At 47.1% G+C, this 70,985-nt stretch overlaps 2 protein-coding genes across 3 annotated transcripts in view; one reads left to right on the top strand and one right to left on the bottom strand.

Moving 5' to 3' along the window:
* PRKG1 (protein kinase cGMP-dependent 1) overlaps positions 1-18,669 on the bottom strand; it is a 361,757-nt gene extending 343,088 nt beyond the window's left edge. Inside the window, exon 1 of the mRNA XM_041404955.1 lies at positions 17,718-18,669. Within this exon, the coding sequence (XP_041260889.1) occupies positions 17,718-17,983 (266 nt within the window). The 5' untranslated portion in view covers positions 17,984-18,669. The remainder of the gene's footprint in view (positions 1-17,717) is intronic.
* A 27,337-nt stretch (positions 18,670-46,006) lies between these two features.
* A1CF (APOBEC1 complementation factor) lies at positions 46,007-66,832 on the top strand. 2 transcript variants are annotated; one of them, XM_041404959.1, is made up of 11 exons: positions 46,007-46,105; positions 48,273-48,407; positions 48,604-48,734; positions 50,070-50,308; positions 54,304-54,468; positions 57,666-57,763; positions 59,025-59,295; positions 60,736-60,920; positions 62,993-63,129; positions 64,157-64,290; positions 66,681-66,832. In XM_041404959.1, the coding sequence occupies exons 1-11, from the start codon at positions 46,007-46,009 to the stop codon at positions 66,830-66,832; spliced, it is 1,746 nt and encodes a 581-aa protein (XP_041260893.1). The 2 variants fall into 2 exon arrangements, with proteins under 2 accessions (XP_041260893.1, XP_041260892.1); XM_041404958.1 differs by having other exon boundaries at positions 60,712-60,920.
* The last annotated feature ends 4,153 nt before the right edge of the window (positions 66,833-70,985 follow it).

Here is a 70,985-nt window from a genome sequence, read left to right as displayed (position 1 = left end):
AGGATGAACTTAATTGCACCTCCAGTGATCTGCACGGGTTAATTAACGTAATTACTCATTCCTAGCCGGGTCAGCTCCTCGCATTCATCTGCTGCACACCCGGGCTGAATAATTCAGCAGGTATTAATTATTTATGGCCTGGAGCTCTTCAGAAGGCAGTCAGAGCCAGGATTGGACCTGGCAGGCAGAGCCAAGCCCTGCCCCACCATGCCCAGCTCAGCTTTATCCCGGGACTCACAGCAGGGAAAATGGGCTGGGGTTGCATTTAGCCACCAAAAAAAATCGTGTTTTAAACCTCCCCACACCCAGCACTTGATTTATCAGGGATGCCAGTGACGCCAAAGGAATCTGGGGAGGGGAAAAAAAAAATCACCTTTTCCTTTTGGTTCCTTGATGGAATGTGCTGGAAAGGAGAACAGTGCCAGGCACAGGCATTGCTCCCCTACAATCTGTGCCATGATTTGCTCTCCTGGCTGGGTGAGTGCTGGGTTTACATAGGGAAGGACCCTACAGCCATAAAATGGGCATTGGGACCCCCAAAAAACATGGGTGGCACCTGTGCCCACCCCGGAAAAGCCAGGCTGGAGCTCTCCTGCTGGGAAGAGCCACTCCACCTCCATCCTCTGCTTTGGTGGGGAAGAAAACACAAACCCAGAGGGGTGTGGGAAATGGATGTGTAAAGAACTTTTAAAACTTAATAGAAAGTTTATAGAGTTTTGTATATTTGTGTGTAAGCACTAGGATAAGGTGTGTTGATTTAGGGAAGTTGTAGAATAGAGATAACATTGCTGAGAGAGAGAGATTGAGCTAGAAATAAGTTTTAATAGGTTTTAAAATACAGTTTTGTAAGAAGAGTAAATATTTTAGGAAATTAAAATTGTGAAATATGTATTTAGTAAGATTATGTAAAAAATTAGAAGTGGTTAGTGTTAGAAGTAATAGTGATATTTGTGGTAAAAATTAATAAGCTAAAGAATATTTGTAAAGAAGCTAGTTTTTGATAGAATGGTGTTAAGTTTTATATCTTTTGTGTTTTACCATTTATTGAGAAATAATAGAAGAAAATCTTTTAAATCACCTCTCAATTGCTTCATCTTTACAATAGAATAAAGATAACATTGCTGAGAGAGAAATTGGGCTAGAAATAAGTTTTAAAATATAGTTTTGTAAGAAGAGTAAATATTTTAGAAAATTAAAATTTTGAAAGATGTATTTTAGTAAGATTATGTAAAAAAATAGAAGTGATTAGTGTTAGAAGCAATAGTGCCATTGTATAGTACAAGTTAATAAGCTAAAAATATTTCTAAAGTATTGTAACTAAGAAATAAGTTAGCTTTTGATAGAATGGTGTTAAGTTTTGTATCTTTTGTTTTACCATTCATTGACACTAATAGTAAAATAAAATCTTTTTAATCACCTCTCAGTTGCTTCATCTTTAGAATAGAATAGAGATAACATTGTTGAGAGACTGAACTAGAAACAACTTTCAACGAGTTTCAAAATATAGCCTTGTAAAAATACAAAATATTTTAGAACATTAAACCTGAAAGATACATTGTAGCAAGAACCTATTAAAAAGTTATTCATGTTAGAAGTAATAGCAACATTGTATAGCAAAGCTAATAAGCCAAATAAACATTTGTAAAGTATTGTAACCAGGAAATAGGTTAGCTTCTGATAGAGGGATGTTAAGTTTAACATCCCTTGTGTCTCACTATTCATCAAAACCAGTAACAGAATAAATTCTTTTAAAACACCTCTCAGTTGCTCCATAAAAACTAAAAAAAACCAACAAAGGTGAAGTTTGCCCAGTGTGTGAGCAGGAAGCCATGGACTCAAAGGACAAGATACAGCCAGAGGCCAACAATGAGCTGTAACTCCTGGTGGCTGAGGCTGAACTGCTTTTTTGGAGTGCTAAAATCCCCCCTGTGGCAAAGGATGCACAGGATGCACACAAAGAAGGTAAGCAAATACCTGGGAGCTGGTATTTGTCAAGGGCAAAGAGGACTTATGGGAAAAAAAAATAGAATAAAAATCTTATTTTATTCTATTGACACTATAATTGATTAAATGTGCAGTATTAAGTGGCATTTTTGGAGGAGCAGCAAAAGGCTTTAGAAGAGCTGGAAGATGGGTGAATCCATGTGAAAAATGAGGCACCTATTGTGAACAAGGACAAATATCCAGGTGCACAAAATCCCTGGGAAAGGCTCACCCACATCTCCACCTGCAGCTGCAGGTCAGCAGTGCCACCTCCAGTGCCTATCACCACCCCAGCTGAGCAGATGTATGCTCTAAAACCCCCAAACCACCCGGAATTTTCCTGCCCAGGTGTGTTTATCCCCAAATCTCCTTCCTCTGCAATCTCTGCTGCCACCCCCTGTCCCCTCCAACCCCAAAGAGCTGTGCCAAAATATTTCCACAGCCAAGCCCTGGATGCCAGCACACAGGAGAGGCTTCTCCTCACCTTCCCACTGGGTTTGGGGGTTTGGCAGCCTCCCCCCAGGAACCCTTCCTGATAAAAAGCCCGGAGTGGGAACAGGGCATCCTTTCAGCCTCCCCCAGGCAGGGCCAGCCCCGGCTCCACGGGCAGCTCCTGGAGGGTGCTGTGGTTACCCGCAGGGCAGCACCGCCGTGCACAGCCCTCATTCCAGCCTTCTGCAGAGAGATCTCTGCTCTGTGAGGCCCTTCACCAGGGCACAGGGTGGGGAGGCAGAGCTGAAAGCGTTTTTTCATTCCCAGGAAAGCCAGGGGGCTCTGCAGCTTTTCCCTCCCTCTATTCCCTGGCATCGGGTTTTGGGAGCTTTTTTTAATCACTTCCCAGAACTAAACTAAGGGCTGTCCCCCTGCTGGACTATGCTTTTTTCTGACTCAGAGATGGGACAACTGAGAGGTGTTTTCAAAACTTTTATTCTGTTTTCAGTCTCATGAGAAGGGTGAGACAACACAGATGTCATAATTCACGCTATCATGTTGTATTTGCAGGGACCCCTGTGGCAGGAAGGAATGATGAATCCGACTCCATGTTCTCAGAAGGCTAATTTATTATTTTATGATACTATATTAAATAATCCTATAATATATTAAACAATACAGAAAGGATACTTACAGAAGTCTAAGGAGATAATAATGAAAACTCTTGACTCCCCCCAGAGTCCTGACACAGCTTGGCCCCAACTGACCAAAGAGTGAAAACAACTCACACCAGAATCCAATGGAACAATCACCTGTGGGTAAACAATCTCCAAACACATTCCACAGGACCACAACACAGGAGAAGCAAATGAGATAAGAATTGTTTTCCTTTTTCTCTGAGGCTTCTCAGCTTCCCAGGAGAAAAATCCTGGGTGAAGGGATTTTTCAGAAAATATGAATGTGACACTATCGCAATCAGAAGCCAACTATTTCCTAATTACAATACACTATAAGCATTTTTTAGCTTATTCGGTTTTGCCACACTATGTTGTAAATGCTTTAAAACTAATAATCTAAAATTACTCCTCGTGGGTCTTATTACAATACATTTTTCATAGTTCTATTTCTCTAAAATATCTACTCTTTTTTACAAAACTATCCTTTAAAACTTATTTCTAATTCTATTTCTCTCTTAACAACATCTATCTTATTCTGTAAGTTTTCTAAGTCAGTATTTCTTTTCTCAAAATTTATATACAAATTCACTATGTGAACCTTCTATCAAACCTTAAGAATTTTCTACAGATCTATTTCCCACAGTACCCTGCATTTTGTCAGAATTTTACCCCAAAACATGGCTCTGTCACTGCCTTAAGCATCAAGTATTTCCAGCCATGTGGAAGATAAAGCTGAAATAATCCAAGTGTTAAAACTGCACTTTTCTCCCAGATCTCCTTTCCCTCCCAGAAGCCATGGGCAGGAAGGAGGTGGCATAAAATCCATCTATCAGCTCAGCCTTACACTGAATTTCCATGAATGCTCTGACCAGACCCAATCCAGCCCTAGTTCTCCCACATGGTAACAAACCCTTTCTTTTCTTCCAACACCTACTCTTTCAAACTTAAAAATTAGGGAGAGGTTGGCATTGCAAAAGAAAGCAGGAGAAATAGTCCAGGTTTGAGAGTTCTTTTACCTCCTTTTTAGGAGGAGCAGCAAAAGGCTTTACAAGAACTGGAAGATGGGTGAATCCATATGAAAAATGAGGCACCTATTTTGAACAAGTACAAATATCCAGGTGCATGAAATCCCTGTGGGAAAGGCTCACCCACATCTCCACCTGCATCAGGCTGGGGTTGGGGTTCATGCTCCACAGAGAATCCTAAATGTTGGCAAACCCCTCTGAGATTGAATCCAACCATTCCTCAGCACTGCCAAGGCCACCTCTAACCCATGTCCCCAGGTGCCACATCCACAGTTTTGGAAGACTTACAGAATTCACAGAATCACAGAATTCTCAGAATCACTGGGTTGGGTTGCAAGAGACCTCCAAGATCATCGAGTCCAACCCAGCCCCAACAGCTCAACTAAACCCTGGCACCCAGTGCCACATCCAGTCTGTTTTAAACACACACAGGAATGGTGACTCCACCACCTCCCTGGGCAGGCCATTCCAGAACTTTATCACCCTTTCTGGAAAAAACTTTTCCCTAATATCCAACCTATATTTTCCTTGTCACAGCTTAAGGCTGTGTCCTCTGGTTCTGTCAGCGCTGCCTGGAGAAGAGACCAACCCCACCTGAGCACAGGCACCTTTCAGGAGCTGTGCAGAGTGATAAGGTCACCCCTGAGTCTCCTTTTCCCCAGGCTGAGCACCCCCAGCTCCCTCAGTGCTTCCTCTCAGGGTTTGTGTTCCCAGCCCCTCTCCAGCCCCGTTGCCTCCTCTGGATGCACTCCAGCGTCTCAACGTCCTTCCCAAACTGAGGGGCCAGAGCTGGACACAGCACTCCAGGTGTGGCCTCACCAGGGCTGAGTACAGGGGCAGAATGAGCTCCCTGCTCCTGCTGGCCACACCATTCCTGATCTAGGCCTGGAGCCCTTGGCCTTCTTGGCCACCAGGGCACACTCCCAGGGCTGTGACTCCCCCAATTCCCTGAGCAGCCCCTTCCAAGGCCTGAGCACCCTTTTGGTGAAGGAATTTCCACTGATATCCCATCAAAACCCCTTCTGGAGCAACTTAAGGCCATTTTCCCGTCCTGTCCCTGTTCCCCAGGAGCAGAGCCTGAACGCCCTGGCTGCCCCTCCTGTCAGGGGGTTGTGGAGAGCAATAAAATTCCACACAGGGCTTGATCTTACTGGCAAGATGCCAAAGTTCCAAGTCCCAAAAAACTTGCACCACTCCTCATTTCCAGCCTGATTTTCCCTGCGGTGCTCCTGAATGAGAAGCCCACTTAAAAAGACAAATCTGTGTTTAACCTCCTGAACACGTTTATTGGTTGGAGACCAGTAAATTCTCATTTCTTGGAGTCTCCAGGCCTGCTTTATCAGCCTGATAACCACAGTCACTACCCTGGGTATGGCTAGGGATGTGTACAAGTGGAAAGCAGATTTGGGAAGGTAAAAGTGAGCGAGGACCTCGAGGTTTTAAAGATCAGCCAGTAATGAGATGACATTTCCTGTCTCCAGGAGCATTTGTCTGTAATGAAAGCGATGCCTGAGCACATCAAACTGGCCTGTAATTATCCCATTATCCTCGTGTCAGGTCTGAAGGCTAAACTGAGATAATACCAGTGGAAAATGCTTCCCCCACACTGGGGAATCATTCCCTCCATGGTTTCATTAGGAGAGTACCAGGCTCAAGCAGCTTTTGCTGTGAGCAGGAGCAGCTTGAAACAGCACCTCAGCTTTTCCCTCAAATCCTGCTCCTTAAATCTGCCCCTTAGGATGAGGATTGGGGAGAGAAGTGCTTGGGATGGGACCAGCAGAGAGAAAAGGGCAGAAGAAACCTCACCAGAACATCATTATGTCCTCAGCAAGAGACTTGGGGCAATCCTGGTGTTCTCCAGGCCAAAAACTACCCCTGTTCACAGGGCCAGGCAGCTCAGACTGAGAAAATAAAATAAAATAAAATAAAATAAAATAAAATAAAATAAAATAAAATAAAATAAAATAAATAAAATAAAAATTTTGTATAATTAAAGGGAAGTTAGCACAGCTTGGCCAAGACAACTTGGGCTGGAAAGAGAAACCTCCAGCCCATCAACATCACACTACAATTGCCCAAATCCCACTTCATTCCCATTAGTTGAAGGGGACAGGAAGAGTCACATGATGGGGCAGTAAATTCATGGTCACAGCTGCCTTAGGAAGGAAAATATTGGGCAAGTCTCTGGCTCAAAAAATGATCTTATGGCTCAGCACCTGAACAGATCAAACCTAGAGCAGGACATGAATAAGGACAGGCGAAATACTGGAAAATACTGTGGTTCAGGTCTTCACACACTGGAGTTTTTAATTTTCAATAAAAGGTGGGCCAGAGGGTCACTGAGTTCTGGAATAAAAAACCCACACTTTTTGGAGAGCCAGAGGAAAGAGAACACTCCACCAGGATTCCAGCAGGTAAATGAAATCTCAGAGGTAATTGTGTCAGCCTGACATCAAATCCTGCACATCCTTTGGGATGTTCGAGCCTCCATTTAATTGCTGGAAAAATTAAGGCAGACAACAATGCCAATCCATAGGACCCTATGGAAAACAGATCTCCTGGAATGAGCTTTATTAAAGCACCTCCAAACTGGGCTGGAAAAAAGCATTTGCAGTCTTGCAATGCAATTAAAATGCTGCTGTGAACAGGCTGAGTCACAAACTCGAGTTCCTTGGGAGCATCTCCAGCTCCGGGGGATTTTCTCCTGGCACAGGAAGGGTTAAAAGTGAGGGAAAAGCGCTTGGGAGAAGCGTGGGAAGGACAGCAAACAGCCAGGGCAGGATGAGCAGCTGGGCCGGGAGGCTGAGACAGATCCAGGCTGGAAATGTGGAAGCGATACTGAAAGCGGGGCAATTAGCGCAATTAATCAAGCCTGCAGCTCGCGGGGCAGGGCTTGGAGCCGGGACGGGAAGGGGGGGATTTCATTAACGACAGAAATGCACCCGCGGAAACAAAACCCCCACGGAGGGCAAGGGAGCATCTGCAAACAGGGCTGGATAATTTTTGAGTTTGGCATTGAAGGTATTTGGGGTGGTAGTTTGTGTTTGGATTTAGGTGTTTGTTGGTTTTTATTAGTGAAAAGCTTTATAACTATGAGTTTGGCAGTCTTTCATTAGCAAGGCACAAAATGGCTAATTGTTTATTGTAATAAGGTCTTTTAAGACTAAACTATCTCATTGAGAAAGGACACCGATTATTTTCTTTTTTAACTTAGTAACTGATCTTTTGAAGCTTGCAGTGTGGACTTTTCTGTCTAATTACAAAACAGCACTCAAACTTACGAAGAAGAAGGCAAAGAAGAATAACTTGCTTTTGTCTTAAAACTTCCATCTTGCTTCATATTTATTTTTGTATTCTAAAGCCTTAAACTCAAGTTTTCTACTTTGTGATATTACACACTTCTAACTAACTCCACACTTGTAATCTCAGTGCTACTAATTAATTTTTGGAAGTCTTCTCTACAGCTTTAGGTCAGTTGTGGTGTTCTCTTGTGGGTCTGTGCCTTTAAGCACAGAAAGTTTAAAATTTTTAGCGTCCAGGATTCCAACACTGGATGAGCAAAGCTGACTTCCTGAGATTCCCAGTCAGGAGCTGGAGCACTTCCCATTCCTCCTCTGCCACCCAGCATCCCCCAGCCCCACAAATGCCATTTTAAATCCCCTCGCCCAGACAGGGTTACACTGCAGGCTGGGATGGGGATGCAGGGATTTATCAGCTCCCTGTTCTCCCTCACAATGTGAACACCATGAGCACAACACCCACGCAAGGAGCTGCTGCTTCCAGTTCCCAGGGAATCATAGGCTGGGAGCAGGGTCAGGAGAGGAGTCACTGCGGGGGAAACCAGCTCCAGGGGACTTTTCCATGTGTTGCCTGAGCTGGAGGCATCACAGAAACTCTGGCTGGGGAGATTTGTGACATCATTCCATGGGAAGTTTCCCATTTGGTTTAAAGCTTTTAAAAGAGAGTTGATTTTTAGCTACTGGATGCCACTGTGATATTTTCTGAAAAATCCCTTCGCCGGGGTTTCTTCTCCTGGGAAGTTGAGAAACCTCAGAGAAAAAATGTAAATAATAATTATTTGATTTGTTTCTCCTGTTTTGCTGCTTTGGAATGTGGTAGGTGATTGTTTGATTGGTTCCATGTGAATTGTTTTTGCTTAATGACCAATCATAGTCAGGTGTGTTGGACTCTGAGGAGTAAATCACAGGTTTTTACTATTCATTCTTTTCTAGCTTTCTGATGTATCCTTTCTCTATAGTTTAGTGTAGCATTCTTTTGATATAATAATATAATAAATCAGCCTTCTGAGAAAATGGAGTCAGATTCATCTCTTCCCTCGTCCTGGGACCCTCATAAACACCACAACTGGATATTTGGCAGCAAAACAAAGGAGAAGGAGAAGGCTCCCCAAACAGAAATCAAGCAGCCCAACATAAAAGATGGGAATCAGCTGTACCTGCTTTTAATCTCAGAGTAGAAACTATAATTTTGGGGTTAACCCAGCCAAAAAGATGCAATGAGCAGCAGGAACTGGGAGTGTGAGACACAACTGTCCCAAAATCAAAGGGTCTCTGCAACTGATGCTTTAGGATGGATCTGACTGCACAGACTCAGGAGAGATTAATCAGACCCCAAAATTTCTCTAAAACAAGCCTTCAGTTGATCCACAGCACCACTTCCACTTCCTTTTTTGCTTTTCTGCCTCCAAACATATGGAATAATGGAATGAAAAATTTAATATTCATAATACCCCACCAGCTCAACCTATATTTTTCCAGCATATTCCCATAAAAGAACAAGTTTCTGGTTGAAGTTGCCACGAGCATTCTCCTATCAAAAGATAAAACACTTTGAAATTCTTTTTTTCTAGGTGATTATTTCGGAGGGAGGGATAAATTTCAATCCAGCTTCAAGTGTCTCTGCCCCAGCAGTGCTGAGGAATGTGGGGAAGAAGATTTAAAATGTCAGGGTTTCTGCAGGGGGGACCAACTGCTCTGCTGTGTGCTTCCCAAAAGGCATTGCAGCCTTTTCCCTGGATGGGACACGGGATAATAAACCTGCAGATCAAAGTGAGAAACGTGCTCCTGGCAGGGAGAGCCCAGCCTTGCATTATGGGATGAAAGGGAAGGCAGAGATTTCACCCTTTACTTGACACAGATTTCATAAAGCAGCATGAAAATCAATGGGGGGAGAAAAAAAAAGAAAACAAAAAACCAACCAAAAAAATCCCACAACCACCACCTTTCATGCTGCTTTCAGTTTAGTATTTTATTTTTTTTTAAATATGGAACAGCCCTTTTCTGAACTACAGAGCAGACAGAAATAAAGTAGCTGAGGAGGGGGCTGCTGTCTATTGATAAAATACACTCCCAGCGTCATTCCATGAAAATTTTCCCTTTAAGAGCTGATTTGGGATTTTTTTCCCCTGCCTCTATACAGCTGAAATGGCCTCAGAAATGTCCCCAAGGCTTTGTGAAAAGGGTAAACATCAAATGCAGAAAAAGCAGAATCCCTGACTGGTTTGGGTGGGCTGAGAGATGGGAAGCAAAACCAGCTTGGAGATACAGCTCTGGTATTGAAATAAATATAAAAAATTATATTTTATATACATTTTCCCAGATGAAGCAACTTTCTGGTGTTTTTCCCACCTTCCCAGAGAACTTCTTCCCAAATTTTCTCCACTCTGCCTTTCCAACCCTTCAGAACTTTTCTGTATTTCTACAAGCACAGATTTTTTTTTTTTTTTTTAATGTCAAAAAAACCCCATGGGCTGGAGCAAGAGGGGACACTGGATGTATTTATTCCTTCCAGCTTCCTGATTTTTTTTTAAGATCCATTTTTAGGAAGTGTAGTAACTCCCCAGGTGTCTCTCCCTGCAACTTTCCCTGCTCCACGATCACTCTGGTATTCCTTACAAACAGCCAAGCTGGAAGCCACCTTTGGGATACATTTTGAAGGGACTGCTTCCTGCTATTCCACCAATTCCAGGCTTTAAAAGTTGAATTTTAGTTTAATAATTGCAAGCACCAAAATTCTGTGTTGAGTCACTCAGGGGATTTGGGTGTAGTTCTTTGGGGTCTCAAGGAATTAATCCCAGTTTTCCTTCCCACTTCCACGCACCACAGGAAAAATAATACAGAGCACAGATCATCAGAAATTGATGGATTAAAGACTTTTAAGAAGTTAAATATTGACAATACAGTGCAGATACATAAATAAAAAGGGGAATTCCCAGATATAGGATCTGATCCCCTACTACAAACAGTTCAATAGATTTAATTTTTTTTAAGCAGAATTTTTATACTAATTGGTCACTTAAAATCCTGGTGGTGATTTTTACCTGGGAGGATTTTATAGAAACTCCCAAGAAAGAGTAAAATGCAAATGAAAACAACTCAAAATTCCCATTCTGATGTGCTTGCTGGAATCAATCAATCAATCAATCAACCAATCAATCAACCACAGCCTCCTTTAGTGCAAACTTTGTGCCAGAAACCCCAAATATTAAGATATTTCTCCTGAACCTGTTTCCCACCTGCAAAGTTTCCTTCTGGGTATTTTCTATTAAATAATTCTTTGTTTTCTCCCCCAGTAGCTGCTGTTTGAGTTTTCATCACCCCACTGGCCTGTCATGAATTTAGTGCCATGAGATTGATGTTTTCATCCGATTTTACACCTTAAAATGTCTCAAAACCAGGGATCACCAAGGAAAATCACAGCCAAATCTATTTACACTCCACTGAGTCAAACAGAAGATATTTGTTCCCATTACTGTAGCAATTCCCACAACGCTCAGGCTCAGCCCCCAGCATGAATTAAATCCCAAAAACTGAATTTTGAATTTAAAATTATCTCAATCCTTTATCCTTGTGGATCTCCAGCATCATCCCAGCTCCTGCCACCACCCATGGGCCTGAGCTCTGCCCCCCTCCCTCCTTTTTTAGCATCTTCTGCCTCATTTGTGACCACAGGGTTTTATTACTAATGGAACAACAATGCTCTGAGAACACCCATGAGCAGGACACAGAAAAAAATCTATTTGAAAAAAAAAGCAATCCTCATCTTTTCCACTCAGGAGGTCACAGCAGAGGGGAAAGCCCTTCAGGAAGCCCCTTGCCAAAGCTCTGTCAGAGATTTTCCAGGACCTGCAGCAGCTCCACAACCAAGTGGAAACCTTGGGAAGGATTTTTCCTGAAGTTTCTCGTTAGGAAAGAGGCAATCAGGGTTTTATTTTTGTCCTTTATATCCCATTTTCCTCTGATAAGATTTCACCACCCAGGGGGATTTTTTGCTGGGGAATTACCTTTTCCATCCTGAGGGACGATTGTGACAAAAATGACAGAACAATTCTGACAAAAGTGACACGAAAATCCTGAAGAAAAGGATACAAAAATTCTGAAGAAAGTCACTTTGAAAAGCCTGACAGAAATTATAAAAGAGGCCAAATGAAGAGTGAGTGAGGCTAAGCAGTTTTACACCACCACATCCACGTGACACTTTTAAAAACGCAGCAGCAAGAGGGACACAGGACCTTTCTTCTCCTCCAAACCAAGAGATGTCCACAAGCTGCTGCAGAAAAACAACAAAATCCCAGCTCCCAGATCCTTTTATTTATAGAAATCCACTTACACCAAAGATCCAGGAGGGAAAAGCAGTTTCTGGTGGCCTTGTCTGGCAGCACGGCTGAGGTTTAGAGCCCACATGGAACCAGGTTTTCAGGGATTGGGAAGCAGAGCTCCAGGCAGAGGGAAGGTGGGGGACATGGAGATCTGGCAGCTGCCCTGAAATCTCTGGGCCTGTGGTTTGGTGCCCCAAGGGAGGCTCCAAAAAACTCCTGACTTGAGGCATTTAAAAATAGGCTGAAGGAAGAATTTGGGATGACGCCGCTGGGACAGAGCCTGCGTCAGCCAGGGATGGGCACTGCCCCATTCCCTTGGCAAGAGCGTGCCCTTCCTCAGGGCAGACCTGAGAAACACACTGCAAAGATTCCAAGTGTTCATCCCAAACCATACAGAAAAATGATCATTTTTATAATTTAAAAAAAATAATCCTGCCATCTTGCCCTTCCTTTCTTTACCAGGACCAGGGATCACGTCAAATAATCAATTTTTATTTTTTAAATTTTGCGTGTTAATATATAAATTAATCCTTTTTTTTTTTTAATTTCAGATGTTTGCATATAAATTAATATCTGTTTTGTACTATTTTTGGAAGGGCAAGCTGAGTTTAGCTGCTCTTGCTGTGCTGCCCTGGCCCATGAGGAAGCACCAAAGGGATAGGATGGAAAAGGTGGATTGGGTGACCAGGGCTGCTGGTGACAGACAGACAGACAGACGCCAGGCTGTAGCCAGTGGAAAGGCACCATTTGATGCCTTTTGGGAGCCAAATTTCCCCCCATCCTGGCTCGATTTTCAGGTCTCCTGTAAACCAAAGGGAAGCGATGCCCAGGGAAAGGGGGGGGAGCAGTGAGTTCAGCCCATTAAAAATTAAAAGACAGGAAATTATTTCCATTGATTAACCATAAACATTTGCTTCTCTCCCTTTCTAAAACCCTTCTGTGCTCATTTGTCTGACCTTGGGCTTCTCGAGGGGCTGATGTCACACCTCTCCCTGCAGTGACAAGTCACTTTGTCCCCCCCATCTTCACTGCTTCATGCCACAAGTTGCTCCATCCAAATGAGCAGAGAGGACCAAGCAAAGAGTCCACCTCCCACTTCCATCACTCTCTTTGGAATATTTTCCAGCTCTCCCCAGATTTAAGCAACCCTGTCAAACTTCCCTCTGTATTTCCCTCCCTCACAGCCACGCTCTCCCAACACAACGAGCAATGAGGACAGTGTTAATTCCTCCTCTGCCAATATAATTCCAGCTAATAAAATCCTTCTGATCTTTGGTGAGGATCACCCAGGGAAGAAGCATCCAAGGAATTTGCTGTTGCAGCGCATCAGGAGCGGATGGGACCGGATTGGGGACGGGTAAATGAGGAAGAGAGGCATTTTTAGAGTCGTAATTAATGGCAAAATCACTGCTATCCTTCCTCTGAGCTTTGCAAAGCCATGCTGATCCTTATAGAGAGAAAGCAGCAGCCTCAGATCCAGCAAGAGCTCCCTGTTTGAACTACTTCAGACACAGCTGCTGAGTGGTGTCACATACTGCACGAGGACGGTCCCAAACTGTCCTTCCTCAGCTTAAAGGCTGAAGTGTCACACACAGGCGGCAAGTCAGACACTGGTCTCCCACCAGTAAAAAATGAGGCAAAAGCTCCTTTTCCAGGCTGGCCAGGCCCTGAGGGAGGGTGGTTCCAGGTAGTGGGGAAGCAGCTGGGTTGTTTTTCACGGGCAGGCTGAGCGCAGGATCGATATCGCTTTAGTGGCTGGCAGCTGATGAGATCATGGCTAAATTAACGCAGCTCACTTCCCAGAAAGGGGCTGAGAGGGGAAGGACACGGCTCCAGGGAGGGGGAAGATCCCCCTTGCCATGCTCAGGGGATTGGAGGCCATCCACAGAGCAGCTCCAGGGGTGGAGGAGATGTGAGACAGAAGTGTTATAGGGGGGAAAAGTGATGGAGAGTTACAGGGCTGCGCAGGACATCTCTGCTTCAGCCTGGGACACCCCCAGTCCAGCTTTGAAGTGAGTTTTGGACTGGAGACCTCCTAGAGTGCCCAGTTTTTACTCCAGGCATGGCTGGTCCTGGCCTGGGCAATACCCAGACCCCAGAGATGGATTGATCCTGCCATGGCCATCAGCAAACATTAGCTTATCCCAATAATGAGCAGTCCCTTTATGCTTTTGCTGTATAAAGTCAAGAGGATCCACTCCAATCCTCCATCCCCAGTACCACCCAAAGCCTTTAATCCTGAGTTTAAACACCTTGGGTGAACACACGCCCTCAGCAAAGTATCCCCCACCACCTCAGGGAAGGTGGAAGCAGGAGAAACAAGGATTCATGCCTGATTTTACCTGGAAAACCACAGGCAGGAGGACTGGTCCAGGACCGGGAGGCTGAAACCACAGTACACCCCAATACCTCGCTTTAAATGTTAGACCCCACTGCCATCTTGTGGCAAATGCTTCCTGAAATAAAGTTTAAAAGGGGGGAAAATCCATTAAAAAGTTACAGAAAAAGTTAGGGAGCCAAGAAGGATGGGTAAATTACAAGGAGCAGAGTGAGGAAACTCATATGTCTTAAATGATGCTGAGGCTGAGCCTACAGCACTGTGTCAGACTGAAACAGGCATGGAAATACCCAGGGATGGCACTGTCCGAGCTGGATTTGGGGAGTTGAGGATATAACCACACACCAAACGTGGAATTGCCTGCAGGGCCAGGGCTTCAGCAAAGATTCAGTCACAATTCCGAAAATATTCCAGACTTCCCAAAGTAATTTCATGCTGCCCTGGTTTGAAGGAGGCTTCTCACCCTATATAAGCAGGATTTAGCTGGAATTAGACATTGCACCTCAGAATTAAGGCAGGCAGCAGCTGGAATTTCCAGGGAGGATGATCTGGAGGTGGGCTTAGGGCTCAGCGGGATTGCTCCCAGGACACAGAGCACCTCTGGGTGCAGGGACAGGCAGGGCTGACCCAGCTCTTAGTCCTGGCTTTGCCACACCTCAGCATTTACTTTTTTGCATCATTGATCATCCGCAGTGCTTTTGCTTAGCAACTGGGCATCACTTTAGCAAAGTGCCTGGATTGCTGCATTATCCAGGGACGGCTCCCACCCCGCCAGGAAAAACAGGGACAGACTGGTTTTCCTTCTTTGTGTTGCCATAAGGGGCTGGCAGGTGCTGGATCAGACAGCCCCGAGGCCTTGTGTGATCTGAAACACTCACTGGCTGTGGGAGAAAGTGAATCAAAACTCACTGACCATAAATAAATTAAGGAATCATTTACAAGAAGTGCAGCTCCACTCTCAACTGAAATCTCTGCCGGCAGGAACGGATCAAGGAACAAGAGGGAAGAATTATTTTGAAGACAGGCACAGAAAGCAGCTAGTTTGAAGAAAATCTAATTTACAGATTGGATATAGATACATGGATAGCTCTATGCACCTGGCCAGCTACACAGTAATGCTTTCTGCCATTAAAATTTATATTTCTATGTTTTCAGAAGGAACAACAGCATAAAAACACACTTCCACACCAAAGATAACACATCCTTCACCACCTTTCTGTTTACACATCCCTATTCTCCTATTCTTTGGATCTCTGCAAGCCTTTTCAACTCTGCCCTTGCTGCATGTGACAGGGGTGCATTACAAGAGGCACAGCATATTTAAACCAACTCCATTCTCCACTTTCAGCTGGGATTTATCCCTGTTTGAGTTCCTGCCATCCCATAGTTTGCTGCTTTCAACTCCTTGACAGTTTTACGTGTTGGTGTACATTACAGAGAATAAACAAATCCAATTATATTGTCAATAACTACATCTTTGTCTTCAGGGGTGGAAAACTCCTTGGAGGTTGATCCCAGGTAAAAAGGTTTCTTTTTTGGCATTCAGCTGAAAACAGGTGGGCCTGAACATCACCTTGGGGATTTTATGCTCTGGAAGTTGTCTGTGGGTTTAGGAAAAGAGGTGTTCCCCATCCTCAGCCTGCCAGGGACGAGGGATGGAGAGCTGCGAGCTGCTGCTGCTGCTGGAGCACAGACAAGAGGCTCTTGGAGGTGCATGAGCTCCCCATAAATAAATCAGCCGAGTGCTGTCAGCAGTTCTGAGATGCCAGAGGCAGAGAAAGCCCCGGGGACACTGAGGGGAGCTGGCACCAGCCAGCATGGGGAGCGGGGAGAGCTCGTCATGCTCTTGGCACAGCTCTGTAGCACAGCCCTGTGCTCCCTGACCCCAGGACAGCACCCTGGAGCCGGATCAAGGACCCACACACTGCCCACTGAAAAAACACCTCCATCTAGCCCGTGGTGGGGAGGGATTTGGGGGGAAAACGGGGGAAAAAGGGAAGTTGTGGGTGCAGTGTGCTCAGCACACTACGGAGCCGCCCGCCGCTCTCCCAGCAACGAGACGGGAGAAGAATTAAGCAGAATTAAAGGAAGAATTAAGAATTAAAACCCAAAAGCAATCCCAGACTGGCTTGGTTACCATTGTCATGGCTACCACGAGCGAGGCTGAGGCATGGGGGATGCCAGGGGACGGAGTTCCAGCCTGGAACTGCCCGCAGGCCTCACCAGGAGTTTTTCCTGCCTGCTGAAACATCATCTGAGGATGACGGGAATGATGCAGGATGGGCCAAACGACCTTCACTGCATCACATGGACACAGCTTTTCCTGCACCAGGCCTGCCAGCCCAAACTGGGAAAAGCACAGGAAAGCCTCAGGCCAGGACTAAACCTCGCTGGAGCCGTGAGCAGGTTTAACAACTTCTAAATAATTGATTACTCAGGGCAGGGACACTGGGTCCTGCCCTCACCACAGGTGCCAGGTCACTGTCACCTCCCTGAGGCTCAGGATGATCACTGCCTCCAAAAAAACCAACAGCAAAAGGAAAAGTTGGACGTGGTTTCTCCTCCATCCACAACACCTGGCCTCTGCCTCGGTGCACAGGGATGTGCTGCCCCAGGGAAGGACAAACGGACACGCTCTGCTCGCACTCACACACCTCCCTGGGCACAGCCGTTTGCTTTATTAAATCACCACAGGCAGGGAAAAGAATAATACTGAATTTAAAAAGCCCAAAGCCAAGTGCTCCTCGTTTGAGGAATAACAAGGGGCAGGGCACAAGAGAGGAGGAAAGGGCTGGAGTTTGGTCTGGACACATTTGGGGAGAGCTGTGGATTCACACCTATACAGAGATTCCCTCAGGAATGGCTCTGCTGAAACAAATCGCTCCTCGCAGGGGGACACGGGACTGTGCCCTGCTCGAGAAGCACCAGGCACAGCTTCTGCCCAAAGCAGGGTCACGCTGTGGTCACACACAACTTCTCCACCACATCAACCTCCCCAGCAGCCAGCACAGCACCACACTCCCCGGTTTTCCCACATGTATGGAAGAAGGACAACACCCGAGAACCTGCCTTGAGTGATGCAGACCCCACACTCCTCCCAAAAAAGCTCTCTGTGGGTGCCTGACAGCGGCACAGGGAAATATAAACATGGAATTATTAATGTGGAAAAGCCCTTCAGGATCACCGAGTCCCACCGGGATAACAGGAGGCAAAGCACGGCTGGAGCAGCGCGGGCTCGTTTTTGGGGAGAATGGGGTGGGGAAAGGGGGGAAATCGGGGCGAGGGATAGCACCTGCCCCGGGAACGGGGATACCGGGAGTGCTGGCGGCTCTCGAGCAGCCACCGAACAACTTCCCGGCCCCGCCGCAAACTTTTCCCAGCGCCGGGGAGGCACCGCCGCCCCCCCGCGCTCCGGCCGAGCATCCCCCGGGAGCCGCGGCGGGCAAGGGAACAGCGAAGCGAGGGAGGGGGGGAGCTCCGGGCTGTCCGATCCCCCGCAGGGCTCCTTCCCGGCGGCTCGGAGCCGCTCCACGCCCCGGGCACGGTCCGTGCCGGCGATGCCAGGCGGGGGGACGCGGCGTCCCGGCCAAAGCCGCTCGGGACCGGGGTTGGCGGCAGCGGGGAAAAAGGGGTGCCATCCCTACCTCTCGCCCTTGGTGAACTTGCGGAAAGCCTGGCGGAGGTCGTGGAAGGAGCGGTAGGTCTGCGGCTCGGCCGAGATGCCCTGCGCCCGGGTGGTGCGGGGCCCGATGTGCGGGCTGGGGGCCGGCAGCACGGACTGGCATTTGTGCAGCCGCCGCCGCAGCTCCTGGATCTCCTCGTCCTTCTCCCCCAGGCGCCGCTCCAGCTCCTTGATCCGCTCCTCCTTCAGCAGCAGCAGCTTGGTGAAGTCCCCTTCCAGCTCGGTCATTTTGGGGCTGCCGGGCCGGTCCCGCTCTCATGGAGCGGCTCCCGGGCAGGAGCAGGGGCGGGGGAGCGGCTGCGCCCGCCCGGCTCAGGGCAGCGGCCCCGGCATCGCCCCGCGCCCGCCCGCCAGCGCCGAGCCGGCCCGGGGGCCAGCAGAAACCGCCCCGAAAACAGCGGCGAACAAGGGAAAAGGCGGCGGGGGAAAAAGGACGAGAAAAGGGGAAAGAGCTCTTGTGCCACTCTGCGAGGCTGGGATCCTGGAAATAGCAACAATTACCATGTGATCGCAGGGTGACGCAGCTCCTTGTAACTGGAGCCGAAGACTTGGGATTCAAACAAGAGCACTTCATAAATATTAAATTGCCTCCTGCTAATGAGCCACGTGGAGCCGCCCCCCGGCCCGCCCGGCCCGGCCCCCGGCAGCTCAGCATCCCCGGCAGCGGCTCAGTATCCCCGGCAGCTCAGCATCCCGGCCTGGCCCCACCGGGAGCTCTGCATCCCATTCCTCCTGACTCGGGAACTCAGCATCCCACCTCTCTTCTCACCCCACGTTCCAGTTTGTGTTACCCTCAGCACTCCCGTGTTGGGTACCACCCCTTTAGCACCTGGGCATCTTCCATGCCTCCCTCCATCCTTTCCTGCCCAGTGTACCTCATGGCTGGGGCACCGCACATCCTACCCAGCATCTCTCCCCATCCAGGACTTCACACCCCTTCCCACCAGGTTTCCTTGCTCCCTGCCCTCCAGGTCACCCCCCAGCACATGCCAGCCCAGCCCCACCATCCTGTGGGACACGCAGCTTTCCAGACAGCCGGTGTCCCTCACCCCAACCTGCACCCCACGCCCTGAGGGAGCAGAGCCTGTCTCCAGGCACAGACACCGCGGCCCTGGTGGCACCTGAGGGGGAAGGCAGCTGGAGTGCTCTGCCAGCTTGTCCAGGGAGGGAGAAACTCATCCTTCCTGGACTTATTTGGAAGAGCCCATCACGCACATGAATTTTTAATGCCGGCTGGCAAAGGGCACCATCAGCTCCCCTATCACATTTCCCTCCCAAACCACTCTTGTTTCCAAGGAGGGATTTCAGGAGCCCCTTGCTGCAGGCAAAAAAAGGGGAGGGGGTTTTTCCCAGCCCCCACAGCCAGGCCTTGGGCACTCAGGGCACTCAGAAACCCTTCAGCATCCACATCCCAACCCATGGAATCTTGTGCCATGCCTTTAGGGACAGACTCCCTGGTCTGCTAGGGCAGGGCAAGGAGAGGGCAAAACATCTGAGCCGGAGGACAAGGCTGTACCGACAGAGTATTAAATTAAGGGCTGAAAAATCAATTAGCAGCGTCTCTGTCTTTTAAGGAGGTGGGGGTGGTGGGGTGTTTCTGCACCCCCGTGTCTGTGCCTCCAGCCTTTCACGTGTGGCTGGAAACCTCCGGGCTCGGAGCTGTCCCATCCTCAGATGGAAGCATCCCTGCGGCCAAGGGGCCAGGCAGTCCTTGCTGGGGGGGAGGGGGACCTAATTAACAATTATTAATAATAATTGGGCTTCATTGGCGGGCAGAGAGCGCCACCTCGTGGGCGGCACGGCCGAGCAGAGCGCGGCCCTTCCCGGGAGCTCGGGACGGAGAGGGGATGCTCAAACAGCCCTGGGAGCGCCCATGGGATTCCCCACACGCCGCCCTCGGCACAAACTCTCCGGGAGCGGAAGGCAGGAGCCGCCCCGTGCCCGGAGCTGCCACTTCCAGCCGGGGCTGTGTCACAAAGGGGGCCGGCCGTGCCCGCTGTGACGCCGGGGCCCCGCGGTGCCACCGGGCCATTGTGACACGAGCTGTCCCCAGGGCCCGTGTGGCACTGCGGCTGCCGGCGCTGTGGAAGGAGCATGCCGAGCCGTGCCCTCCAGCAGCGCAGGGCACCGCGCTCCGGAGGCTGCAGCTCCCCGGGATAGCTGCCATGGAGATGCCCACGGAGAAGGGCCAGCTCGGCCCTCGGCCCTCCAAGAGGCACCTGCTGAAGGATGGGGCCGAAGGGACAGGCGGGGATGGGGCCAGCACTCTATCCCACGCCTCCCGCGTGTCTTTCTCCTCTCGCCTCCAAGTGCAGCTGTCCCAGACCTCGGCTCCAGCCGCCCGTGGGGACAAGCCCTCACGGCATTCCCGGCTGCAGCACAGCTCCAGGAGCCGTCCCAACTCGGCCAAAGTGGGGCGGGGACAGCGCTCCGACATGTCCAGCCCCGTGCCGCTGCTGCCGCCGGCCAACGCCGCGGCCCGCGGGCAGTGGCGGCGCCTGAGGACCTGCGCGGCCTGCTCGGGCAAGGCCACGCCGGACACCGCCTCGACAGTGCCCTCCACACCCTCCACCCCTGCCCCGATTGAGACAGAACTGATCTTGGTCCACCAGTTCGCCCAGACGGAGCCCGCAGCACCCGAGCTCTGGGCTGGTGTTGAACGCGTGGATCGAGACGTGCAGACCGAGAGCCCGGCCCGCGAGCGGCGGATTTCCCACGTCCGGCTGTTCATGGACCGGGAGACGCAGACACAGCCCCCGGCGCTGCCCCCCAGGGCGGCCTCGGCGGAGCCGGAGCCGCCGCGCCGCCGGCAGCGGCTCTCCCTGCTCCGCAGAATGCTCCGGGCCTGCCGCTGCTCCGGCAGCGCGCCACAGCCCGAGCAGCTGGGGCCCAAAGCGGCGCAGGGACACGCGGCGGGGATCGGAGTGTTGATGGTGATCCAGGAGCACGCCGAGGGCGCCCAGTGGTCTCCGTACTCCTCGTGGCCGTGGCTTGCTGAGACCACTCTGTGATTCACCACGGATCCCAAATAAAGGATTCCTCGCATAATGGTACTGCTCTGGGCCTGGTCATAGGGTGCATCCCAAGGAATGGCTCCAAACAAGCAGCTGGGAAGCGTGTGGGGGAACAGGGTGAGCTCTTGGGTGGGAGTGACACTGCTCCCCCCGAGTCCCCGAGGCTTAGTCAGCCTCAGGTCACACCCGAGTGGTGGGGACCGACCCCCAGCCATCACAACTGGAGAAGACCAGAACCAAAATCATTGGCAAGACAGGGAAAATTCCAGCCCAAAACGGGAATAACATCTCTCTTCAGCCAAAGGAGGGAAGAAGTCATCAAGGAAGGAAAAGACAATGAGGGGGCAGTTCCCCTCGGGATCAAGCCCAGCTGGCTCCTGAGGAGGGATCTCTGCCTGTCTCCTCTAAACCTGACACTGTAGAACCTGTCCCAGGGGCAGGAACTCAGCCTGGAAGGCAACTCCTGGATTCCTCCTGTCAAAGTGCCTTGAATGAGTAAGAGAAAAGCATCAGTAGTGAGAATAAATGTCTGACAAACAGCCAGATGGAAAGACCCAGGGTGGAAAACACCCGGATGGGGCACGTGTAGCTCAAGTAGAGACAGGAAATGCAGGAACCACCCTCGATCCTCACCTGGTGCCTGCCCTGAGCCTCAGGAGGAGGAAAATGAGGATCCCTCACACCTGGCTGGGAATAGAGCAGAGCAGCTTCAGCTGGCTTTGAGGAAGAGGAAGGTGGGCAAATCCCCTGGGGATGGGAAACCTTCATCTCACATAGGTGTTGAGCACAGTTATTCATCCTGGCATGTTTTGCAATTGAGGTTTTAATGAAGCTTTAAATTAAGTTAAACAAACACCGATGGTTCAAGATAACCAGGTCCTGGAGTCACAGAATAGTTGGAGTTGTAGCTGCTTCCTCCACACTGGAGCGTTCATGGCAGAGTGGTAACTCCCTAATCTCTATTTTTAAGTTAAGATTTTGGAGGTGAGGGTTTTTTAACCTCTTTGGTTAAAGGGAAGGAAGAAAAAGTCGCTTATCAATACAGTTCCTGATTTTCTATTTGTGTAAGTAATTATGGACTTGAGAACCCCTTGCTCCACAGAAGGGAGCAGCTTTAGGTAGTTTGTTCATTTTAAAGGCCAAATGATCATTTCCTTGTGTGTTTTAGCTACTTCTGAGATGATTCAAAGCTTCATTTTGGGATTTTTATTGTCATTGGGCAAGTTCTCAGCATTTTCTTGGTCCTTTGTGTGTGTGTAAGGCAGTGTGCTGGTTATTATTTTAAATCACTGATTTTACAGACTTTATGTTTTTCCCAGGAGAATATTAACTCGTGTAGAAACAAAATTAGGGTGAAGAGTGTCTCCATCTAGGGATAAAACTACTCGCCTGGGAATGAGACAGAATGAGTTTGTATTATTCATTTGACAATTTCAGCTGCACAACCATCACTTTCATCCAAGTTTTTTTACGTGATAGAAGAACCCTTTTCTAGAAACATGATTATCTGTGGCAGTTTTATGTTCTCTTATCAATGAAATTCTTTATTTTCTGTTTATAGATGTAATTGTGGATGTGAGAGTCCTCTGTCTATTTAAATATAAAGGCTTGTGGCCTTTCTGCCAGGATACCCAGTCAGGAAAGGAGGATCCCCTTTTCTCAACACCTGAGGCAGTTTCAGATCCCTAGGGACATTCATGTTGGCCAAGCTGCTGCCATTCCCAAACCTCTGGCTTTCCTGAATGAGGAAAGCAGCGGGATCTCCATCAAGCAGCAGCCACCTGACCACTCCAAAGTGAAAATTTTGTTCTACAAATGCAGCAGAAGAAGGATGTAACTTTCCCCAAAGAGGTTTTTTTAAACCAGCCAAACTTCTTTTAATTGGAACTGTGTAATTCCACAGTTTTACCCCAGGAGCACTACTTTTGGTTTGAGTTGTTTCACAGCTCCAGGGACCAGCAGCACAGAGGAAACTCCAAGGATGCTGTGAGTTAAGGATAATGATGTATTTTCTGTGAATTAAACCACCAGCTACAGCCTTGCCCTCAGCCCCCCACTCTGACAGTCTCTCCAGCCCTCACCACCTTACTGGACCCCAACTGGGGACACTGGGCTATGACTCTCTTTTGAGAAGAGCTTTCACTTAAAAGAGATCCAGTCTCTGGAGCAGAGAAGAGCAGTAACAGGTCCCGGGCTGCCTCCCCACCCTGGCACTCTGGGGTTGGAGTGTGTGAGCGACACATGGTCATTATTAATATCCCAGCTGTCTTGGGCTGCTAGGGAGGCACAGAAGGGGAAACACATTGGTAAAACGTGCTCAGTAATCTGCTTTGGGTCTGGATTAAAGGCTACATCGATATATTTTTATATAAAATGTGTAGATGGCACTAAGAACAGCCGGTGACTCGGCTCCATGAGCTCACTGACAGCTCAGCGAGTCACCAAGGAGCGTCACCATTTCACAACCAGTAACTGCTGCCGCTTCAAGGTCAGCTCCTGGGAGGCCAAAATCGCAGAGCAAGAGGCTCTGGAATCCTGTGGGGTCACAGCATCCCCCGTGTCGCCCCACCGAGCCAAAGCCACGCTCCACATCCATCGGCCCTTCCCGGAGCGCTCCCAGCGCAGGGTCCGGCTTCAGCCCGGAGCAACTGCGGCTTCATCTGCAGATAAGCGCCGAGATAAAACAGCCGCCAACGAAGGGCCAGCGTGGCCCTGAGAAACCTCTGCAAGGAGACCGAGAGAGCCAGCAGCGGCAGGGAACAGCGGGATGAGGCTGTGTCCCCACCGCGTCCCGCATCCCTGTCCCGGCTGGGAGCCTGCGTACATCCTGCTGTCCTCTCGGGCTGGCACGCAGGCAGCGCCCGAGGGATGCCCCGGGCCAGCAGGAGGAGCGGCTGGAAGCAGAGGGACAGGGACACTGCGCACCCCCGAGGCACAGGAGCAGCGACATCGCGGTCCCCTCTCTGTGCCCACATCCCGCTCCTCTGTCTACCCACATCCCGCTCTTCTGTGTGCCCACATCCCGGTCCCCGCTGTGCCCACATCCCGGTCCCCGCTGTGCCCACCGGGATGCCCGAGAGCCCGGCCGGGAGCAGGGAAACTCAGCAGCTGCTCGGGGCACGCAGCGGGAGACGCAGGCTGAGCCCAGGGCAGGACAGCAGGGGAATTTGTGTCTCGCAGTGGATCAAGAGGCACGCAGGGAGGTCCCGGAGCTGGCCCAAGCCGCGACTCCGGCCCGCCCCAGCATCGCCCTCCGGCTGAGCTCCGGACAGTTCCGTTTTTCAGGGATAGACCCACCCCAACGCTAACACCGGGCTGTTCATTAGGGACAGTGGCACTAATTGGTGAGGATGCGATGCTTGGAGCCTGGGCAGATCTGGGCAGGCTGCTTTACAGCCCCCTCATTCTCGGTGCCTTTCATTAGTGCACGTTTTTAGCATTAAAGCCTGCCCAGTGAGACCCCAGGAGTTTATCCAAGGAAAGGGTACGATCCTATTGTATTTGCAGGGTGCCGGAAGGAAGGAAGGAAGGAAGGAAGGAAGGAAGGAAGGAAGGAAGGAAGGATCTGACTGCATGTTCTCAGAAGGCCAATTTATTATTTTATGATACTATATTATATTCAAGAATACTAAAGAATACAGAAAGGATTCTTACAGAAGGCTAAAGAGATAATAATGAAAACTCATTGCACTCTCCAGAGTCCCAACACAGCTTGGCTGTAATTGGCCAATAAGTCAAAATAACTCACGTGAAACCAATGAAACAATCACCTATTGGATAAACAATCTTCAACCACATTCCAAAGCAGCAAAACAGAGGAGAAGCAAAGGAGATAGTATTGTTTTCCTTTTTCTCTGAGGCTTCTCAGCTTCCCAGGAGAGAAATCCTGGGTGAAGGGATTTTTCAGAGAATATGAATGTAACAGGATGCCATCCATAAGGAAGGGGTCCCAGAATGTCCTGTAGGATTGAGACCCTCCCAGCAGAGGGTGAACATCCCCAGGCACGTTCAGAGGAGGCAAAACACAAAGTGCTGCTGGAAATAACCCCTCAGCTTCAGCCAGAGCTCGTTCTGCTGGCTCCCCGTGGCTTCTCTGTTACGAGGCACTATAGAAAACAGTTTACAGCCAGCAGATATGTAAAATATGCCAGCTATTAAAGCCAGGAAGGCTCAGCGCCTGCGTTTCTCATGGCAGCTCGCAGACATTACTCAGGCTGGGGCCGTAATTATCCCGCTGGAAGCCGTGCCAGCTCTCCCTTGGTGTAAGTTTAACAGAGTATCAAAGGTGATGCTGGATTTTTATAAAATCAATACCCTGCCTTTTACTCCACCTCTTAAACCCCCACCACTCTCTCTTTCAAGCTCACTTTTGCAAGCAAAGAGCCTCTCCAGCAGCAGCAGCAGAGTGGGCTCAGGCTCGAGGTCACAGCCCTGCCTGAGTTGGAGGAGCTGCAGGAAGGCAGCAATCCCCACCGTGTTAAAAAAGAAAATATTCGGTATTTGTGATTTACTTCAATAGTGGCAGAAGTCTGAAGCTATATTTCCCCCCCAATCTCTTAACATCAGTTGAAGTTTCATGGCAGCTTCCCAAGGGATGGAGCTGCCTTATGGACACAGAAGATTTCAGTGGGAGGGCATTTTAAGGCCACAAAAAGGATGGATTAATTTTGTGCTGTTTCCCTCTTCGGTGATCATTTTAGTCCCTATTTCACTGGGTAATTTAATAAACTGTGTCACCTCCTCAGTGTCTAATTTACTAACAGATAAGAGCCTCCTCACCACTGAGTAACTTCCTAAATGGGAACAAAGATATTTGTATTAAAAAATCAGCCTTCCCAATCCCTTTGGAGATGATGCCATGGAGCAGCTGGTGTGCTGAGCTCCTTCTGAGCTTGTCACAGGATTTTGTGGTGTTGGCTGGGGGCACAAGCAGTGTGAGAATGTGTGAGCTGTGTGTCCTACACACCCTGCAGCTACTGAAGTGTGAAAGAACCACTGCTCCTTTGGAGCACAGAAAGCTCCAGGTGATGCAACTCAAGCATTTCCACAGAATCCCAGAATGGTTTGCTTGGAAGGGAGACCTTAAAGATCATCCAGTTCTAACCCCACTGGAGAAACTGGGTTGAATTCCCCCTCTGCTATTAATTATAGTCCATCAAACCTTCAGGCACAGTGCAGTAAGTCAGAGGAAATTATTCCCATCACCCAAACCTAGGATTTTTTGCTTGTGAAATTTCAAGAATTCATAGAACCCCTCTGCTCTGGAGTCAGCCTGGGAGAGGAGAAGGCTCCAGGGAGAGCTCAGAGCCCCTGCCAGGGCCTAAAGGGGCTCCAGGAGAGCTGGAGAGGGACTGGGGACAAGGGATGGAGGGACAGGACACAGGGAATGGCTTCCCACTGCCAGAGGGCAGGGATGGATGGGATATTGGGAATTAGGAATTGTTCCCTGGCAGGGTGGGCAGGCCCTGGCACAGGGTGCCCAGAGCAGCTGTGGCTGCCCCTGGATCCCTGGCAGTGCCCAAGGCCAGGCTGGATTGGGGGCTTGGAGCAGCCTGGGACAGTGGAAGGTGTCCCTGCCCATGGCATGGGATGAGCTTTAAGGTTTCTTCCAACCCGAACCATTCTAGGGTTATATAAAATACTTTGATATTCCACATTAAATATTTTTCTCGAAGCAATAACCTGGAAATATTTCCTTGGATCTTCCTCTTTCTTTTTAGCATTTTTTTTCCCCTCACTGCTCTGAAAATGGTCCCACAGCAATTCTTCCCCCATTAACACAAATTAAAATAATCCCCTGAATGTCGCAAGCAGGATGTCATTTTCCTTAAGGAAAACAAGGAAGCTAAAAATATTCCTTTGGCTACAAGGCTAGCATCACATCCATGCTCTCACCACAACTGCTCCACAGCATTAGAGGCTGGTGGGGAAAAAAAAAAAAGCCCCTCCAGTGACTCCCAGGTTAGCAGGGATTTCCTTCTGGTTTTATCCAGCCCAGTCCCCCAGACTCCACGTGGGCTCTGGCATGTTTTAGATAAATATTATTAACTCTCCCCTTTGGAGGCACTTCCACAACTGGACACTCCAACCACGGACTGCAAAGTGTTTTCTATTTAATACAGAGGGGGAAAAAAATAAACTGCACAAGTGGGACCTGTTGGGGCTACAAAAATCCAGCATCCAAATTTAGATGCTCTCAACATCTATGCCTGAATTCCTGCTGGGTTTTTTATCCCCTGTCTGCTATCCCAGAAGAATTTCCCACTCTGCATTTGTGGTTCTTAAGGCTGTGTCCTCCCTCCCACTCAGCACGGGGTGAGTTTTGAAAAATGGTGAATGTGAACAAAAACTGAGGGTTTTGTCATAACTCCATTAACAAAAAAAAAAAAAAGGTCACTTTCTGCCAGATTTGTAAACCAATGATTGCATGTAAATACTTCCTTTTTTGTCATATGCCATCACTTGATCTTATTACAAATCTAGGCAAAGACTTTTCTGAACTTTCTTTATTTTTTTTTTAAATAGGCAATTATTATTATTATACATTATTATACATTTCTATACATTTTTATTATGCATTTGTAAATATACAAATATATGTATATACATATGTATACTATGTATATACATATATATGTATATATAAATACTTTTAATAATATTAAATATTAATATTATATTGAAATATAATATATATTAAAATAATATATTAAAATTATCTTAAAGGTATATTAAAATATATAAGTTATCTATTAAATATATATGTTATATATAATATATTAAGATATAATATTTAAAATATCTATTAAATTATACATTTAAAAATTCAAGCAGTTGTAAATCAATAATAAAAATGCTTCCACCTTTCAGGAAAACTCATCCCCCAGAGCATTTCCCCTCTGCAGCCATGGAACAAAGCCCTGCCACCCCTTCTGCCCCTGATGGCAGCGGTGGCAGGGGGTGACATCCAGCAGCACAGCACAGCTGTGGCAGCCACCTGGCCAGCCACAAATCCATTCAGCCTCCCACTGGCTATTCCCAGACAGAAATACTCCTGGAAAATGCTCAGCATCTCATCTGGGACTGATCCAAAAAGCTTCCTGCTCCTCGCTGTCTTGTCCCTTGCCAAAATTGGGTGACAACTGATGGTTATCTTGGGAACGCGATGTCACTAAAGGCTGCTCCTCCTCAGCACCCTCCAAATTTATTTTGGGTCATCTCCAAGAGCAGCCTGGCTGTGATGGGGGTGTTTGGGGCAGTGGGATTTGAGGTAAAGCCCAATTTTCCATCCTCGTGCCTGCTCGTGTCCTGCCTTTGGATGCAGAGCTTGGAGGTGATGAAACCATCAGCGAGAAACTCTTGACATGACAAAAGTGGCTCTGGAAAATCAGGAGGGTGAGAAATCAGCTGGAAAAATCAAATATTGAAAAGGTCCCCATTCCAGTTTGCTGCAAAGGGAACGTTGGGCAGGAGTTAATCCAGAGTGAGCTGGGTCTGGGCCAGCAGCTGCTCCACGGGATCCGTATGGGAATGTCCGCCCTGAGCGACCTCCCCGCTCAGCCGGGAGCTCCAGGGACATTTTCCCACAAGTGGCTCTTGCCCTGTGCTGTTCTGAGCCCAAATTCCCCTCAGGAGCCGCGTTCCCAAAGTGGCAGCACGCGTGGTGGCTGACACCCCCCAGCAATCCCGGCTGGGAGCTCTGGGAAAAAGCCCTGGGAGCACCAGGGCCACCCCTGAGGATGGGGATGTCCCCTGCTCAGGGCTGCTCTTCCAGGGCCATTCTCACCCATCAGTGAGGTTATTTTTAAACCCCATTCCTCACTGTGCTGCTGCAGCCTGGCTCCTGCTCAACCCTGTCAGTAACTCCATTATTTGGGTTGTTATTCCTTTATTCCTTGGCTCACATCCTGCTTTTCTAGGACACCACATGAACTCCAACTGCTTCACAGGGACAGAGAATATTTGACTTTCCAAGCCTGCCCAGTGCCCTGGGACATCCCCATCACGTGCTGGTCTGTGAAGCCTCCTCGACTTTTACATCTTTATATCAATATTTAGGTGTTGCAGCTGAACTGTTTATTTCGTTTTCTTCCAGCAAAGCTTGCATCCTCCGAGAACATCCTGTAGCTTCCCAGCCTTTATTTGGATTTCCACAGCATTTTAACAACAATAATGTAATTTCCCAGCAGAGCCGTTAACGTCAGGCTCCGTGAGAAATGAATATACTGAATATCAATGTTCTTTTCCTTTTCAATTTTGCCTTGTTTGGCAGCTATTTTTACCTCGATTCCCTCGAGGACTCTCTTCTTTCTAAATGGATTTTCAGTTTAAAATCCCAAACAACATTCAGCTTCCATGACTTTTGCTTTTGGAATCTACTGAGCAAAGAAACCATTCTGAGATGATCCTCAGCTCCTGCAAACTCAGGTGTTCAGGTTTAAGTTCCCTAAAAATAGAGTTTTCATTATTAAATCCTTCTTTACTAAGGAATGACGCCCTTTCTGTTCATATTGTCTTGGAGGGAGGAGAAATAATGAAAACCCCACAGATTTGCAAAGACACCATGAAAGTTACAGCTTAAAAGTTCAGTCAACATTAATTGTGGCAGTAAAACCTGAATTATTTCAGGTGAAAAATAATTAAATTCATCTCAGCAGGTACAAATCCATCATGGCTACACACAGGAATTGGGGAATTGTTTGTAGTTTTATTTTTAATCAAGGAAATATTTACAGGGAAAAATGAAGAATTCTAGATGCTACTGAACTGCTACTGAGACCTTTTGCATATATAGAGCATGAAATTGCTGCAAGCTGGGTTTAGAAGCAGTTTTGTCTGTCTTTTGTGGGGATTTTATTACTTTTATCTGGAGTAAAAGCTGTATTTATGACCTTTTTTTCTGCCTTCTGTCACAGCTGAGAGCACCAGCTCCATCAGAAATCCCTGACACCAAGGGAGCATCTGCATAACCCAGTGAGCAAAACCAACAAAACCAGCTGCCTTTCAGAGAAATCTAAATTAGTATTTCTCCTCTGCTTGGTTTGTTCTGCACTGGAGCATTTTCTGCATCAGCTGCTGCCCATGTTGGAGCCTGGGAAAAGCCAGGTAAGCACGCTCTGCTCCCAGGAACCCCCTTATCCACCAGCTATGGGGTAATTCCAACCACTTTGGAAAGGGAAAGGAGGGAGAATTGCCCTTCAGAGTCCCTGTCTGCCACCCAGGTGAAGTTGTGTTGCTGAAGAAAGGAAACACCAAGGTGACAGAGCCAGCTGTATTTTTAGAGCTTTGTTTTCCTGCCTTCCCAAGTTCATTCCCGTAGGCAGAGCTGATCCCAAAGCCTGGTGTTCCTGGAAAAGCTGCTGGCAGCTCACCTGGAGGGGTTTTACAGCCAGCCTTGCTCAAGCTGGGGACAAAACCTCTCCCTGCCCCTCTGCACTGAGGTCAGGACCTGTGAAAAGCAATTTCCAAGATGCACAAAGCAGAGTCCAACCTGGTTTCAGGTCTGTGCCAGGCCTTTTTCCTGTTCTAAATGGATTCTTGCCATTTCAAATAGATATTTTTATTTTCCTCCAGCATTAAAAGTTTGTCACATCTCTCTCACTTTGAAGCCTGGGAAGCAACACTGGGTGCATCCACATTTGATCTTTTCAGAGTTATTTGAGCAATCCCACAGGTACCAGCCATCCTCCTTGGGAACACAGCATCCCCATCCAAAGGCCCAAAGCTTGGGCAGCAGGAATTCTCTTCCAAGACTGGAGAAGCAGCTCTGATTCATCTGTGACCTTCTCACAACAGAATTGGCTCTCGCAGGCCATGAATGGGACAAAACCTTGAGTTTGCTCCATGCAAGGTGGCTCCTCTCCCTTCCAGAGGTCCCTTTGCATGCTCTCAATTCTCAATCTTCATGGACACCAACATTAGGAGAGGCCTGCCCAGCTCAGGGAGCCCCATCCCACTCCAAAATCCCAGAGATATTCTGATTGCTTTCTAGTCCAGCTGAATGTATTCCCATTTAAACCTTGCTGCTTGATAAACTGCCAAAAAAATCTGAGCTCCCAGGGAGCATATTTATTTACAATTCAGAATATATACATAAATTGCACGGCATCTGAAGGGGTTTTTTTCCTCCCAAACATACAAATCAGCAATTAAAATATTTAGAATGTGCCATTTCTAGCCAATGCCCAGGGCTGTGTGTTATCTCACAGTTGTAATTTGTTGCTGGGTGCTGGAGAGGTTTCAGCAATTTCCAGCTGCACAAAGCTTGAGGAGAAGTTTGGCTGCTTTCAGAGCAGGGGAAATAAAAGCAGAATATGACCTAAGTGTTGCTAGCAAGGTTTGCCAGGAAGGGTGGACATCTCCTTTGAGAGAGCCTCAGCAGAAAGCTGGGCTGGAGCTGCCTGAGAAGCCACTTTTCCCAGGGGGAAAATGACACCTGACACCTTGCGAGAGCTGGAACTCCCTCGAAGAACTGACAGAACATCAGGGCAAGTCCAGGATGGTGGCACTGCCCACAGCAAGGGAGGCCAGGAAGCCCTGGAGGGTGGATGGCGTTTTTATGGAGTTCAGTTTGTCCAGCAAGACCATCCCAAGGCACCCCATCCACAGCAGGAATCTGATGGGATGGGAAGAGCACTCAGAAAGGAGAAGGCGCCTCCACCACCACCCACACCAGAGCTGACCTAAAAGAGGGAAGGAATTCCTCCTTGGGAGGGTGGGCAGGCCCTGGCACAGGGTGCCCAGAACAGCTGTGGCTGCCCCTGGATCCCTGGCAGTGCCCAAGGCCAGGCTGGACAGGGTTTGGAGCAGCCTGGGATGGTGGAAGGTGTCCCTGCCCACGGCAGGGGTGGGATTTAAGGTCCCTTCCCACCCAAACCCATCTGGGGTTCTGCTCTGGAGTGGTGGTGTGAGTTTTTATTTAAAGAAACACCGTTTTCACCAGACATTTGAAGGTTCAAGTCTGGCCACAGCTGGAAAGGGTTTGTTTAAAAACAGTCACTCAAAATGAGTGTATTCCCCATCCCTCACTCTGCAGGCAGCTCAGAGGACTGGGCTGGCAGAGCTCTCGTGGAGCAGAAAACTGCAACACACCAAAAAGTGCCAGGGTCCCAGCTTCATTTAAAAAATAATAAAAATAAAATAAACACTTGAAAGGACAAAAGATACCCCTCACACCTATGTCGAAGTGACACAGGTCTGCTTAAAGTACTATTTTTACTATTTTTCCATTCTTTTCTATTAAATATTGACTCTGTTTGTGGTTAGCAGTCACACATCCCAAACCAAACAGCACTGCCCTGCATCACAGACCCTTTTTTGTTCACATTTGGCCTCATGGGGGGAGATCCAACTCCACCACCCACCTGAATTTAGGACAGCTTGGCAGCCCCCCTGAACTCCAACAGCAGGATTTTGCTGCCTGGATCCAAACCCAAACCCTCAGGGAAGTTCACGTTTAGCCCAGGCAGAGGGGCCAAGCCTCATGATTTGAGTCTGAACTATTTGTAGCCTCCTGAAGGAGGAATGAGCCTCTGAGCTGGGCTCCAGCAAGCTCCCCTACCCCAAAACCCAGCCCTGCACCAGCCCCTGCCTCGACAACCCCGACCCTTCCAGCTCAAGGCGCCCCATGAGCAAAACCAAACCCAGCCAACAGACCACCCAGCAACCCACTGGGCAAAGGAGGCAGCAAAAAGAACAAGGCTTGGGGAAATATTTTTCAGAAACCCAGCCCCTGGCCAGCACTATTTTGGGATCTGAGCACTTTGAGGCTGCTGGAGCAGAGGTGTGGAAGTCTCCACCAGGAGCTGTCTGTATTTAGGGGGGCAGGGGGGCACTTTGGCACCTCTGCAATTTGTGTATGTGAGTAATTCTTCCTGTGCCTAGGAGATGGAGGAGCTGGCCACCCATTCCCAGCTCAGGACTTTCCTTTCCCAGGAATGCTCAGCACCCTCTGGTTGTTTCTCGAGGTTCTTTGGGTCACAAGAGCCTTTTTAAATTCCTTTTGCAGTTTCCCATAGCCACCTCCCACACTTCATCCCTAAGGTGGTTTGGGACAGGCCACACATTCCTGATCTTCTCCAGGCACCTCTGCCTGAGCAAGAACAAAGTCAACCCTGACTTGCTTTTCCTGCCCCAGGGAAAGTCAGGGACAGGGACTTCTGCCAAGGGCATGGAGTGACAGGACAAGAAATGGCTTTAAAGTGACAGAGGGCAGGTCTATATCAGATATTGGAAGGAATTGTTCCCTGTCAGGGTGGGCAGGCCCTGGCACAGGGTGCCCAGAGCCCTGGATCCCTGGCAGTGCCCAAGGCCAGGCTGGACTTTGGGGCTTGGAGCAGCCTGGGACAGTGGAAGGTGTCCCTGCCATGGCAGGGGTGACACTGGATGGGCTTTCAGATACTTTCCAACCCAACCCATCCTGTGATTCAATTTCTCAATGAATTCACAAACCAGGGACTTACAAAGCCCACTCAGGACATCAAAGCCTATCCCAGCCACTATTTATTCCCTGAATCCCTTGTAAAAGTTCAGTACCAGTTGTATAAACTTTGATACCCAGATGACAGCAAGATGTCCCAAGGGCTTTTCTGCCATCCCACAAGATGATAAAACACACCTGAATTCAATGTGGAAATATTCCACAAATGCCTGCATCCACCAGGCTGACACAGGAGGTATGAAATGGGCTTTGATGAAAAGCACAAGTGGAAAAAAGCAAAAGCTACATGGAATGAAACAAGTCACAAACTATTTGTTCTTGCCTCCCCAGCTGGCCAAAGCTCAGAAGAGGTAAAAGACTCAGCTTAGTGGTTAGGCCTGGCTTTACAAGTCCCAACCTGCTGTTTGGAAAAATCTCATTTTCCTCCCCAGTCTCCCAGCAGAGGGAAAAAATCTACAAGGCCCAACAACACCTTTTTAATTTTGTTAAAAGCACATTTATATCTAAAAATAAAACCTCATTCCTGTCTAGCTCTCCTGCCCAGACTTACCCAGTTCTCCATGCAAATTTTTCCCATTTCTCTTATCAGTGCCCTCATATCCCCAGATCAATACCACTTTTCCTACCTCCCCCATCTGCCCCCACCCACAAACTGGAGCAGTGGCCTTGACTCCATTTTCTTTACACCTGCACCCAGCCACTGGGGCATTTCCTTCTCCCCAGCAGCTCTAGCTTTCCAGGTAGGATATATTAAATATATCTATTAGGAAATATTAGGATTCATGTTGTAGGCAGCCAGGCAGGCTGGGGCACTCTGAGTTCATGCCACCCTTGTGCAGGGTGTCCTTCCAAAGCAAACAAATACCTGTGCAAGTCCTTGCCTTTCCCATCCCATTTATTTGTACTGAAACAGAAAGAAAAAGGAAAAAAAAACACAAGGCTTTTCTCCTGCACACACAGAAGCCACAAAAAGGTGCTGCAAAATAACCACATCTGGCCCTTAAGTGTAATTATTTGCCTTGGGAGCTTTGGTTTCAGCTGGGAGAGAGGTTTAAGTCTATTATTTTAAGGAGTCCTAAAAGCATTAGAGGACTTACTGTCAGTGATTTGTACAGTAAATCCAATTACTGCTTTTCACTTCTGTTCAGTGTAAACCATTACTATCAGAACATTCTGGTTTTTTGAATGCACTTAAAGGAGAAATAAGAGCTGGAAGTGCCCAGGGCCAGGTTGGATGGGGCTTGGAGCAGCCTGGGAGAGTGGAAGGTGTCCCTGTCCATGGAAGAAGATGAGCTTTAGGGTTCCTTCCAACCCAAACCAGTCTGGGATTCTGTAACATTTTGCAGAAAGGATTTTCTTTTTTAAGCTGCACTACGGGAATCTTAACACCTGTGACTTCAAGGTTTGCCTTCATACTTAATGGGAGGACTTTGTTTTATAAATTTACAACTTCATTTCTAAAGCACCTGGTATTTTTAGGCCCGTGATGCCCCTGCTTTTCCCTAAGACCAGGTGGAGGTCACAGTCTCAGTAGCAAGAAACTGTACAGACAGAAGTCAGGAAGCAGGTTGGGAAATTGCTCAGCAGAACTAAAAATGTTGGAATGTAACTTCCAATTAAACTTCCCAAGTGTTTGGGTCTGATGATGCCTTTTGAAGAATTTTTTTTGCCAAAGGGGAGACCACGCCAGCAGGGACAGGATTCAAACATTTCTCATGTCAAACACATTTGCAAGAGCACTGTTGCCACCAGCTCCAGTTTGAAATCACTTCTTTGCAATGCACTTATTTTTGGACACGGATTTTAGGAGCCAATGCTGAGCAGAGAAATGGAGAATGAGGGTATTTCCTGAGCTTGCTGGCTCCCACTTTGCTGTGTGCAGGTGCAGGACCCTGTTCCTGTGCTGTGATTATTCAGGCTGGCATTGTACACCCGCTATTTATATTGCTGTTATCCAGAGGCATTGGAGAAACACCTGAGACTGAAGGAGCTCTAAGCACAGCTTTACAAAAGTCATTTCTGGAGCAGCAGAGTGTCAATATTTGATCCATATGCCAACATCAGCCTTACACAAACACAGGTCGTATTAAACTATCCTAAATCAAAGGGATACTCACAACCACAGATTTATCTTGAAGCCACAGGCACACAAAACTTTTCTAATTAATTCTGTTTTCTTTGGCAGCAGCAGGATCCAGCCCCCTTTGGGCACAACTGCTGCTTCTCCGTGGCACAAACAAACCCAAAATATCTCAGCCACAACAAGGAAAATCTGGCAAGTCTGGAGAGCCCCAAGCTTGAGAGAAAGGGGTGCAGAAACCCAATTTGTGCCCGTTTTTAAAAATAATTTAATTTTATTTTTTTTAGCCTATTATCAGTTTTGGAATTAGGACCAAGTGCTTTTCATATCTCTAAATACCAATACACACAGGCTGTTTACTCCACTATAAATTCCTTTTCAGCCTAGCGGCAGCTCTCTTGCAGGGTATGAGTCAGGCTGCTGAAGCACAGGATTGTTTTTGGAAAGCATTAAGACTTCAATTGAGTTGTTCCTAATTACAGAGCACAGTGGCATTGCAGCATGCAGATTTATTCAGGGGGAAAGGGAGAACTGTGATGTTTAGAGAGCTATAATGAGCTGCAGTGGTGTTTAACAACCTCTCTCTGTACACACACAAAACCCTCCTCAGTAACTGACACACATCCCTCTAAATCTGTAGCTAACTTGGGAAAACTCAAAGTTTTTTGGCAGCATCCCATTTCTTGCCCAACTTCCAGCAGTCCCTGCAGTAGGAATGTCACCGAGCACAGGCCTGGATCACAGCAGGGTCTGTCTGACCAGGGTGTCTCCACCAAGCACAGCAAACACAGCACTCAGGAGATGCTCTCAACATCACCATTTTCATGTTTTTCCATGGCTGGGCTCTGATCCTGCTCCTCCTGACACCAAGGATATTTTTATTTGCTTTATTGCTACATTAAAGGACAGCTGCTGGTCCCCAGCAGAGCTTGGCACAGCCAGAGATTTGCCATAAACCCCTTGCTGGACATCGTGGAAAACTTCCTGCAGCACTTCCAGGGAAAGCTGGAGGATCAGGCTCCCATTATGGGGTTTGTGGCAGTAAATAAATAACACAAAGGGGTAACATCCCCTCAAGTGTCATTTTTCCTGAGCTGGAAGTGCTTTTCCCTAATCCCACCTGGCAGACTGAGGTAAACCCTGGAGGAGGCAGCCCACTGCTGCTGTGATTGTGGAGAAGGAAACAATCCTGTTTTACTGCTCTTGGGGCTGCTCCTCAAGAGGCTTTCAAGGAAACATGAGCACAAATCACTTCTCTCTTGATCACTCCTCTTCTGAGCAAAGTCTGTGGCAGAGAGGGGAAGACGGGGAAGAAAAACATCACAGCTGCTCTTCCTGCACAATCTCAAAAAATGGTGCTGAAATTCCAACCCCTCTGGCATCACAGGGGCTTTCCATGTCCATGTGTGTTGTCATGCTTCCCTCTGTCTTGGTTTGAAAGACAGGCATCTGCTAAGGAAGGCAGGAGCCTCCCTTGAAATAGAGAATGTAAACCCACTCCCTCTGAATTGTTATAATTTTGAAATTAAGGGGCTCTCAGGCAAAGATATGGGAGCAGAAATAACAGTTCTTTATTAGGGAAATAAAAACACAAATGCAACAGTACAAAAAAGATAAAGAAAACTGCCCAATGAACAGAAGAGAACTGCCCCAGCTCTGACACACAGCCTAAGACACACTCACACCTCTGGGTCAGTCCACAGCTGGTTTCTACCCCAAAAATGGGGCTTTCCATCCCAGACTGCCCTATTTCCATGCCATGGCCATCTGCATTTCATCCCCTCTTGCAGACAGATCATCAGAGTCCCATTGCCTGCACTCAGGTAACACCTGACATTTCCCCCAGAGAGACTTTCCGTTGCTTTTTTTGAGTGCTGATGTGTGACACCTGATTTTATGGAGCTGGTTTGCTCCTCCCACTGTCACAATTCCAGGGCAGAAACATTTAATTGGTCACTGAATGATTTCAGCTCATTTTCCTGTGCAGTCTGCAGTGCCCAGTGGCACACTGGGGCCTTCAGTCTGGAATCCTGTGTCCCAGTGATCAAATCCCAGCAGTCCCTTAGGACAGGACTGGATGGCGTGCTAAAGACAGAAAAATCCCTTTGACAAGGAAAAAATCCATTGCCACATTTTGCTAGAATTTGAAATATAGAGGATTCTTAGGACTTTCGGCTTGTAAATTAAAACATAGAATTAAACACAAGATTTGATCTGAAATTTTAGAAAAGACTTCTAAACTTAAGCATTAGAAATGAGAACGCAGATTTGTAGTTTAAAATAAAAACATGTTAAACTAAATACAAGAAAGTTTAGAGTTTCAGAATACAGTATTGTAAGTTTGTGTATTATAATTAACTAAAAATGTTTATATTGTAACATGAGTCTATAAGATTAAATATTTAAAGATTAAGTCAAAAATATAAATATTTTTGTTGATAGTGTTTTATTAGTTAATAAATTTTCAAGTTTTGTAACTAGAAGTCCTGTGACCTTCTGAATCATATAATTCATATTCATATACAATCATATAACACAAGCTGAATTTTATATAATTCATATAAAATCATATAAGGTGAGTTGAACTCACCTTTCTTACCTACAAAAAAGATTTTAAAAATTAATTACATTATCTGAAACAACTCAGAAGTCTCATCTCTAACTCGTTCCAAATTCTTCCACAAATCCTCACGACATCTGCCCTTCACTCCCAAGCTCTGCCCTGGAGATCAGGAGAAGCAGCAGATCCCAAACTGTGCTCAGAGAGAGGAGCTTGTAACTGCTTGGGAAGGGCTTGTTTGGGGATTTTACCTTCTCTGAATGTGCTCCAAAACCTGCCCTTGAACCCCGAAATCCTGCAGCAAGGTGGAGAGCAGAGGGCAGAGGTCTCCTTGGGAGCAATCCCGTGTTTGGGCTGGGAAATGGGAGCTGCTCCCTGGTGAGAAGGGAGGAAGGAGTGAGATGCTGCTCTCCAGGAGGGATCCAGGCCCTGCCACCTCCCCGCTCAGGGACACCTCGTGCTGGTAAAGCTGAGCAAACACAGGGATGGCACTTTTCCCTAACCTGAAGCGTCAGCAACACCTCATTATAAATGCTTCATTTAGCAGGGCTGCAAATGAAGCCCAGGACTGCATCCATGTGCTGGGGGTCAGCTCTGGGATGGAAAACCGTGGCTCCAGCTCTGAGCTCACAGGCAGCCAGAGCAGGATGCAATTCCAGGGGTGGATCCCCAGGCTGGGATCCTAAACTTGCACATGACACGAGAAAAATGGCTCAGTGGCGAGCACGGTGGTGCTGCTGGTTTGACTTGATAGTCATAAAGGGCTTTTCCAAACTTCACTATCCTGTAATTCCATGAAATCTCTCTGCTAAAGTACCTGTGGTACTCCATTTCATCCCTGTGAGGGTCCAGAAGGATTCTGGAAAGAGCCAAACATTCAATTCAGCTGTTGCATCACCAGACATGACACAAGCACCACTATACACTATATGTTGCTTTGTTGTTTTTTTGTTGTTGTTGTTTTTATGTTTTTTGTTTTTGTTAAAGTTGGGATTGAAGTGTTTGAGATGATATTTTGTGTTTAGACTTAGGTGTTTATTATTTTTTTATATATATCATAGTTTCATAAGGGGTGAGTTTTGCAGGACTTTATTAATGACATATAAAATTGTTTACTATTTTTATAAGGATTTTTCAGGTTAAACTATTTCATTAAGAAATTATACTTGAATTATTTTTATTTTTAGCTTAATACTTAATTATTTCAAGTTTGTAATTTGGACTTTTTTAGCTAATTACATGATATTACTTAAACTTATGAAGAAGAAGGTGAAGAAGAAGAATTAGTTATTGTTTTAAAACTTTTATTTTGTTTTACATTTGTTGTTATATTCTAAAACTTCAAACTTTAAGTTTTTTACTTTGTGATATTACATACTCTTATTTAAGAGTATATATACTCTTAAATATGAATATTAAGTATAACATGAAGATTTATCATAATCTTCATGTTATTAATTAATTTTGGAAGCTTTTTCTATGGTCTCAGGTCAAACATAGTATTGGGATGCTCAGAGGTTGGAAGCCATCCCTTGCGTAGATTCATGGCTTCTGGATTTATTCACAGACTCTGGATTTATTCTGGGTGCAACAAAGCCCCCCCAAAACCTGCCCTGGCTTTCTTTGCTTGGATAACATGTTTGCAGCAATTTCTGCCAACCCACAGCTTTGCTTAGGCCACCAAGAGGAATTTCTCCACCAAAAGGGATTTCTCACTCCCACCATCATCCTCCAGCAAACCCAAGCCTCCCGTAAAGCCCAAGAGCGTCACAAGGCTGGGGATGGATCAGGTGGGGAAGGTCTCAGCAGGGAGCAAACCGGCATCAGCATGACCCCAGCCCTTAAACTGGGATCTGGCCGTGGTGCCCTGCATTTATTTGGGGAAAGCTGGGCCCGGAGGGTGCTGTCTGAGGCAGCTATCTGGTCAAAGGCCTGCGGGGAGCTGGCAGATAGGGCAGGTTAACGTTTAACCCACGGGACTGTAAAGCAGCCCGGGGCTGCTGAACCTTTGGAGTTTGATATGATGATTAGGGAATAACCGCAGTGACACGTCGCAAACTCCCCACAAGCCAGGAGACCTCTTTCCCGGGGGGCCATCTCCAAAATCGCTCAGGTAGGCGGCTGCTCGGAGGTTTGGGGGTGAGGGAGGGAGTGGGTGTGCTAATGGGGGCTGCTGCTGGGGCTGGGAAGGAGCAGCTCCCTCGGGAGCCTCCCAGCCCACAGTGCCCAGCATCGGACTCAGCCCCAGAGCTGCCCCGCTCCAGCAGGGCTGGGCAGGGGGCCGGGACCCCTGGCCGGCCCCACACAGCCCCACAGCACTGGTGCTGAGGTTGGGATTAGCAGGGTGGGCGCAGAAGGGCTCCTCAGGGGGCTCAGTGCGGTTTTTACCTGGCAAAGCTGTGGAAAGAGGGGGTTCTGTGCTTCTCCTTTGCGCCTGGAAAGCGAGGCCAGACAAGGCGGACGGGGAGGAGGGATTTTCCCTGCCATAATTCGCTCTGGATTTGTTAAAGCGCAACTTTCTGAGGCTTAATCATTAGAGATCTTTCCAGCCGACTTGGTGTCCCTCCTTCTCTTTGTCAGAGATCAGTCTCCCTAGCCAAGGCAATCTCAATCAAAAACCCCCTCAGTTTTCCCTAATCCAGGAATAGTTTCTGCCCAGCACAGAATGCTCCTCCCAAGCTCTTTCCCTTGGTGGAACAGGAGTTTTGGGTGGGAGGAGGCAGGGAAGGAAGGATGGTTTCAAAGTGGGGATGCAAATAAATGCTAGGGAAGGAGGCTGGGCTCAGCATCACTGAGTGGCTTTTGGGGGCATTTTGTGTGCATTTGGTGACAGAGCTGCAAAAGCTGTGCCCAAGAGGAAAGGGATTCCAAAGGGAGAAGCTGATGCCCGAGCAAAAGATCTGCTGGATTAGGCATGAAATATCTCCTCCAGGCTCACGCGCTGCAGCACCTTCACGCTGCTCCAAATTTACCCTGTTTTCCTGCAAATGTCTGTGAGTTCCCACTCTGTGTGGAGCCACCAGAGCTGGAAAACAACCCCCCACCCTGGGAAGCCGAGGGACGAAAGCCTCGTGCTGCATTGCTCAATCGGACTCCGTCCCCTAGTGTGTCACCCCAGCGAGGAGCTGGGGTAGTTCACAAGGCTTCCCATTTTGGGGAAGAAAATGAAGCATGCTTGGTGTTTATGGATGGATAGAAAGGAATATTTATTGCTTGGAGCCTGGAGGAAGGGGGAAAAATCCCCAAAATATTGATAACGTAGAGGAAAATAGTTTCTCTATTTGGGTTATTAGGGCAAAGGGTGAATATCACTGTCCAGTCCTTCCAAAGGTTGTTATTCTTCAGGAGGAGCAGTTGCACTGAGGGGATACCAAACAAAATGGCCTTAATTTGATGTGTCCAAGTGGCTCAGCACAGTCAGGTGTCTATTGATCCTGTGGGATAAACATGAGTTTGTTATCTCCTTCATGGAAATGGGAACCAGTTGCCCTCACATACCCTCTCAGCAAAAATCCTAGTATGGGGCACATCCCTTGGCTGAAGAAAGAGTCTTGCTTTTCCAAATAACCCAAAAGTGAAGGAAAATTTTCCACAATTTTTGGGATAAATGCTGCTGAATTCATCTTGCTCCTGGATGGATGGAGCAAAGCCAGAGGATGTGCTGCAGGAGGTGTGAGGGAGCCACATGTAGTCATAGAGAGGTGGTATCATAACAGGTTGTTTCTTGTTGATGGGGGCTTGCAAGGTATGAAAGGACCTTTTCTTGCCTTGGCACTTCAAAGTTTCAGCAGAAACCTAAAATAAATGAGAGTGGAGAGTGGAAAACCAGACCCAGTGATACTCTGATAGAAGGTAAAAGCAGAACCTTCCTTTTCTTGATGCTGTGACCAGGATAAGTTGTCAAAATTTCACCACAAATGAGGATGAAATAGGAAGCATGGATAGTTTGCACTTCCAAAGGTGTTCATTTCAGTTTAAACTTCTGAACAAAATGCTACTTCCCTCTCTCCTTTTTTGTTTTTCCCTTTTCTTTCTCTCATGGTGGCCCTTGTTAATGATAATCCATTTTAAGGGCAAATCCCCAAAATTGGTTGAATTCCAGAACTATTATTTCTATTAAGTGTGGCTGGGTTGATTTTTTTTTAAAGCAGAGCTGAAAGCACTGCCTGAATTTGCTGCAGTCATTCACATTTTCCATCAGCAGCCATGAAAGGGGGGTTTTCCCCTGTGAGGGTGGATTTGCTAATTGATTCCTGGCTCAGGAAACAAAGAAGGAGAGAAAGTAGTCGTGTTTCCTCTGGGTGACAGGAATTCTCCTCCCTTAAAGTAAAAAAAAATATCCCAGCACACTGGCACTGCTACAAGGACTGGGGCTGGTGCCTGCAATAAGGGGAAAGGGCTGGAATTCCACAAGTTTCAGAAATAAAACATCCCCCCGTGATTTCTATCCTGGAAATCATTTGGATGCACTGATGGACACATGGATGTGGCACCTGGGGACGTGGTTTGGTGGTGGGTTAATGGTTGGATGTGATTATCTGAGAGGGCTTTTCCAACTTAAATAATTCTGTGATTCCATGAGATGGACCCTTGGGTGGCAGAGGTGGAAAAGTGCCCTGTCCAAAAAAAGAGTTTAGATATTTAACTCAAGGGAGGCAGGAAGGAAGGAGGGAGAGAAGAAGTGCTTGGAAAACTGCAGGGTGGAAAGCCTGTTTTCCTGGGCTTGGGATTTGTTGGGTTGGGATTCATTTCTCAAAGAAAAGACAGGTTTGCTGTTCCATCCTGGAGAAACCCCACTGATGGGGGAAAGCCCTTCAGCTTGTCAATTACCTGTGAGTGACGTTGGGTGGTAATTAGTAGGTGAGAATTGGCTGCTCAGAGTGGGGCTACCAAACCATACCGGGGTTGTCCACAGCCCAGTCTTGGACTCCTTTGGAATAGGGAGTGGGGCTTGAAGGTTCCTTTGGGATCAGGAGTGAGGGCTTGCAGGGGCTGGTGCTACCCTGGGGTGGGGGTCTCCAGCTGGACCCCACTCCCAGCACCAGGCGAGTCCATTCCTGAGGAAGGGCATCCTGCCCACTCCTTGGGACAGGCTTGTGTCCATGCGTCAGGAAGTCCAGACTGCAGTCTTGGCCTCCTTTGGAATCATGGAGGGGGCCTTGCAGATTCCTTCGGGATCAGGAGTGGAGGTTTGCAGGGGCTGGTGCTACTCTGGGGTGGGGGTCTCCAGCTGGACCCCACTCCCACCAGGACCAGCTCCACAGCTCCAGGTGAGTCCGTTCCTGAGGAAGGGCATCCTGCCCCTCTTCTATGGGGCAGGGTTGTTTCCTTGGGGCTTTCTCCAAAGGCAGGAATGTGTGGAAGCACCAGGCACAGATTAAAACCAGATCTTTGTGAGGAGCCCCCCCAGAGCCCGGGTTTTGCAGCAGGCTGTGGTTAATACTTCATTGCAACCTTGAATGCTCTTGCTCCCTAATTCCAAGTGGATTGCTTCAGCATATCCTGGAGTGCACCAGTGTCTAGACATGCTGGTCTAGAGCTGAAATCTTTGCAGGATGCCTTACGAGAAGAGCCCAGAAGAGCTCGGCTGTCTTATCTAATAAGGCAGAAGGCAGAGAGGGATATTGCTGCCGCTGGAAAGGCATCAGCCGGGGAGATGCTCTGTTCCCATCCATCCGCCAGCCCCGAGGCTTGTGCTCACTGCTCAGCGTGAAATCACCCCCGGGGGAAGAGAGACCTTCCTGGAAATGCCTCCTCCCTGCAGGAGAGGATGCGTGCCCTTAAAGGATCCACGTGCAAGTGCATCCAAAGCAGCAGCCCTGCAGGAATCCAGGCCGGCAGCGCTCAAGTCCAGTCTCAGGGCTGAGAGAGAACCACCGAGAGCTGCAATTTGATCCCTGATGAAGCCAGGATGCTCCAAAAGGAGAATATAAGGGGCCAGATTTGCAGTGTGACAGAGCTTTCCCCTATAGGATGGACATGGGGTGTCTCTGCCCAGGCAGGGGAGGGTGCAAAGCCAGTCTGGATTTTAGCTGGGGTTTTTTTTTTTGTTTTGTTTTGGTTTTTTTGTTTTTTTTTTTTTTTTTTTGTTTTTTTTTTTTTGTTTGGTTTTGTTTTTTTTTTTAACGTTCACTTTCTGCAGCAGCCTGGGAAAGGCTCCAAGTGGTTTTTGCACAGCAGTGTGCTAATCCTGCCCCGTGCCTGCTGAACGCCAGCTCCAGAGGGGGCTGCAGGCACAGACACCACAAACATCAGCAGGGTTTTGTTGCTGCTCTCAGAAGGGCAAAACAAACCCATAACTGGGCTCCAGCTGCTGCAGAAAACACTCATTTGGAAATTAGAGACATGAGAGAGGTGTTGCACTGGATGATCCATGTCCCAGCCTCTGCACGTTGGTAGTAATTAAAACACTGGAGAACCTGGGAGCACGGGAAAAATAAAAATAAAATCAGAAGAGCCTGACCAACCTCTGCATTAAATAGATCTGAAATCTGGCATTACAGAGGTGCCTCTGTTTGCCAGTGTTGGAGTCACAGTCTCTGGATCTCAGTGTGGCAGAGCCTGAGTGACACAAGACTGAGATCCTCCAAATTCCTGGGTTTGTTTCCCATTTTTGGTGCTGGGAATAATCCATTTTCAATTGAAAGCAGCTGTTGAAGACTTCAGGGCACAGAGGCATAGCAGCACAGGGCAGGTAATGGCCAAAAACAAAGTGGGCTGCCCCAAACATTGGCTCCTCCCTCAGTAGCCACAAAAGCAGCTGATAAAAATTAGGTTGGTGTTAAAAGCTGGATGGAAAAGGCTTTTTCTGTCATTTCTGCCAAACCATGACACGCTCAGAAAATCAGCTATAACCAGATAGATTGCACTTCTTTACCTGCATTTCTTTACATGCAGTGCTCACTTTATGTGTGCCAAGGGACTGCTTGCAGGGGGATCGTTTAGGGTCTCCTCCCAAAGATCTGGCAGTAGCAGGGGGATTTAGGGTCTCCTCCCAAAATCTGGCAGTAGCTCAGGGTGCAGGCACAGCAATCCACCTTCCTACCACCTTCTCGCTGCTCTGGATTTCCCTTCTGCCCAGCATCCCCACCAGGGTGCCTCATCCCCCTCACCCCCAGTCCAGCCTTCCCAGGCCCTTTTGGCCCTGTTTGCTCTCCAGGCAAGCCTGGCAGGCACCACCTTTCCTTGCCTCCACCTTTCTGCGATAAAATGCAATTTTAGGCAATAACAACCATGCTGGATGACAGAATTTAGCATTTTCCTGCATGGAGTCCTAGGTGCCATGGGCCCCCAGCTCTGGCTACAAGGACCTGAGGAGGGAACTGGGTTTGTTCTGGCTGCTGTTCAGTGTCAGCCTGAGGCTTCAAGCTCAGCCTTGCACCTACAGACCCTGCTTTTTTTTTTTATGTGCCTGGAGCACATAAATGGATTTTGGGCAAGCTCAAAGCTCAGCATTCAGGGAAAACAGGGAATCACCAGTAGTGAATCCATGTTGTTAATGTCCCTTTCCCAGGGTGCAGCCCAAGTCAGATTCAGATTCCAGTTTTATCATGTTTTCAGCCCAAACCCAACCCAAACCAAAAAATCTTGAATCAGCCATGACCTAAAACTGCAGCTCTGAATCAAAATGTCTGAACGCAAGGTAGCTTCAGCCATGAGCTGAGCTAAGACCTGACGTTCTCCTGTGTTTTTTTATTCTCAAAAATAAGAACAGGCCAAATCTGGGGCTAGGTCCTGTTTCTCACAGACTGCTGGGCATGGCTGGTACAAGGTTTCCTTCCCAGTGTCAGCACCACACGAGGCCTGAAGGACTCATTGTTGTGTACTCAGTGCAGGATTAGGCACTTACATATTTTTATCTCCTGAGGCACCACCAAAAGGCTACAAATTCCCTCTGCCTCTCCCCAGGATGTGACTGTGGGTTTAAATGCTTTTAATTTCCATTCAGCAAGGGGGACATTTCTGCTTTTTCCATGGTCTCTGCTGTTCTGTTTTGGTTTTATCTCCGAAATAACTGATTTAGGAAGAGCGACCCTCTAAACTTTCTCAAGAGGGTGGACTTTCTCCTCCCAGCTGTATTAATTGATTTAATTTATCTTAAATTTGATTGCAGTGAGCACCCCTAATTAACCTGATTTTTTGCTGATAATCACTCCCAATGGAATCAAATCACAAATCCGGGGATGGATTGACCGGCACACAGAAAGAAGCCGCCCTCCGTGCGTTAATTCAGCGAACGGGATATAATTTGATCCAGGTAGGAATTCACGGTCCCATCCTTTTGTGCTTCATCCTGAAGCTTCACTGGGGGCGTGAGCAGCCAATCCATGCTCCTGAATCACTCCTTGCTCGTTCCTTTTCGCTCTGTTTCTCTCTCACATCCGTGCTGACCATCACTGCCTTGTTTTTCACAAAGCAGGGTCTTATTCCTCAAGGAATTGCTTGATGGGTAATTACAATGAAGGTGGGGGTAGGACAACCCTGGGCACTGCTAAATGTTGGCAAAGGTTGGGATTGGTGTCTCAAAACCCAAGAAAACCCAGAGAGCAAAGTTTCAGAAGAGGGATGAGGTGGGAAGTCCAGCACGTCACCTTTTGTGCAGATCCTTGCACAGGTACATGGGAGGCAGGTGCCTCACCTGCTCCAAGGTTTGCTCCCAGTTTAGGCTCCAAGGTCTCCAAGATCCAAACCTCCTGTGGTTAGGGCAGGTGGAGCCTGGCATGACCTTCAAACCCACCTGAGAAAGCCTTTCTTGGCTACCATGACCAAAACAAGCTCAGCCTTGGAAAGCACTGGGCAATGCCACGACCAGCCTTGCATCCTGGAAGAAGGGACTGTAAACACTGGATTTTGGGCAAGTGGAGGCCGTGAACCTTGCCTTGTTTTGCATGGCACTAGAGGGCACATCAGCCCCAAGCACAACCTGAGATTCCTGGGAAAAAGCACATTCCAGGGCCAGGCCAGCAGCTGGGTTTGTGCCCTTTCTGCTGTACGTGACCCATAAGAAAAGGGACTCCTGTATGTCTTAGATTTACTGTGGCTTTCTTAGCATCACACGGGTTGGGGGGTTCCTTAAGCCCATCTCGTTCCTGCCCCGTGCCATGGGCAGGGACACCTTCCACTGGTCCAGGTTAATCCAAGCCCTGTCCACGTGGCCTTGGAATTATCCTGGGGTTCAGTTTTCCCTACTGTCACATCTGGCAAAGCTCACTCCTAAAGCACAGATTTCAGCTCCCAATCCCCCACACACTTCAGCATCTTTGTGCTCTTCTCTCTCCTTTCCTTTTCCATTCCAACCTTGCTATTTTATCTTTTTCTCTTTCCCATCCCTCTCCTAATTTCCCTGTACCTTAGGGATTTTTCTTCCAGCCTGTCTGTGGATGCAGCCAAACATCTTTTTCCTCAGTGCACACCTGAGTCGTTCATCTTTGGCAAGTGGCTGATGTCCACTTGCCCTCCAGCACCTTGTCAAGAAGGGTTTGTTGAGGTGCTGCCTTCCAGCCACAAGTGAAGCCACTGCAAATTTAGGGAAGGGTTTATTTCTTGCTGTGCTCCGTCACACATCAGCTCAGACATAAAATCAAATGTCCCCAGGACTCCATCACTGCTGAAAACATTGGAAAAACAGGAATGAGAGTGGATAATTCAGGTCCTGTTCTAGGCTTGAGAAAACTAAAAGGGTTTGTAGTATATTCCTGTTTTCTTGTGAGGATCTCTGTTTGTTTACGTTCCTCTTAAAACAGCTGTACAAGGCATTCACTTTCCTGGAATAATCCCAGAATGGGAAGTGACTAAAGAAATGGTCATGGAGCCAAAAATGGAAAAATTCCTGAAGCCCCAGCTCCTTTGGGAGTCAGAAATCACTGTAGGGAGAGACAGGTGAGGAAGAAGGAAGGAAGGAAGGAAGGAAGGAAGGAAGGAAGGAAGGAAGGAAGGAAGGAAGGAAGGAAGGAAGGAAGGAAGGTTGAAAATAGGGGAGGAGAACAGAGATGCACTCATCTAGCAAAAAGAGACAAAAAGGAAATACTGACTGGCCTTCACCTCTTTGAATATTATTTGGGGCCAAGATTTGCTCTCTGCCAGAAGGACCTCCTGGGTGGGCAGGTGTCATCCTCAGACTAGATGAAAATCAAGACAAGTTATAAATTTTGCAAGTGTTCCATTACCCAGCCCACAACTAAGACACAGCCTACGGAGATTCCCCTGCCAGAGCCAGGAGGATTTCCATTTTCCAGAGAGTTACTGACTGTCTGCACTTGGACTTCTGAAGTATCCCAGCCTTGGCAGCAGGACACTGCTGAATTCATGAGGAGCTGAAGGGAAGGAGGGTGTCTTCCTCAAGGGTCATTCCCAGAGACAGGGTTGGTTTGATCCATGTTTAAAAATCAATAGCTGAACCTTTCTTTTCTTCTCCTCCACGGCAGGAAAATGGGCAGAGGAAATATGGAGGACCACCACCAGGCTGGGATGGCCCTCCACCAGAGAGGGGCTGTGAGATCTTCATTGGGAAACTGCCCCGAGACCTCTTTGAGGATGAACTTATCCCCCTCTGCGAAAAGGTGAGGCTTGGTGGCAGCTGATCAGTTACTGATGGTCAGAGCTGCATTTCAGGGCTGAACTGAGCTGATTCCTGGCCAGGCTGGGCAGGACTTGGAGCAGTCTGGTCCATGGAAGGTGTCCAGGCCCATGGAACTTTAAAATTCCAGTCTTCTCTAAACACTCCCACCTTGCTGACAAATCTCTCTAATTTGGCAGATTGGCAAAATCTACGAGATGAGGATGATGATGGACTTCAATGGCAACAACAGGGGCTACGCCTTTGTGACTTTCTCCAATAAACAGGAGGCCAAGAATGCAATAAAGACACTCAATAATTATGAAATCAGGTAAGCAAGGCAAAAACACCTTCAAAGAAACTTTAAATTATATGTATCAGTCTGTTTTGGCATGTGAGTGATATTTTTCCTGGCAGTCCAGAGCAAGATTATTTAGATCCCTGTGTTTTGAGGGGAAATCTCCTCCTGTCTCCCTGTGCAGTCACTGCTCATTAAAACCAACATCTTTCACAGGAAATTTCTTCTTCACAATTAAAAAAGAAAAAAAAAAAAAAAAAAGAAAACCAACAACAACAACAAAATCTATCAGAACATTGGGAAAAAGTGTTCTGTTTTGGATCAAATTAACTTTCCCCTAACCAGCACTGTTTATTATGTTCCCCTCAGGTTGTTTGTTGTTGATTTATTCTACTCACTGTCTCCCTCGTGACAGATTGTGCAGATATGTTCTGGTAGATGGACTAATTGCAAAAAATGGTGAAATAGGATGGAAACCAATTGGCAAAATAATGGCATTTCCTATGAAGGAAAAGAACAGAAAAAGCCCTCATGTTTGAGGGAACAAAACACCCAGAAATCAACAACAGATGGGCCCATTAATACGTGTTGGTTGGATTTCAACCATGCTAAATGTTTTTTGCCAGTTCAAAGTGGGATGAGTTGATACCTTTGCTTAAAAACCTTTTGAGATAAACCATTCTGGCAACTGTATGGCTTTTTTAATTTAAAAAAAAATGATGGGTTGTGAACTGCTTTAGCAGATCAAGGCACATGGAGGTCTTGGAGATGTCCTTTATAGCAGAGGTTAGAAGGTCTTGGGGATCAGGCTTCATCCACCTCCACCCTCTCCACTTCCTTCCTTGGTTCCAAGGACTCCTCTAAAGAAGTTTTGCACTTCTCCGGCCTATAACAGATACTTGGACCCCAAAAAGGTGAAAAAAGGAAGTTTTTATTTTGGGGTCTGCACAAAAGTTGGCATTGGTGAGCCCTCAAATGGTGCCTCTCCATGACAAAGGATTTTCTTCCCCCAAAACCTTAGTCATGAGGTGAGTGGGAAGCCACAAGCCGCTGGTGACAACACAAGGACCTCGGTTGGGGGGGTGCAGTTGCCTGGTGGCAGCAAGAGGGAGAACCTCAAGCAGGAAAAGCAAAATTTGGCTTTGGTTTCTCCCTCAAATCCTTCATTTCAGCTGTGCTGCCTGACTCTGATGTCAGATTTAGCAGAGTGGCAGCTTTTGCACCAAGCAAGGCCACTGAAGTATCCCAAAGAGCAGCTGACACCAAAGCCTTGTGCTTGGCCTTGTGTTTTGGGACAGAGAGGGGCTTTGCTTTAACCTTCCCCTCTCTTGGCTCCTGGCTCCTGACAAAGCAGCTCCGTTGTTCCAGGAACGGGAGACTCCTGGGCGTGTGTGCCAGCGTGGACAACTGCCGCCTATTCGTGGGGGGCATCCCCAAAACCAAGAAGAGGGAGGAAATCCTGGCAGAGATGAAGAAGGTCACGGACGGCGTCGTGGACGTCATCGTCTACCCCAGTGCAGCCGATAAAACCAAAAACAGGGGCTTTGCCTTCGTGGAGTACGAGAGCCACCGGGCAGCGGCCATGGCCAGGAGGAAGCTGCTCCCAGGTCAGCAGGGATGGCGAGGGGTGGCTTTGTCACTTTTGCACCAGTATAACCCAGGAACAGGAGGGAGGCAGTATTGTGGAAAGAGCAAAGGTTTTATTCACGAGAACCGTGCGGTTTTTATACAGTGACACGATAGGTTTTATTTGATTGGCTAACAAAAACATCTTCCTCGCACACTGAGCTTGAGAAGAGCAGAAAGACAAAGCAGGAAAACACCACCTGCAGATTGTTTACACTTAACAAGTATCACGTCCTTACAACTCATTAAAGCTGTTGTGAGAAGCGCTTGCTGTTCCTCTCTCTCCGTCCCATGGCATCCACATGGCTTCACCTCAGGGGTGTGGTGACAACATCCAGGAATCCAAGGAAGTGGATGTGGCTGGGTTTTCTGCCCTCAGAGAGAAGTTTTCTGCTAGAGGCACCCAGAGCAGGAGATCTCCCAACACACCATGGGGTGTGGGATTCACTGCAGCTCCTGCTGCAGCACCGTGCTGATGATCCATGGTCATCCTTCAGGAGCTTGGGCTTATTGGAAATCCAGCCAGATGGGTTTGGCTCTGTGTATCCATGCAGCTCTGCTGTGGGATGTGCTTGGCCCTGTGCTTGGGTTAAGCATAAAACAGAGACTCTTCTTTGGCCTCTCAGGGAGTGTTGGTTTTTCCAGCTTTTACAGAGTTGGGGCAACTGGGAGGGGTTTTAAAAGATTTTATTCCATTATTAGTCTCGATAAAAAAGTGAGACATAAGAAATATAAAACCTAACACCATTTCATCAGAAACTAACCTATTTCCTAGTTGCAATACATATAAATATTTTTCAACCTGTTAGCTGTTATTACACAATACTACTATTACTTCTAACAATAATCACCTATATTTTTACCCCAAATAGCACTACTACAATACATCTTTCACAGTTCTAATTCTCTAAAATATCTAGTCTTTTTACATATTTTAAAACTTATTACATATTTTAAAACTTATTAAAACTTGTTTCTAGTTCAATCTCTCAACTTTATCATCTCTATTCGATGACCTTCCTAAGTCAACACACCTTATCTCAGTGTTTACATGCAGATGTACAAAACTGTGTAAACATTCTATCAAGTTTTTAAAATTCTTTACAAATCCATTTCTCACAAGGGAGAATCACTCAGGAAATAATCCAAGAGCAGATTCAGGCTGCAGCATGGACTGAAAATTGATATTTTGGCCAAAAAAAAAACTGGAATGAGGAATTGCTAAAGAGTGCATCTATGAAATTCAGCACTGGGAGACAGCCAAAGACCATTGTGAAGGAGAGAGAGGTTTAGCAGGTATTAGGTGAAGAAGTCACTTAACATTAAGTGCTTCTGCAGGGATTTCACCAATTTTCTCTTGCTTTCTTATGCTCCTGCACTGCTTTGTTGAACACACTGGCTGCTGGAAGCATTCAGCAAACCTTGGGGTTTGAGATTTGTTCAGAACCACCTTTTCACCTGTTTTATACATTAAATACCCTGCATCACTTCATTTTTTTTTCTTATTATGTAAAAAAATGAACAAGATTTTGAGCACTGAAATTGCTTTTCTACAGGGAGATGTGTCACACTGACAATTTTGCCTTTTATTCTGCATTTTCTTCTTCAGTTTAAGCATCTCCCTGATGGTGGGGGCACATTCTGTTCTCCAGCACGACTTTCCCATGGTTTTTATGTGGAAAAGGAAGGCAGAAACAGGCAAAGCACTTGAAATCCTGAGCAAAGACAGCGAGACAGATGGAAGGAACTCAGAGTCCTGAGCAGACATGTGCAATGCATGAGGGGTTTCCAGTTCAGGGACATCTCAGTAAACAATTTAGGGAATTCCAAAGGCCTGAGCAGGAGCCAGAGTCTTCTGAACCTCAAGCATAAGGCAGGAACTGGAAAAAAGTTTCAAGCCAGAGCTGAATGTGTCTCCAGCTGATGTGAGATGGAATATCATTATCAGATGCTTCCTTTAAACTGAACCTCATTGCTTTTTTGAGGGAGCTCTGTAGAGAAAGTGTTCAAAAATTGAGAGTTTTCATTGAAAAATTTAAATTTTCTCCTGTCTCTGGCTAAACAAGAGGGTGGAGATAGACTGATTTTCAGCAAGAGACACCAAGTTGACCTCCTTGCTGCAAGTCAATCAGTTCATTATTTCCACCCTTGAACTGAAAACAGCAATTCAGAAAGGGGCACAGAACAGCCTCGCTCCACAAATCCCAGCTTATTCCCGAGGGATTCCAAGGGAACAGCACCTTCCTATTTAGTTTGATCATTTACATTTCCAATAAGCCTCCAAATTCTATCCTCACCCTCTCATTTCGGAGCTCCCACCCCCTCTTAAATAGGTTGTCCAAGCAGAGATGCCTTTTTAGAGTGTTTTGCAGGATTTTCTTTGTCCTCTCAGCTGCAAATGTGTGGTTTAGGTCACTCAAAGAATCACCAGCAAGGTCTGGGCAAAAGCAGGTTTAAATAAATTTGTGACAGAGTTTGATAGCAAGAGTCACTCTATTACTTATACAGATAAAGCAGACAAGGAAATATCAGATTAAAGCAATTAAAGAAATATCAGACGAAGCAATCAGATTACTCTGATTTATGTGGAGAGGTGAGGAGGGAAAAAGTGAAGGATACCAAGGGTTGAGTCCCAGCAGAAAACACCCCCTTGCCAATCTCAGCTTCAGACTGGCTCAACAATTTAGGTCTAAATGGTTTATTATTCATAACAATATCTAATCATGGTTTATTATTCATAGCAATATCCAATCGACACTAGCAGTTCTTAATAAACTGACCAATTTAGCACCTCTAAACCAATTCAATAGAATTTTCTGTAAGTTCAACAGAACCATAAATCAGAATTTACTAAAATTTAATGGCAAATCTAAAATGGCAACCTTGGTAATACACATGCATGCAGATAGACAGAAATATGGACTTCTGAAAATTCCCTGGAGTTCAGTGAAATTCTCATATCAGGTGCTTTTGAATCTGGAGCTAAGCCTCGAGGAGTAGGGACACCAACCCAACTGCAACATCAGCATTCAGCAAAGTGAATTGTTTGCTTTTTTCCTTCCCTGCCCCTCAGCAGGGAAGTCCAGTGTACACAGTCCCTGGGTTTATCCTCCACACCTGTCACCGTGATATTTTCTGAAAAATCTCTTTGCCAGGATTTCTTCTCCTGGGAAGTTGAGAAGCCTCAGGGAAAAATGTAAATAATAATTATCTGATTCTCTTCTCCTGTATTTGGCTGCTTTGGAATGTGGTCTGGAGATTGTTTACCAACAGGTCCATGTTTCATTGGCTCCATGTGAATTGTTTTAACTTAATGGCCAACCACCTGCCAGCTGTGTCGAGGCTCTGAGGAGTCATGAGGTTTTATTATTCATTCTTGTTAAACCTTCTGATGTATCCTTTTCTCTATAGTTTAGTATAGTTTTAGTATAGCATTCTTTAATATCATATCATATCATATCAGCCTTCTGAGAACATGGAGTTAGATTCATCTCTTCCCTCGGCCTGGGGATCCTCACAAAGACCACATGCACCCACCCCCTGTTTTATGCATCAGGACTTTTTGTGTCCCTCCTTTCTTCTGCTGCAGCTTCCCCCAGACGAATTCAAACACACACAGAGATGTCCTTGCTTTTGCTGTTTCATTCCATCCCACTGGGATGGCAGGATCCCAAGTTTGCCGGCCAAAAGGGATTTTTATAAGTGCATTAAAATATTTCCCTTTAGGGAGCGCTCCAGGAAATGCAATCTTAAAGTGAATTATTCCATATTTTCACTTCTTGCAGTTCTGGAGGCTCCAAAGGTACTTGCAGGAGGCCATTCCCAGTGTGCCCATCTGCCTTTGGAAAGGCAGAGCTAGGAAGGCTTTTTTTGGGTCCTGTCTGTAGAATTTGGCCTGTTCTGCTGTGAGATAGAGCGTGAGCATGAGCGAGAGGAAGCACAGCCCCCAGCACTGACCATGCCTGTTCCTTTAAAGGAAGGATCCAGCTGTGGGGACACCCCATCGCCGTGGACTGGGCAGAGCCAGAGGTGGAGGTGGATGAGGACACCATGTCCTCAGTGAAGATCCTCTACGTGAGGAACCTCATGCTCTCGACCACCGAGGAGACCATAGAGAAGGAGTTCAACAGCATCAAACCAGGTAGGAGCCCGCTGGTGCTGCGCCTCCTAAACCACTGCTGCAAATGGAAATGTTTCTGCCTTCCTAAAATGCCACAAGAGATAAAAATAGCTGTGTTTTTCTGCTGAGAACTGTTCGTGTGAAATGCCACAAAAATTGTCATGGGGCTGAAGGCTCCCACCCAAAATGCCATCCCATTAAAGGCTGCTTAATTCCCAGCTACAGCCACCATGCAGGAGGGTGATTGGCAACTGGAAGAGACCCAAAATGCTGCATGGGGTTGCCCTGTGTCATCAAAATGCTTTGGAATCACTTAGTCTTTCTTAAAAAGAGTTGGTGAAGCAGCTGGGTGACTTCAGCATTCTTCTGTGGCAAGGGACGGTGATAAAAATAGAGTGATTTAATACAACTCCTTTTTATCTGATCTATCTAAATTCTGAACTCATTTTCATACATCCCCCCCAGTTCTCATGTAAATTGGTGAATAATTAGTGCTTTCCATTTAATTTAATATTCCTTTGTGGCATATTTTACATGCACTTAGGGTGAGATTTTTCAAAAAAAGCGGGGAGATTAGTTGGGAATAAAAATCCTGCTGGCTTTCAGAGGAGATTTTACTTCTGAGTTGCTCCAGCTTTAGGAAATTCCACCCAAAACCAACAAAGTAAAAATAACCCGTTTCTGCAGCTCTGCAAGCCACACAGTCCATTAGGCATTAGGAACTGATGCTTGGCAATGTGAAATCTCCTTTCATCTCACTCCTGTTAGCTTCCTTCTATTAATTTTTTAAAATACACTGCAGAGCTTCAGTTTTCTGCCTCTGACTTCTCATTTCATGCCTTTTTCTGGGCTAGGCTGCAATACAAAGGTCTTCATGAGTTTTCCTTGTGTCCTTGCAGCATTTCTGGCTCATACTTTTAGCCACCATCGAGCTGTTGCAGAACCCATATTTTACTCCTGAGTTAAATTTATGTTATCCCACTCTCTGAACTGTTTCCTTCTTTTATTTACCCAGTTCTGCTCCCGAGCTTTGAACAAGCTCACACTCCCCAGAAACACATTTGTGGCCTTTTGACACTTTGGTAACACTCATCTGCTTTGCTCCTAAGAAGTTTTCCACTATAACAACACAAGTTCTGCATCATCTTTCATTTTCCTTTTATCATTTCAGCGTTCATGTTGGAATTTTTTTTTTAATGGACAGCTTTGATTTTGGTGGCTAAAATCAGGAATGGGTGCATTAGAGCAGCAAAACTTCCAGCTTTGGGGAGAGAAAATGCAGTTTAAGTTACAGTGAGATCACAAGGATGTGAAATTATTCATTGCCCTGCCGTGGTTCTCTGCCTCACCCATTGAGCCACATTTCAGCACTACTTAGCTTAAATTACCTTGGATCCAGGGCATTAAGAAGCTGTTTTGACATCAACAAATCATGCAATAAAAAATGATCCAGAGCTTCCAATGACACAGCAATTGCCGCATCTCTGGGGGCTCCACAGGCAGGCCCAGGAAGGCTGCTTGTGCTCCTCAAGTTGGGACAAGTAGCACCCCTTAAATCTGTGCAAAATTCACAGCCTGATGACTTCTGCAGAGCTGTCTCTCTGAAAAGCCCTGCCCTTGCTCTCTAGGAATCCCAGGGAAATTCCTCCTGCCTGGTGGAGTTCCCAGCAGGAGGATTGTGCTGTCCCCATGTGCTGGAGGGACAGTGCTCCCTCTCTAATGTCCCATGGATGGGCTCCACATGGAGCTGACCCAAGGGTGGGTATCACATTGCTTGGCCCAGCAGAAGCAGAGGCAGGGCAGAGCAGAATTTTTGGCTTGGGATTGGTGTCCTGGAATGCTCTCCAGGAGGCAGAAGGGGGATATTCAAAACACAGCGAGTTCATTAAAGCTTCCACTTCTAAACAAAGCATCAGCATATAGCTCCCATAAATTCAGGCTTGGAAAATCGTCCTCTGTCCCAGAAGGACACAAAGTGCCACTTTACCATCCCTGTGTCATTCCAAGACGTGCAGCCTGCTTGGGCTGTGGGCTGGGACAGGCTCATTTAGCCCTCTGCAGCTCCTAATGACTCCCCTGAACACCAAAGAAATTCGTTTCCTCCTGCATTTTTCTAAGTAATTGCTTTTTGTGGCAATATGACATTTCCCTGTGCACCTGTTCAGCTTTAGGAGCTAAGAAGCCAACAGAAGAGTTGTTCAGCATCCCTTAGCCATGTTTCCAAAGGACATTTCTGGGGTTTTACAGGAGGCTGGGCTGACTGATGTTGTACTTCCCAAGCCACAGGAGCAGAGAAGATGAGGAATTAAAGAAATGGCTGAAGGCTGTGGCTGTGGGGGACAGGACTGGTGGGGTTATTTTGGAGACAGATTCCTCAGTGCAGAGTATGAGTTCCTGGCAGCAGAGCAGCTGACAAAGGAAAGGGAAAATTGTGGGGCATGGACTTAGAAAAGAAGAACAAGAAGTCATTTACATTTGAATTACTTTGGATAAATTGGATGTAGGAAAGATTCAGGCTGAAAGAAAGATTCTCCAGCCCAAGCCCCATCCCAGGAGGGCCAACCCTCAGCTGCAGAGCCTGACCTGGGCCATGTCCAGGTGAATTGGGGCATCCAGGGAAGCCCCACTGACATGGGAAATGCTGTTTCCTGGGGAGAGGCTGTTTCTTAGGGAGAGACCTGCTGTTCCATGAGCCCCAGCCCATCCCAGTGCCCTGGGCTGCTCTGTCCTGGGCAGGGCTGGCTGTTTATTCTTCCTGAACATCCTGAGCTGGCTGTCAAGGAGAAAAACCTCCTTGTTTTATGGCAAAAGCACCAAATTTCCCCAGGCTGCCTCCAATGCACGTACAAAAACAGGGAGATGGAGATCACATGGGGATGTTCCCACAGCTGGTGCGTGGGCTGTCACAGAAGGGAGACACAAGACCAAAGGTAGAGTCCAACAGAATGGTTTGGACAGGAGAAAACCACTCCAGTTTAATGGGAATCTTACTGGTGTCTGATCCCAAGCACTTCTAGTTTGCCTTGAAATGCTACAACCATTATATATTGATTTTCCTCTGGAATATCCAAAGAGGTGAGGGGACACTGACCTCTTGTTCTTCTACCTTTGCTCAGCCTTTGCTCTCCAGGGGCTCATAACCTGACAGAACCACTCTTTCAGATCTCTGTTTTCTGACTAATCCCCACTTCCCAGTAATATTCCAATGTTTTCCACAGGTGCAGTGGAGAGAGTAAAGAAAATTAGAGACTACGCCTTTGTGCACTTTAATAAAAGAGAACACGCAGTGGAAGCCATGAAAGCCTTGAATGGGAAGGTAAAGCTGCTGTAAATGTTAATTCCTGGAGCTTATGGTGCAGTATATTATACAAAGCCACCTGCTTTATTAGCTTCAAAACCCTCCTGGAGGTGTTATCCCAATTTGCTCTTTGCTGGTTGCTTTTATACTCCTGAATTTGTTTTTCAGCAGCTCTGTTGAACACAAACGATTAATTTTGGCTCCTTGTATTTGTGCTAAGTGTTTGCCCGGCTCTAGCTCGAAGCTCAGATGAAAAAAAAAAAAAAAAAACCAAACCAGGAAAAGCTGAAAGAAAAACTAGGAAAGGAGGGGTTAGGATCCCCCCCTGGCTCACACTCACATCCTTGTTCCAGACTGCCAACAAAAACACTGGCAGGGCAGCGTGTGAATGGCAAACTGGGACAAACGAGGTCAGCCCAAACATCTGCTCCGAGTTCAGATGCAGATTTGCGAGGAGGCTGCTGAATTTAGCTCTTCTTGCACTGCATGTAATTCACTGTAAAGCCAGAGCTGTTCCCAAAGAGGTGTTAACCCTGCTCCTATTTTTAGTGCCCCTGCTGTTCTCCATGGGAGCACTTGGAATCTCTCTGCCTTACGAGCTGCTGTGCAGGGAAGTGAGGCCTTTTGAAGGCTTTGCTGAAGGAGCCTCTCCCAGCTGGAGCCAGGGCTGGGCACTCTCAGCTTAAGCCTCCACCCATGTGAAGGAGATCCAGGGCTTTTTTGGGGTAGTTTCCTCCGCCTTCCCATCCCATTAAGACGTGGGGGCAGCTTCCCCATAGGTTGGATTTCCATCAAGCACTTTTAACCACTTCCCCTACTGCCTTAGACAGCTGGAACAGAGGCTAGACAGAGTTAAGGGAATAAAAGGGTATTTATTGAAGGGCCTTCACAGGCCACACCGTGGCAGGACCAGAGAAATGGATGGCTCCAAGATGGAAGCAAAAATAGCAAAAGATCTCACATTTTTATAAATTTTGGTCCATTAGTATATTGGAGCTAATTGTCCAATTATAGCCCCAGCCCATGAAGTCCCATCCTTCTTATTTTCTCTCTCCAGTCCACGTTGTTTATACTCTTGGGCCTGAGATCCAGATTTGGCAGTCCTTGGGTCCCCAACTAGAGAGGGCAATGTTTTGTCTCCCTACTCTGTGAAGAGAGCTCACCATCCCCTTATATGAAACCCAGACCCACACACCCGAGCAGCACAAAATCAAAAAGAAGGAAAAAGAAAAACAGAAAGCTAAAACCTCAAGGTATCATTTCCCCCATGCTCTCTCAGGTGCTGGATGGCTCCCCGATCGAGGTGACCTTGGCCAAGCCGGTGGACAAGGACAGCTACGTGAGGTACACCCGTGGCACGGGAGGCAGGGCCCCGGTGCTGCAGGGGGACTACACCTACACCCTGGGACACCTGTATGACCCCGCCACCGCCTACCTGGGCGCCCCGGTCTTCTACGCGCCCCAGGCCTACGCGGCCATCCCCAACCTGCACTTCCCCGCCGCCAAGGGGCTCGGCAACAGGAGCATCCTCCGGCCCCCCTCCGTCCGAGGTAATTCCCCGTTGGAGTTTTGGATAACTGAAAAACAATTCCCCTCGTGCCCACATCTCCTCCAGGGGTGGGCAGCTGCTCCCCAGACGGGTGTTGGTGACATTGGCTTTGCCCCAGCTCCTGGATGCCATTTTCTGTGGTGGAAAACACAGGGTTTAGGCTCCTGTCTTTCCCAAATGCAATCTTCCAGCTGAAAAAAAAAAACCCAAAACATTTTCCTGGAAGGAATTTCTAGATTTCCCTCAGTCCAGTGTAAATAATCCACGGATCCTCCTGGTTTTGCCCCAGCAGGGAAGACCAAATAAAACACTTTTTCTTTCCTCCTTCAGAGCTGGCTCCCACAGCCAGCCACCACCACCACTATGTTTCCTCTTGGCTTTGACAGTTGCAGGGGAAATTTTACCAGTCCTGGTGTCTTCTGACCCAAAGCTGTGGAGTTTTCCAAGGAAGTCACATTGCCCTGGTGTGGGGTAGGGAATCAAGCAAACCATTCTGTGCTTTGGGAGCTGGAGGCTCACTTTTGGGGGATTGTTAATAACAATTAATTCAACTAATTCAATCTATGAATAAAAGAGAGTATTTCTGAAAACTCTTGGGTGACCCTGCCTGGAGCCAAATCAAATCCCCCCACTCATGCACCCCCAAATTAAATGTCAATGCAGACATTGTTTGGTCAGTGCAGATGTAAGTTTGGGGCTAGCAAAGAAATAACTCTGTCATCTGATCTTCCTTCCAAAGATGATGCCTTGTGTCCCTAAGCCAAGTCCCACAGCAGGCTGGGACTCTGTGTGGTACCCTGGTAGGCCTGGCAAGGATCATGATGGCCAATTTTTGTCCCTTTAGCAGGAAGGAGACAGGGCAGCAGGAACACCCCTTGTTCCTCAAGCTTTTCCCCACACAGGTGAACCAGCTCCTCCAAAGGTTGCATTAGGAAAGGAGCAGACGTGGTAACTCCCCACCCATCTCTTGCCTCGTGGTCTCCCCAGACTCCCAAGCAGGGCTCCCTGAGAAAAAAATGGAAGTGTAATAGGGCAAGACCAAAGAGGATATAGGGATGAACTTGTGTGAGCTGTGAATTCTTTGAGGTGAAATTACAGTGGTGGGTAACAAAACATGCCAGCTGTCCCCTCTCTGGCTTCCAGCTACAAAGCTGGGTAAAGAGCTGCCCTGAAATCAAAACCGACCAGAGATGATGAAAAATGGGCAGAAAGAAGTAGTTTTTCCCCAAAACCTCTCACCTATCCGAGAAAGGGTGTCAGTGTTGAGCCTGTGTTATCCCAGCACCAGGCCCTGGGACCTCCTGCCCACCTGCTTCCCAATCCTCCCAGCAAGCGGGGCTAACTTTTCCATTTCAGCAAGAATCAGGGTCCTTTTTCCCGTGATTTGATTCGGTTTAATGCCTTCTTACATTCCTAGAAATTTACATGAATGTACCTGTAGGGGCTGCGGGCGTCCGAGGCCTGGGAGGCCGCGGCTACCTGGCGTTCCCGGGGCTGGGCCGCGGATACCACCTCAAGGGAGACAAGAGGGGAGAGGAAAAGCTCTACGACCTCCTGCCAGGGATGGAGCTCACCCCCATGAACCACGTCACACTAAAGCCCCAAGGGATCAAACTCGCCCCTCAGGTACGTGCCCCAAAAAGAGCGTCCATGTCCCAAGGGTTGTGTTGGGAAAACGGGCCCCTCGTTGGATCTGCGCCGTGGCCTGGTAAATAAATCCATTCTTGTGTCTCAAAAGACATTAAAAAATGAGTGGTACCCATTGCATCTTGCAATATCCACCTGCCTCATGGAATCATGGAATGGTTGGGGTTGGAGAAGACATTTGAGATCACCATGAGTGTCAGGGGAGAGTTGTCATAAATGCCTTAATCCAGTTCTGGCTGTCGCGCCATAAAAGCACTGCAGGCCAAGGAATTCCCACCAACGATGGGTTTGATACATAAAATTCATCACCTGGGGCTTCACCAGGGAACAATGCACATGTGTGGAAAAATAATGCATATTTTCAAATTATTTATGGCAAAAGGACTGTTGACATAACCCAGCCTAGCACAGAAACTCTGCCAGCTCAGGGGGACTTTTGATTTGGTTGTGCATGTTGATGCAGATGGATGAAGAGGGCTGAGGAGAAATCCACAATAAATTCCCTGAGTTTCTGAATGTCCAGCTCGGACGGTAACTCTTTACCCCTTATATTGTGCAGAGCAACACGAGAAAACAACTTCATCCTGAATTTTGGAGCATGTCTTTGCCTTTTAACACCTTAATTGCCACAGCATGCGGTTTGCCAAAGTTTATGAAAACATCCTTGTTTTCTCCCAGAAAACTGGATGGTGGGATTTTTCCCTCCTGCAAAACTCCGCTTAGTCTGTTTTGTTGGCAAATCACAGAATCACAGTATGGTTTGGGATGGAAGGGATCTTTAAGCTCACCTAGTACCAACTTGTGCCATGCGTAGAGGGCCCCTTCCACTAGAGGTGTGAAATCCCTGGAATGGTTCTGCAGGGCCTTAGGGCAGGTGAAATTCATTTTTATAAAACCAACATATAAGGGAGTTGGAACAGCAGGGAACAAGTGTTGCCACAGTGAAAAAATGAACTGTTGTAATTGAGAACTGACCTATGTAATGAAGTATTTTACACTGCAAGATGCTAAACTTCAGCTGGAGCTGTGGTGGAAAAATTAAAAGCAGCAGTGAGGTTTAAATTTTTCTTTTCAGTTTTAAATCCATTCAAATGTAAGCTGTAAATGAGGTAGACCTCAGCAAGACTTCAGGGTGACCTAATTGTGGCTTTCCAGTGCCTGAAGGGGCTGCAAGAAAGATGGAGAGAGACTTTACAAGGGCCTGGAGTGCCAGGACACAGGGAATGGCTTCCCACTGCCAGGGGGCAGGGATAGGTGGGATATTGGGAGGAAGTTCTTGGCTGTCATGGGGTTGAGGCTCTGGCACAGGTTTTTCAGAGAAGCTGTGGCTGCCCCATCCCTGGAAATGCTCAAGGCCAGGTCAGAGCAACCTGTTTTAATGGAAGGTGACCAAATTCAGCTGGGACAGCACACAGGCAGTGGGTTAAAAACCCTTGGAATCCCAAGCCAAAGCAGGAGTGTTTCTGGACAGCAATTCCCAATTACCAGGGGACCAGCTGTGCCAAGGCTGAGGGCAACGTGGTTCAGTATTTCAAAAGCTGCAATTGCCTGCTGAAGCCCGTGGAATTAATTGGATGGAAACACAACCTTTTTTCTTTTTAAAAAGAAGCCTATTTGGACTTCTCGTGCTCTGTAACCCACTAAGCCAGGGAGGCAGCAGAGCAGAGAAGATTAATGCAACCCGAGTTCCTTTAGTCCTCTGAAACAGACGTCCATGAGACAGAGCTTCTGAGGAGGATTCAAAGAACACCACACTGAAATAATCTAATCAGCAATAGGACTCAGATGCCCAACTGAACAGGGAATAATTTCAGGAATTAAACAGATATTAAAGTATAGAGCATTTAGATGAATCTTACGCTTCAAGGTGGGTGTAGTATTCTGTCTGCCATTTATACTGGATTTTTTGCTAAGCTTTAAGGAAGCTGCCAGGACTCCCTGAAAACCCTGTGTGGGAAGGCTCAGCACAGGGGCTGGAATTAGGCAAGGAGGCTTCTGCACAGCAATTAACCCCAGCACAAATCCCTATTTTTTTTTTTTTTTCCTTCTAGATCTTAGAAGAAATCTGCCAGAAAAACAACTGGGGACAGCCTGTGTACCAGCTTCACTCTGCCATTGGCCAGGATCAAAGACAGCTCTTCCTCTACAAAATCACCATCCCTGCCCTTGCCAGCCAGAACCCCACCATGTACGTCATTAGTGGAAGGTTTCTGAGGCTTAGGCTTTATTTTTTAAATTATATTTTACCTAACAGCTGTCCTCAAAGTCCCAAGCACACAGGTCTCTGTTTCCTTTTATTGTAAAAAATATTTATTAAATATCTTTTAGAATATTTATTAAATCTATATTTATTAAATATTAATTTAATTTAATTTTTAAATTTTAGATTTTTATATTTATTTTATTTATTAAATCTATATTTATGTCTATATGTATCTTTATTTATTACATCTCTAAATGTTTATATAATTATATATACATATATATGTACAGATGTATATATAATTATGTATTATATATTTGTATTATATATTAATATATACATTCATTTGTATTATCTATATTAATATATAATTATATATGGATTATCTATATTTGTCTAGTATCTATATACAAATATGTATATATGTATTAATATATATTTATATAATGTGTGTATATATATTTATATGTATACTTTTTTTAAAAATACAGGGAGAAAAACATACACAGAGTATAATTAACTACTGTGCTTGGTGCTCTCTCTGCTGGTGCAAACACTACAGAAAGCCAGACATAATCAGGCAAAAGGGTGCTTTTTTGTGGGAAAAGAAAGCGAACTATAGCCCTTGTGGGGAAATGAGAGGAATCTGAAGCCACATGCTGATATTTCAGCTCCAAATGTGATTATAAACATTTCTGACCAAAACCACTGTTTGCTGTGTATTGTAAAGAAAAACCCAGGTTGGGAATTGTAAAGAAAAAATGCAGTAGGGTTGGTTTCTTTGATGGAAAAAACACAACAACCTCTGCAAGGATGTCGAGTCCAGCATGGGAGCCAGGGTCGATAACCCCAGCGAGGGAGAAACCGCTGGGAGGAGAGCAGCTCTAGTAATGCACCAGCCCAGGGATGCCACACTTCCATTTGCTGTGCGGGATGGTGCTAGCTCTAAGTGGATCACAGCATCTGGCAGGGAAGGAAAGCAAACCCAGCTAACTTTGTGCTGTGCTCACAGACACCCCTTCACGCCGCCCAAGCTCAGTGCCTACATCGACGAGGCCAAGACCTACGCGGCAGAGTACACCCTGCAGACCCTGGGCATCCCCGTGGAAGGGGCAGAGGTGCCTCCTGCAGCGCCAGCTTTCCCAGGTATGGGCGTGTCTCTACAGCAAAAGGCTCCTGGAATGTCATTTTTCCTGGTGGCTCCTTGTGGGTGTGAAGAATGAAGCAGATTTTGGTCACTGAGGATTGGCCTGGTTGTGTTCCCCAACAGTGACTCATGTTGCTTGTGTGTCTGGCATCTTTAACAGAGAATTCCGGACTGCTTTGGGTTAGAAGGGACCCTTAAGATCACATAATTCCACCCCCTGCCTTGGGCAGGGACACCTCACACTTTCCCAGGGTGCTCCAAGCCCTGTCCAACCTGGTCTTGGACATTTCCAGGGGTCCAGGGGCAGCCACAGCTGCTCTGGGCACCCTGTGCCAGTTTATTGCCTGTAAAGGATTTTATCTCTATCCCAAGACTGCCCAAATTTCTGTGTCCACACCCCAGAGCAATTCAGGCTGGGGGCACTGGGGTGGGGGGCTCTGCTCCTACCCTAGCCCCTCAGGTCAATGCCACAGTGGGGATTATGTCCAGGGGGGTCAGAGCAGTGTCCAAGGGCAGGGAATCCCAACATCCAGAGGCCCATCCCAGCTCCACACATCCCCTCCACTCCTCCCAGTTTGTGAAAGCCTCCTTCAACTGGGAGCCCCAGAAACAACGCAGGATGCAAAGCTGGCATCCCCAGTGCCACATCTGGCACGTGTCCCCTCCCTGGCCCTGATGTCACCATGGCCCTGATGTCAGCCATCGTCCATGACTGATGAATTCATGGGCTCTCCGTCCTCCCCCAGCACCCCCAGCCCCTTGTGAGCCAGCACTTGGGATTTCATCTGCCAAAGAAATGACGCAGCCATGAAAGCTTGGATCCAATCCCAGCTCTCACACCCCCACAGAAGGTTTTTCTCCCAGTTTCAGAATTCGTAGCTCTTGCAACTGCCCAAAACAGTTTGGAAAATCATGGAAAACACAGGAATTACATTTGCCGTGCTCGCCGGCATGACAGTAGTTCTGATGGAGAGGCAGCACCAGGTGCCAAGCTGCACATGAGGAATGCATTAGTCAGTACTACTGAGTTGTTTGGAGTGTTTCAAGCATGGATTTAAAAAAAAAAAATAAAACATCTATCCAGCTTCCTGCCACAGGAGTCCGCAAAAGCCACAGAAAAATCAATTTGTCTGGGCTTGTGCAGCTTCCGCAGCGTGGAAACCAAATGGGCTCTTTATTGAATCCAGCCCCCACTTACTGCTTAATTAGCATCTCTCCTTTTCTTTCATCCACCCTTATTTATTTGTCTTGGGAGCTTGGCAAATGGACATGCACTAAAGCTGCTGCTTGCAGCACACACCGGTCCTTGGTCAGGCAGGGCTTGCTAAAGCTCAGCTCAGGCCATGCCCAGCTCACAGCTCATTTCTCTCTCGATGGTGGCAGATGTGCCTTAAGTCCCAGATTTCTCAATTCCTGCTTGAGATGTTGCACCTGGCTTAGCTGGTGCAAAGAAAATACTCTGGAGAGTCACAACAGTGAAATTGTAAGGAATTCCTCATGTTTTTCCCCAAAGTTACAGCTTCAGTGAGGAAATGTGTGCTCCCTGTTGCCCAATATTTCCATTCCCCCACCAAGAGGACCTTGGCTCTGGCTGACCTGGAGTTGATCCCATTGCCCACGTGGTCAGACAGGATCCTGGGAGATGTATTTTGGCAGCAGAGCCTCGTCCAGCAGATCCGATGGACACCCCAGCTGCTGTTCCCAAAATTAGGCTTTGTCTTAATTCCTGATTCTTTTACAACACAACTCTGTGGTCTGCTTGACAAGCTGCTATGCCCTGCCTTCAGAGGAACAAGCCCCAAATGATGCTGTTTTCCCAGTGATTCATTCTCAAATAGCAACGCTTACATCTTCCCATGGAAAATCTGGAAGTGTTGAAACCACATTTTCCATTAGAAACCGGAAAAAAAAAAAAAACCCACCAAAAAATCCCGTCTACTAAATAATTGCTCCCTGCCACTGCATTGAGAGGGTTTCCCTACCATGGCTGTCCTGAACTGTCTGTATTTTGGCTATGAAGGGATCAGAGCTATATTTTCTCCAAGAATCCTGCCCAAATTTCCCCTGTTCTAGGCTGTTTCCTTGCCCTCCTCATGCCATGTAGGGTGGACCCATCCAGAGCACCATTAGCTCAGACACAATCAAAACCTGAGGAAAAAATATTCAGCAGAGAGTGTTTTTCCAGCACTGTGTTTAACAAATCATGGGTGAGGAAATGCTTTCATTTTTCCCTTTAATTATTTAATTTATTTACATTATTCCCACTAACAAACTCACTGCTGCCCAAGCCATTCCCACTTTAAGTCATCCCATCAAAACCTACCGGGCGATGGTGAGTTTTGGATGGATTCTCATTAATCCACGGGTTTTCCTTCTTTTTTTCCTTCAGGATACACCATTGCTAATGCAGCTGCCACTGTCACAGCCACTCAGCTCAAGCAAGCAGTGACATTGGGACAAGATTTGGCCACGTATGCGACCTACGAAGCCTATCCTGCCTTCGCTGTCGCCGCGCGGAGCGACGGCTATGGAGCCTTTTAACCAAATTCCCTCAAACCCAGCACAGGCAGAAAAGGCAAAGAAAAACAATCTCAGTCTGGTAATTCTACCCCCTCATGATTTTAAGCTAATCTGTGGCCTAAGGTTCATTTTAGTCGGAGTTTCAGTCTTGTAGGTCTTTAGTTTTGTAACGGGATGTTTTGTAACAGTGGGGGAGAAGGAGAAAATTTTTTAAATGGTGCAAAATCAGATTTTCACACCAGAAAGCAAAAGCTCAGCCCAGGAAATTAGAGGTTCTCAGGTGTATATATATATTTTTATATGTATATATATTTATACACCTATTGTGTGTGTGTTTACAAGCAACAACCTGTGCTGAAAACAGTTGGTCCCATGGCTCTTGTGACAAGGACTGGGGAAGGATGGAGTGGCCTAGCAAACCCCTCTGTGCACCAGGAATTCTCCTGCATCCACCCCAAAGTTTCCCAGGCCAGGCAGAGCAGTAGTGCCCCTTGGCCACATGAGTTTGCCTCTCCCTGCCCCTGATACCCCCGTGCCACTCAAGGCTCTTTGAAATTCTTCTTTGCCAAGGCAAAAAACCATTTATTCTAAACATTTTTGCCCAGCCCAAGAGGCTAATTTTAACAGGTTTCTGTGCTAATTTTATTTTTAAAGTGGGGCACAAGAATTCAACAGAGCTTTCCCTTTTGCTTTGCTCCCTCCCAGCCATATCTAAAAATCAGCAAATACCAGTGTATTTTTGTGTGCTTCCCATCAAATGGCACATTCACTGAAAAATAGGGAAACTTTTAAGCCTGAGGAGCAGAAAAGTGCTATTCATTAAGGCCAATTCCCTACTTAATTAGAGCACGAGAGCTCACAGCCATGGCCCAGTAATAGCAGACACCTCAACAGGAATATAATTATATCCAAAGAACATTTTCCCAGGTTGGACAGAGCCCTGCCTGGCTTGCACATTAAATCAAGGTTGCTGCCTGCTCTGATTCCAGCAAAAATTAATTTAGTGGAAGAGGGATCACGCCAACAGGAAAGGCACCTCTTAATTTGGAGAGCACCAGAGTTTTTGTGGTGTTTGACCCCTTTGGGGATGCTGGGAGCATCCTTTGGTGTACAGCAGGGGCATTTTCCATTTATTTTTGCCATGGAATTGAGGCAGGAGCAATGATGCTATGGAGATACAGGAGGAATCCAGTTCTGGATAACTACAGCAGACACATTATTCCTGTATCCTAAATCCTGCGTGGTGATGCACACTAAGAAAACTTGAATTTATTCAGTCTAGGACCTAAAGAACATTTTGGGGAGGAGGAATTTACAACCAGGTTGGTGACACCCAGCAGATCTGGCCCCATATTTTTCAGCTGCTTTAGATGCTGTGATGTGGCAGAGCAGAAGCCATTCCAAGGGGAGCTTTTCCTGTGCATCCCCCAAGCTGTGCAAAGCACCAGGGTCTGTGACAAGATGGTGACTGCAGCAACCAAGTGTTTCTTTCCTCTTCTGACTCAATTTCCCCCGGAATGGAACAAACCCCATCAGCTGTACAGTCTGAGATCCCGTTAGACCCCTCCTATTTATAAAGTAGCTCGTTAGGGTGACCCTAAAGGTATTACAAGCCCTCTGTGGCTGCTGCTGGCCACGTTTGGCTTCACAACAAAGGATAAACCTGGTCACAGAGGGCCAAATAACCGAGAGTGTTATGGATTTCGTGGCTTTTTTTTTTTTTTTCACTTCTGTATATGTCTTTAAGTGGTGTTTGCCAACAAGGAGCACAGCCAGGAGAGTCTCTCAAGCCGTTGGCAGGAAGTGTTTCTCACTTTCCACGTTCAGTAAGTTTAGTCTGCTTTTTCAGCTATTTATATAAAGTTCAGAAAGATGTCAAAGCAAAGGGCAAGAAGCAGTATTAAAAATGTGTGCATGAAGCACTTATTTTTGTACGAGTAGTACAAGGTTTGTATAGAATTTTAACACTGTGAAGTGTAGTGAAAAATCACAATTTCCATTTACTGGAGGACAATCGTGTATGTTTAAAGGGAATGAAGGGGAAAATGGCATCTCAATCATCCGTTACAAATTAGAACTGGGACTAAATTCTGTGAAGCAACTGTGTGATTTTAGAGTAATCCGAGGACATTCACTGGACTTTGAAATACCATTAAAACTTTTTAAACACGAGCCTCAGTCCTTGTGTACATCTGTGGTAAACAGGAACACACTTTGCTCCAGAGGGATCGATCCCAGGTCACACTGGCAGGGTCACAAGCTGTTCAGGAGTGTTTTCCACTTTGGTGACCCTCACCAAGCACACACAGGAGAAAATTGGCAGTTTTTGTACTTCTGCATTTCTAAATGAAAAATCAAGGGGGTCTTGGCCTCTTTTCCCAGCACTTCTTTGGCCAGTAATTATTTACCTGCCAGTGCTACAGGAATTGGGTTTGCTGTGAATTCATTACAGTGGTAATTGTTCCTTACCTGATCCCCGTGGAGATTTTTTGGGGGTTGTATCAATAGTGAGAAAACACCAAGCAAAAATAAGGCGTAAATGTGGAGATCTGTGATTTAGGGCAGTGAGGGATTAGCCCCACCTTGAGAAGAGCCTGTTTCCAGGTCACTGATAGGTAAATCTTTTTTAAGATGAGGCCCTGCTCCTTGGAAGACCATCATAGCTAAATGACTGAGAAACAGCAATTCCTGGCACAAGGCATTCTGGGTTTGTACCTTTCCAGAGACATCCTGAACCCAAAAAATGGGAGAAGCTCTTGCTGCTGATGACACAAGCCAAGGCTTCCCTGCCACCCCAAAAGAGATTTTGCCAAAATAGCTTGACACTGCTCTCCCAAAGAGGTCAGCTGTACCCCGGGCTCCAGCAGCTCTGCCAGCTCTATTATTTTTCCTCATTAGATTTTCCTGGTGTCCTGCTTTCATTTCCTCCAAAACCAGGACAATGAAGAATTTGCTGTTGTGCTGTAACGTTTCCCTCCTGGCACAACTGAGATTCCCTCTTTGCTCAGCAGCAGCTGGCTGGTCAGTTTGGGAGAGCAAGGATGGTTTTCACGGAATCTCAAACCCCACAGCCCAACTTAAAGAAAACATGATTTCCCATTTTTAAAGATGTGGGTTCCCAGTGGGGAGAAAGACAAAGCCAAAAACGATATCCATCCTCCACCACCAATTCTAAGACAAGTTTGAGGTGTAAGTGATGAGATCAATGCCCAGAAAAATCAGCAGATGGCCTCATCTTTGGCTGCTGGCAAGGCAGGGGTTACAAAAATTCCATTTTCCATCTCCCTTCTCCCAGCCAGCACTTTCCGGGAGGTCTGTACAACACAGGGCCTCTCATCTGAGGTACAGAGGGAGAATAAAACATCTCTGAGGGTGACACAACTCTGTGTTTGGAGCTGGAACATCCTACAGGGAAACTCTCATGTCCCACTGAAACCCCCTCAGTCCATGGGATAATGTGACTTCCAAAGGGATCTGCTTTACCTTGGAACTTGCACGGCTCCCTTTTCCCAGCTTGATCTCCCAGGGACCATCTCATCTCATTGCTCCATCACATACCAACCTGGATTTTCCCCTTTTTGGGGAAAAATTTCCCAAACCAAACAACCTTTGAAGGTTACATCCTCATCAGGGGTCATCAGTCCCTGCTGGTCACTGACTGGGGGCCAGCCTGGCCCTGGTGCTCTGATGGGATGGATGTTCCTTTCTTCTTCTCTGTTGTGGCCCCAAAATCTCAGTCTTGGATAAAATTCCATTTCTCAGCTGTCCTTTTCTAAGTGCTGGTGGGGGCTTAGGCAGCCCCTGCCCACCAGCCCCTGTCATTTGGGGATGCTTGGGGTGGGCTGCTCTCTCCCTGGACACCTCAAACTCCTCTCCATGCCCAGAGACTGGCTCCAGCTGTCCACAAGATTGTGCCCATCCAGATTTGGGATTGCTTAAGGAATAAACATTGGAAGAGTGACATTCCTTGGTCCACCTCGTGTATATCTGACCCTGGTTGTGGAGATGTTCAAAACCAGAGAGCTGCAGATAGACTGCACACAAATACCCTCTGTGGGATGCTGGAAAAAAACCCCAGACAACCACAGAATCCAATAAATCCCAAATCCTGTGGAGAATTCCCCCCCTGTCCCTCAGGGCCTGGGGTCAGATCCCAAATTAGCATCTCCTAATC

The sequence above is a fragment of the Onychostruthus taczanowskii genome, unplaced genomic scaffold, assembly GCF_017590055.1.
Source record: "Onychostruthus taczanowskii isolate IOZ18803 unplaced genomic scaffold, ASM1759005v1 scaffold22, whole genome shotgun sequence".
NCBI lineage: Eukaryota > Metazoa > Chordata > Aves > Passeriformes > Passeridae > Onychostruthus > Onychostruthus taczanowskii.
This window is presented reverse-complemented; position numbering and strand designations above follow the sequence as displayed.

Excerpts from the sequence above, each read along its gene's own strand:
- A1CF (XM_041404958.1), top strand. The coding sequence starts at position 46,007 with ATGGAATCAAATCACAAATCCGGGGATGGATTGACCGGCACACAGAAA. Across the intron at positions 50,309-54,303 it reads CAGGAGGAAGCTGCTCCCAG|GAAGGATCCAGCTGTGGGGA; the intron begins GTCAGCAGGGAT and ends GTTCCTTTAAAG. Across the intron at positions 64,291-66,680 it reads TGCAGCGCCAGCTTTCCCAG|GATACACCATTGCTAATGCA; the intron begins GTATGGGCGTGT and ends TTTTTCCTTCAG.